The 72089-nt window shown below is 37.2% G+C and overlaps 1 protein-coding gene across 1 annotated transcript; it reads right to left on the reverse strand.

Moving 5' to 3' along the window:
- Positions 1 to 26955: 26955 nt before the first annotated feature.
- Positions 26956 to 35970, reverse strand: LOC127987532 (CD276 antigen homolog). Its single transcript, XM_052589900.1, has 4 exons — positions 35740 to 35970; positions 28627 to 28667; positions 28008 to 28334; positions 26956 to 27928 (listed from the first exon to the last, which is right to left on the reverse strand). Exons 1-4 carry the CDS (start codon positions 35748 to 35750, stop codon positions 27702 to 27704), a joined length of 606 nt encoding a protein of 201 aa, XP_052445860.1. The 5' UTR covers positions 35751 to 35970; the 3' UTR covers positions 26956 to 27701.
- Positions 35971 to 72089: the final 36119 nt, after the last annotated feature.

Raw genomic sequence — 72089 nt, forward strand, 5'->3', positions numbered from 1 at the left:
ATGAGGCGAGTTTATATCACAACAGAAAGTAGAAAATGTTTCCATCCTCTCTGCAGAACTCTTGCACGCCCCCATACTGAATGTGACCATGATTTTTCCTCCACCGAACTTGACTGTTTTCTGTGTGAATCTTGGGTCATGGAGAGTTCCAGTAGTTCTTCTGCAGTATTTGTGGAGACTGGGATGCAGTTCAATAGATGATTCACTTTTCCACAGTCTGTCCTTCCTGCAAGCTGTGGGACTTGGCAAATGCAGCAAATGTTTTTAGTTGTCTTCTGTTTCATGCTGGTTTCTGAGCACTAATTCGGCGATTGAGACCACTGTGTGAGAGAATTTGACAAACTGTTCTTGTAGATAGAGAGGTTTCTGGTGTCCAGTTCTTCTGTAGCTCTGCTGCAGTTGAAACAGGGCTGGACCTTGACTGTCCTCTCACACAAACAGCTGTCTTACAGGGTCTGCTTGACCTGGGATTTTTGTCAGGGAGTGTATTATTATTTCAATATGTATTATTATGATTATTTACAGAGTCACACTTTATTACACAGTTCACTATAACAGTGCTGTAAATCTCTCTGCATCTCAGCAGTTCCTCTACTGCCCTCTGTATTTCAATAATGAAAGTTCATTGTAGAGAAAAAATAGAAATATTATATCATAACATAAATTGTATATAACAGTTAATATATAACTGTGCAAATGGTTTTTAAAAAGTAGCCTGAGCTGTTTAAAATGTTTTACATGTGTTGTGGTATTTTTTAATGAAGGATTGTGGACGTGTATTGTTTTTGTGCTATTTGCTATTATTGTTTTTGTTATTTATTTGGATTGATGGCATGGAAAGCTAACAAATTCAGTTTATTAGATTTATGGTCATAAATAGTCATAACCTCCTGGGGTCACTGCTTTTTACAGATGAATAAAAAGGAGGTATTTATACAACCACAACACTCAATAAGCATCACTCGAGAATCAACAGGACACAACTGCAACAGAAATGATGTCCTGCAAAATTTGTCGTATTGACCATAATCAATCACAGCAATTAATTATTTGTTATTTATTTGATAGGGACAAAGCATGTTGATGAACACTTGTACAGAATACAAATGTAAACAAGCCGGATTATAGCAGTAATGCTAATTTACGTAATTTAAAGCTATTTATCAAGGTTTGGCATTTGTTGCACTTGGTAGTACCCTTACCGAAAAGAAGTAGCCTTTACTTTAAATTTTATTTTTATTTTTATTAATTACAAGTAAAGTTCAAGTATATTTGAAGTATACATCACATAGTAAGTATACAAATATCAGTTTGCTAGTGTACTATTATACTCCTTTCTAGAGTATTATAGGCCAACTTTCTAGAATACACAATTATATTTTTAAGTACTATACTTAGTAGTAAACTTTGAGTACACAACTAGTTTATCTCTTTTTTTGCAGTTTGTACTGCAATTATACTAAAATTTAACTTATAGGTAGTTTACGAATGAAATAGCTGTAGCATTTTAGTAAACTTTGAAGTAAAGTCTCAGTAAACTTCTTGTTTAGTAGTTTTATACTGCAAGTATACTCATACATTTTCTTTAAATGAACTTTAAATCATACTTTGAGTATACTACTATGTCCCTATTTAGGTTTTAATTTGTATTTTGTTGTATGAATATCTGAGCATCCAAAAAACATCCAAAGAAAGAACAGGGTATCTGCTTGTAAACAAACACATTTTATTCTAACTTCATGCATTTTTTAAATTTTTTAATAACACTTGAATGTTGGTAAGTTTCATAAATAATAACAATAATAATAATAATAATAATAATAATAATAATAATAATAAACAAAGAAATAAACAACATTTAAAAAACTATGAATTTAATTCAGAATGATAGTCAAAATGTAGATGGTAGTCGATCAAAACCCCCAGAGCTGGAATTATTACCTCTCCATGGGTCGACATTTCATTCCACAACTTTACACAGTTTTGATGCTGTTTATGTCTGATGATGTTCGTGGTGTGGAAGCATCTGTTGTTTCACTTTCTTCTTCGCTAGCGTTTTGGAAATTCTGTACAAGATGATGTGTAACACTGGAAACATGGATCCCGGAGCACAAGCATGGCTCAAATTAGGATTTTTCTAAGTATGAGTCAAGTATACTTAAAATCCATTTTAGGTATATTTCTGAGAAGTGCTAAAAAAGTAGACAAACAGACTTATTTTTTCAGGCTGCACTGTTTCTTTTTGAGGTTTAGTCAACTGTGAGAAATGAGATACATCAATGTATAAAGGTATTGGAAAAACACTGTACTCAGTTTAAGGTGAAACCTCCACTCTAAGTGAGTGACCCTTTTTATCATTGGCTGTGCCAAGGCCAGTGGAACATATTTAGTGTCTTGGTTGATCACTTCAGTTTAACCACATCATTGTGCTGTGTGTGTGTGTGTGTTACATGACCTGGCTGGTGTCTTCCAAAGAACCACCTTAGACTTCTTTTCTTTTTTATTAGTTTAATTATTATGCATTTCAAAATAATCTGACAAAAAACTGTCATAAGCATTGAAAGCATTAAAAAATAATTTCACAAAAATAACAATTAATTAGTAAATAATAGCTTTTATTGTTTCTCTTTTTTACTTTACTAGGATTTTTAAGCACTAGAAGCATATCTTCTAGTTAAAATGTCTTCAGTCAAAACCTATACGAATGATCCTAGATGCATGTTAATTTGACAGTTGTAGTTATTGGACAATCACAGCAATATAAACCATTTTTTTTTTTTTTTACAGCATATTTGTTGAATGATCTGATATTGAATGTATGGATCTAGATCTACAAACAAGGAGCATCATCCCACAAAGTGCTTAAACCACAGCAGACATTGACATATAACTAAAAACATGTATATAAAATAGATTATGTGACATAATAATTATTTAGTAATAATAATATACATTAATAATAATAATTTATAATGAACTTTCACCATAGAACAACAGATTTAAGACAGAGAGTACATTTATTGCTAGATAGAAGTATATTTTAAATGAAGCAGGTTTTCACACCATATTAATAACTGAATGACTATTTACCAATACATGTGATAATGACATTTAATATGTGTCTGATTACACAGTCATAAACTCTATCTTTTTCCTGGTCTATACACAAATCCACTTTCTAAATTAGTCTAAACAACAAAAACAACAACAACAACAATGCATACAGGACTGTAAAGGACGACAAAAAGCCTCAGTCTATAATACTCCTAGATGCTACAATGCATAATATTTAAGAGCATTATATTCGCAGAATGCCTGGTTTCTGAGGGTTTCACATAAATGTACCTTATTTTGATGTTAATCAGTTTAAGTCTTGGAATTTATATACAACTCGTGTCCACTGAACATCAGCATTATACAAGTGTTTTTCCAACTGCTGGGTTTTTCCAATGGCACAAACTATAATGAGACAAAGAATTCAACAGTTATTAAATGTTACATGATCAATTGCAGAAATGCCAACTAATAGGCAAAATACTAAATTATGGAAACTACACAACTACAATGTCACCTGTCTATCAGCAAGAGCACTGATGCTTTTTAATTATTTAAATTCTATTTTTCTTTAAGAAGAATAACTCACTGATTAGCAGAATAAGCAGAATTCCGTTCATCAGAGCAGATATGATGATAATAATCTGATATTGTGTTTGATTCTGATCAATAAACTCCAGCACTGTATGATTGTGACACTCAGTTAGTTAAGCTGATTCTGTAAAGAAAGAGTTCACAATTAATATAAGACTACTCCATTATAGCACTATGACTGCAATATCTGTTGAGTGGAGCAATATAGTGTCTTTATTTTCTAAAAAAATAAAAGTAGTCAATAGCAAATAGTCAGAATAAATGAACTCACCGTTGAAGTATATTCTGGTGATGTTGCTGAGTTTTGGAGGTGTTTCTGTGTTCATACAGAAATAAACTCCTAATTCATCTGCAGTCACATTATTAATAACCAGACCATGTTTAAACTGCACTGAATATTTACTTATGAATGTATCATTTAAATAAAAAGGTGATGTTGGGACTGATGTTGTTCGTAGAATGACTGTTGGAGGATCTGCTGCTTTCAGTAAAATCCAATAAACCTCAGTTTCATCAAGATCACAGTTTATGATCACATTTGATCCCAGATCAGTTAATAGATCTGACACTGCATACTGACAACAGATTAATACATCTATAAAAAATAAAATAAATAAAAGATAAAAAATGGATTAGTCTACCTGAGTTAAACACTTTGAAACCTTAGCATAAACAATTTATGAATAAGTGCATGTAAATACATTTTGTTACATGTATAAACTCACAGAGCTGAAGCCGAATTACATTCATGCTGTTGTGAATAAAAGACTTCAGAATTAAATATTTTCTCCCCACAATAGATAAGAAGAAGTCACTGCAGCTCTGAACCAAATACAGGAAGAAAATAACTTCCCACATCAAGTCGGTGGTCGGATCTGGGTGACTCGGGTGGAAAAACTACAATTCACAGCCTCTCGAGGGCAGCACAGAACAACACTGCAGTATATCATCTGTGCTTCCAACACAGTGTATTTTGCATGTCTTTAACAACTTATTCAGCTCTGCAGCTCATACTCCAATGTTGTGTTCGAAATCACCCCCTATACACTCATTCACGATTCCCTACATTATTCCACTAATGGTGTAGTGTAGTGTAGTTGAAGGAGTACAGTAAATGAAAATGAGTGAGTGAACTCAGTCATGGAAACTGGTATGTATAAACATCCATTAAACTATTAATCAATTTAAACTAAATGCATACATGTATACTATTATACAGTACCAAGAATCGACCAGTAGTTTGAAAAATGGATGAATTCTCTAGCTGCTGGATCGGTTGTATACTCATTATTTCGGTGCATTGTGAGATTGAATGAATTTGCCCAATAATGCCAGTATGGTTGCAGATGTGAGAGACATTCATGAACATGATTGGGAACCAACGAACTACAGACATGGTGTTTTACTTGACCTTTTACCAAATATATTGGGAGCATTTTTTATATTGATACATTTCAAACAAGATTGCTTCAACAGTGTAAAAACAAAAGGCAAAAAATTTTTATTTCTTTTTTTGTATAATAACTTTTTCATATATTATAATTTAGTACATTTTGTAAAGATCTTAAAGTGTTTTATTTTCTTGATTAAATGATATTGTGAATAGCAGATTTTCAGAGTGACCCTGCTTAAGTCCTGTCAGTCATTTTTCTGAGCCGTTCAGTTGAATATAGCACTATTTATAAACAATATTTTCATTGACTAATTTAATGAAACAGGGTTGTACTCTATTTTACAGTACGTGTACTTACATAGACTTATAGTGTACTTGGAGTGTATTTATCTAAGATAGTTCTGGTAAAACAAGGTAACTACGTGGGGTAGGGTTAGGTTCAGGGTTAGTACCCCTTTATTACTTAGTTGTTGTAATTACAATAATAAGTACATAGTATGTAACAAGGGACAGGACTGTAAAATAAAGTGCTACCAACAGTGAAACAGTCTGTGAAACTTTGGTTACTTACCACAAACAGTCCACAGGTACAAGGTACTACAGCTCTTTTTCTTTCTTTTTTTTTGCTGCTGGTTCTGCATGCTCTCTCTCGTGCCAATACCTTCCCACACACCAAATTGCCGCCCCCTGCCCTAGATTCAAATGAAGCTGCTTTGACAGTTATAAGACAATTGTGAGATGCTTTTGTATTAAATGTGTGTCTACAGTATTTACAGAAACAAAGAGCATCATCTGGTGCATACTGTTAATATAATGTCTCCATATATTGTATTATTCAGTGTTGCAATATTTTATTAGCTTTATACACGTGTTTACATCAGAAAGTTTTAACCTGGTGTCACATGCCATCATATTAACTTCATGCTCTTCTCTGGAAGGTGAAGTTGTTCATCCTGAGAAAGCTTTAATGGGTGAATTCACACAAAAATGAAAATTAGAGTGTGGTTTACTCACCTCCGAGGCATCCTAGATTTATATGACTTTCTTCTTTCAGATTAATCCAGTTGCAGTTTTTTATCTTTCAAGAAGTGAACACCAACAGTTGTACACAGAAGCAGGTCTGGGAGCATGACGCATGAAATCTTGTGAAAACCAACATTTGTTTAAAGAACAAAAAAAGCAATGTTTCCTTACTTTAGCAAATAAGGTAAGGAATAAATGTCTTCTGTAGTGAATGCATGTGTTTTAGTAAGAAAAATATCCATATTTCAACCGTTATAAACCCTTTTCTCTCACTCTCGCAGCACAAAAGTGCAGTGCACGCGCCTCTGAAACATGTTGCTCTCGCAAGTTTGTTAATAGGAGCAAATAAAGCAAAGTTTCATTACTTTAACAAAGGAAAACATTTCGGTTACGTGTGGTAACCCTCGCTCCCTGAAGGAGTTAATGTATACATCGCGTCGATGACTGACTAATTGGGATATCGCTTTGATAGACCAATCTACTTCGATTGTAAACTAAACGAGCCAATGCACATTGGCATGCAATTATTGCAACCAGCAACCGCTGATCACAGCGTGAGTATAATAAGGCAGCAGGTGCAATGCATACCAGATTTTCGCTAAGGAGCCAAGCCGGTGACCGGCGGCTCAGCGGTGGTACAGCAACCGTGGCGACGGGACGTGGCGTCTGCATTCCCTTCTTCAGGGAACAAGGGTTACCAAACCGTTACCATTTCTCTCTCAACGTCACGTCAGTGACCGACTAATTGGGATCCCTACGAAAGCACCATGGGTGCTGCCCCTTCCAGTGCCCTGTGCGAGCCGCCTGTGCCCCTATTAGGTGTAGGCTGGGGTTCGTGACAAGTAGTTCCACTCACCACTGTCAAAGCACTATCTCACTGGGTGAGATTGGATAAAACTGGGAAAACTTACCCATTCCACTTGGAACAGGGACACTGCGGAAGCCCCAAGCTTCCCAAAGGACTTTTCAGAAGGAGATATACATATAGCATCCGTTTAGGTGTATATGGAGAAATTTGAGGTGACTAAAACCCTCTTGAGAAGGCAGAATTCTGCTGGGGAAACAAGGGCTATGCCATGGACTATACACATATGAGTACTGCTTAGGTCTCAGTATGGAACCCAGCCTTCCATGGTTCTCACGGATTCATCATGAAGGCCTTGCACCAGACATTCCAACGCATCCAGCTGCCTAGGGGGATGGAGGATCTCAGTAGGATCTACAGTATGGACATTCTGGAGCAATTTTAGCAAGCCGGCACTAACTGCGGCCTCTCTATGCCACTACCCATTAGAGGTGAGAACACAGGAGGATACCGGCTCTACATGAAGGCTATAGAACCTAGCAAAAGTGTTAGGAGTGACCCAGCCCACAAATCTACAGATATCTGTCAGCGAGGCACCACGAACCAGCGCACAGGAGGATGCAACACTTCTAGTTGAGTAAGCTCACAACCTGAACGGGCAGGGCATACCCTGTGCCTGATAAGCCATGGTTATGGCATCCACAATTAGGATTGGGTAAAGAATGACCATACAGCTTTTCACAGAACTGATTAAAGACAGTGACAGACAGCACAACATTTTTACTAAATATCAGAGTGATTGACAGAGATACAGTAGAAACATTACGTGTGGTTTTGTATTAAACAATGACCCAGATCATGAAATACATTTATTAGCCTTAGAGTAAAAGAAGCTTGGGAAATTAAAGTGTGGCAGAGCGGGAATTATAGGGTGAGGCGGAGCACTCAGCATAGCACTGGGAATTTCACCCAAGGATTTTAAAGCGCCCTCTAAAGGCACACACAGGTTCTGTTCGCCAGTTGAGTCAGGGACAAGTGTAATCATCCAAAAATATTTTAACGACAGTAAAAAAAAAAAAAGGCATAGATAATTTACAAAAATAACATTAACAGACAGCCACACTCATCTCATTTAAGAAGTTCAATTATTACTGGCAAGGGAACGGGGCAGTTGCTTACCAACAGGGGCAGTCACAGATAGAAGATCACTGTAATGATAGTTTGAGAATCTGTTAGGCTATATACGGTAATATATAGAGCAATGTATACCTGTTTGTGGCATGCGTAGCTAATGAGAGATATACGGTATTGAGTCTACAGTGTGTTCGTTCATGCCGCTTGATGTGACACAGTTGTGAATATACGAATATACGGAGCAACACTTCTATTTGCCTCATTGTACATGACATCCTAACATTACATGGTGTCAGAAGTCAAAGTGACAACATGGCAAAGTTTTCTCCACCCGAAAGTTTTACTTCAGTCATCCCGAGCTCTGGCCTGAACGGAAGCAGCGTTTCCACACATTCCGAATAGCCACGAAGCTGGACAAAGAGTCGGGAGAAGTTCAAGTTTGTACGCTTTTATATTCTCTCGGGAAGGAGGCAGAACACATCGTCAGTACATTTGTGTATATAGCTGATGGGTATGAGAATAGGTACGACATAGTTTTAGAAAAGTTGAACAATTACTTTGTGACTAAAGTCAACGTGATACATGAACGGGTGAGATTTTATCAGCATGGTCAAAAGCAAGGTGAAAGTGTGGAAGAATTCATTCGTAGCTTACATGAACTGGCTGAAACATGCGCATTTGGAGAAGCTAAAAGTGAAAATATAAGAAACAGACTGGTGATCTGACTTGTCGCTTGAGAGAGCATGTAGGCACGCACGGCAATCGGAACAGATAAAAAGTCATGTTTTCCGAACAGACTGGCTCTTCAGCATTGAATGAAGTTGTACGGAGTAAGCACAATGCATCATTTCAACCAAAAGGAGCGTTCAAGCCAGAAAGCAGAGAGAGAAAATGGACACAGAAAACAAATAGCCAGAAAAACACAAGATTAAATGACTCAACTGAGGGGAAATGCATGCGTTGTTGCTAACAACATCCACAGAGCGTCAACTTCCCAGTGAGAAGAGCAGAGTGTCGAAAGTGCAGTAAGAGAGGCCATTATGCTATTGTGTGTTGTACCCTACATGTAAGTGATGTAAATGTAGTGCAGGACAAGCACGAAGATTAGTTTTTCCTTGGAGCAATCACAGTAAAGGACTCTGTGACGCATGGTCCATAACCTTGAGGATTCAAGATATGGACGTGGAGTTTAAGATAGACACTGGTGCAGACATTAGTGTTATATAGGAACAAACCTATAAAGCTCTCAACACAAGGCCTAACTTAATGTTCGTGAATGCAGCACTGGATTGTACAGGAGGGAAATTAAGAAGTTCAGGAAGATTTGAGAGAAGCACGTACCACAAGGGAAACAAGTACTGTTTTACTGTTTTTGTCATAACAGGTCAGTCTGTTAATAATTTGTTGAGTCGAGAAGTTTCTGCTGCCCTGGGGTTAGTTCAATGGATTGACGACGTGAGTTCACCCGGTGAGTCGGTTGGACTTTTGAGAACCGCTCCTGTGAAAATCAAGCTGAAAGCAGACGCAGTCCCATATGCCTTTACGACAGCCAGGAGAGGTTCGGTTCCCTTACTTTCTAAGGTGAAAGCTGAACTAGACAGAATGGTGAAATGTTGCGTGATTGAAGAAATTAAAGAGCCTACTGAATGTTGTGCACCGATGGTGCCTGTGCCTAGGAAGAATGGCCAGGTGAGAATATGTGTAGGCCTAAATCGTGAAGGTACAGCAGCATACATGGATGACATAATAATCTACGGAGAAACGCCAGAGATTCATGATTGTCGTTTAAAGAGGGTCTTGAAGACACTTTCTGATGCGGGATTGAAACTCAATGATGACAAATGTCTGTTGAGGCAAAAGCAGATACAATTTCGGGGTCATATCATTAATGCTTGTGGAGTCAGACCAGATGAGAAAAAGGTTGAGGCCATACTGAATATTCAACCTCCACAGAATGTGACAGAATTAAAGAGGTTTTTGGGAATGGTTCATTATCTAGGTCGATACATACCTGGCTTGGCTGAAACAACCCGCCCACTTAATGATCTCCTTAAAGCCGATACAGTTTGGACTTGGAGTCATGCACAGGGACAAGCACTCACAAGAGTCAAAGAGCTCATGACTGAAGCACCAGTTCTTTCTTTCTTTGACGTAACCAAACCAACCATTGTAAGTGCAGACACTAGCAGTTATGGACTAGGAGGAGTCCTCTTCCAGCAGCATGATGGATGTTTGAGACCTGTAGCTTACTGTTCGTGTACCTTAACCAACACCGAAACAAAATACGCACAGATTGAAAAAGAATGTCTCAGCGTGGTGTGGGCTTGTGAGTGATTTTCCAAGTACTTGTACAGTCTGGACAGTTTTGTAATTCACACGGATCGTAAACCATTGATTCCACTCATCAACTGCAAGGAAATTGAAATTGAGTTGCCAGCGACTCTTGATTCGATTGATAATGCTAAAACTGAATATGTGCCAGGGAAATCACTGGTTGTAGCTGATGCTCTTTCTAGACATCCATCATCAACACCACATCTGGATTCAGTGGAGCTTATGAATGACATTACGGCCTTGGAGGAGTCCACTACAGCTGCCAAAGACTGATCCTGAGTTGCAAGTGGTGATAAAGTACGTTAGACAGGGATAGCCAAAGTATCCTTCACAAGTTCCAGAGCACGTCAAGCCTTACTTCGCTGTGAATGATATGTTGTCTGTGTGTGATGATCTTCTGATTTACAGTGACAGGATCATTGTTCCAAGTGTTATGAGAGTTGAGGTCAAGAGGAAACTTCATGATGGTCACATGGGGATCGACAAGTGTAGAGAGCATGCAAAACAAAGTGTTTGGTGGCCCGGGATTAGCAAGGAAATCCAGGTATCTATAGAGAACTGTGCTTTCTGTCAAATAAATAAACCAGCACAACACAGAGAACCTCTGATGAATACCCCATTACCAAATGCACCGTGGGTGAGAATTGCAACTGACATTTGCGTAGTCAACAAAACAATCTACCTTGTAGTGGTTGACTATTTTTCTAGATTCATCGACATTGCCTATCTTCCACATATGACAGGGAAGACGGTAGTATTACGATTGAGCAACATGTTTGCCAGATGGGGTTGTCCTGATACCCTTGTTACTGACAACGGTCCACAATTCGTTGGTCAACAGTTTCAGGATTTTGCAACAGCTTACAAGTTTCACCACATCACCACGAGCCCGTATTTTCCACAGTCAAATGGTGAGGCTGAAAAAGCAGTGAGAACCGCAAAGCACATTCTCAGGCAAGAAGATCCTTTTCTAGCTCTTCTAGCTTACAGAGTTACTACCATCCAAGACACAGGATACAGCCCTGCGCAGTTAATGCTTGGACGTCAGTTGAGAACACCGAAGGTGAGAGAAACCGACAATATGGCGAAAGCTAATAACAAGCTTTATTATGACAGACGTCATGGTTGTCGACTGTTGCCTGAACTCAAACCTGAAGATCATGTTACAGTCAAAACAGACAATGAGAAAGGATGGAACAAGACTGCTACGGTTATATGCAAATACACAACATCAAGATCTTACATAATCCGCACAGAGAAATAGAAAGTATCTACGCTTCCTCAATCCATCTTCATGCCAACGTGATTCCGATGAAGAGAAAAGTGTGGATGAGGAACTGGCACAAGCTGAACAATATCCAAGTAATCAGGATCAAAACGTAGAACAATAAGTTCCAGAACAACCTAAAAGGGTTGTTACCTGTAAAGGAAGAGTTGTTAAACAGCTGGGATACATGAAAGATTTCATAGTTGGTACATAGATTGCATAGATAGACGTGAGGCAGAATAATCCTCGGCTTCTATGTGGGTGACCGGTAGTCTACCCAGAATCCCTAGATAGTCATTCATGATTCTAAAGAAGATTTAAGTTCTGAACAATTGTTAAATAAGATGTTAAAAGACAAGAAAAGAAGACACTGAAAGATGTTTGTTTATTATCTTTGTTGGTGTTGTGTGCTGTTATTGTGACATTCTCATGTGTTACAGAATATTATTTGAAAAAAGGGGAAGATGTATTGATAGTTTGAGAATCTGTTAGGCTATATATGGTAATATATAGAGTAATGTATACCTGTTTGTGGCATGCGTAGCTAATGAGAGATATACGGTATTGAGTCTACAGTGTGTTCGTTCATGCCCCTTGATGTGATGCAGTTGTGAATAAACGACCGAAACGGAGCAACACTTCTATTTGCCTCATTGTACATGACATCCTAACATTACAATCACCATTAAATAATGAAAATCACTCAAATCACTGTGCAAACACACACACACACACCGACTAATGCCAGCACAACACATAGTGAAGGATGCCACCACTCAAAGAAGGTCACTCGTCTGCCCCGGGTACCCAGATCCTGCCAACAACAAGAGAGCAATGGACATTTAGAGGTAGAGATATGCAAAAGTAAAACAATAAATTGGCAATACAAAATCTAAATTATCTGTAGTTCCAGGCAGGAACAAACTATTTGGTCCCGCCCGAGTCTACATGAATCAAAACCCTATTTGACAAGAAACACAAAGCATGAACAAACTTCATCTTCATAAACCACTATAATCAAATAGTTACATTTTGGCAGTATAGCTCAACCATAATAATGGTTAAATGAAGTCAATATATTAAAATCACAATAATGTCAGAAATACCAAACCATTTGAAACAAATTAAAGAAAAAAAAAGGACTTAAAACATATCAGTAACACACATTTTCACACAGAGCTTGGTAAGCACAAAAAGTTCACTTAAAAACATGAAGCTTATTGGAAGCATATCAGTCCTTTGCTAAACATGAAATAACCCAATGGAAACAGAACAGCAACATTGAGAAGGCACAGAGCATCGCACTTGATCAGAATACCACCATTGCCTTTATCATGCGCCTAAAAACAAACAGAAAATGGCACACTGCCATTTATTCTCTACTTACTTCCGGCTCGATAAAGTATACTCACTATAGAACGTTGCACTGGGATTAATATCCTGAATTCTCGCAACACATGCGGCCAGATATCCCAGATAAACTCGCCAGCGGAAAGTGCAAATAGACTTTAAACTATTGTAAAGCATACAAATTAGGACCCGCTCAGTTAAAACAACCTTATTACACAAACATTGTATACATACATGCTTTCCTTACTGGCTCAACCATCCACATTCAATTCTCCAACCCGCAACACACCAGTAAATGGCACAGTCAGTTGTTAAGCTTCAGCGGTCTTAATGACTAACAATAGCCATCAACTCTACACTCCAACACAAGCAGCAAGGCGCATCAATGACATCACGGCCCTGGAAAATGACACACACTTGCGACTTGCACCCAGTGCTCTTATGCACCCATGATCCCAGTCCATTGGCTAAACCTCAAATCATGAAATTAGGAATGGGAAGTAGCCCATCCTGCCACAATCTTCCCCTCCCTTTTGCATCGGTGCCCCAACGTTGGACCAAATACTGAGCCACCAATACCCTCATGACCAAGGCCCAAACAAGACTGACATACCAGCAGATGGTGCAAGTTCCCATGCTGACCAGCTCCAATTCGGCCTGTCCGCTGAGGGGCGACCACTCAATCACCCTGGGAGCTATAAGACACTTTGGGTTCCATCACCACCGGTCCCCTGCCCTGTTCGGGTTCTCCGTCCCCAGCACAACCAAGTCCACATCATCTCCCTCATCTACCTGGGGTTCTTCCCGATCTTCTACCCCAACACTAGGCAGACCATTTGGCAGGATCTCTTTCCGGCCACAAGCCTTCAACAACGAGCGGTGGAAACATCAGACTTTGCTCAGATCTTGGACAGATGCAATAGTGTACACCACACCTCCCGCCGTAGGAGGACGAATCACTTGGGCTCCACAAGTCTTTAATCTTATGACGCCCCCTAAACAAATGATCTTGTAAATAAACAAACAGACCTTCTGACAAAGGTCATTGAATCGGGCAGTACTAACTGATAACAATCCTCTTTCCGATCAAGACGAAAAATTAGCCGATACAGAACTCCATCCTTCTCTACCAATCTGTCCCACTGTTGCTGAGGAGTAAGAACTGGCATAGCCAGCTGGCACTGCTCTTCAGGCATCAGGCGCTTACCTCTTCTGTCATCAGGCCACCTCTTCCTCAAAACTGCAACACCTGACCAATGATGGAATCACCCTCCTGCATAGCATGCAAGTCAGAGGCAGAGTAACTAGGTAAAACACTTATCTCATTTGCCATGGCCTGCACAACACCATGTGCCTTTACGGTTTGCTGTAGTAACTCAGGCACCGTGATACCCACGGCCAAACCAGTAATATCATCCAGATGGACGGGCTCTGTCGGGGCAGAGCATCTGCATTGCCATTACTCCTCCCAGGCCTATACCTCACCTCGAAATCAAAGGGAGCAAGCTCAGCAGCCCAGTGCTGTTCAGTGGCCCCAAGCTTTGCCGTGGTCAAGTGACCAGTAAACTTTATCTGTAAACTTTATCTGGGTTATTATCAGTAAACACCAGGCACTTATGTCCCAACAGATACCCCCTGAATTTCTCCACCATGGCCCACTTGAGTGCCAGAAACTTCAATTACATGGAACTATAATTATTTATGATACACTCTGTGGGCCTCAAGCTTCGGCTGGCATAAGCTATTGGTTGCACTTTCTCATCACGTTCATGGGAAAGTACAGCACCCAAGTCACCATGACTAGCATTGACCTCCAAAATGAAGGTTCTGGAAAAATGCAGAGATGGATTTACTCTTCAATGCTTCAAATGAATCTTGACACTGTTGCGTCCACTCATGAGCTAAACTCTGTCCCTTCCTTTTTGCTGACCTACCTCCAGCAACTTCAGCTACCAGTCTACGTAGAGGAGCTGCCAATTTAGCAAAACCCTTGACAAAGTGCCTGTAATAGCTCGCAAACCCCAAAAATGTCCTCAATTCAGAGACTGATGTTGGACTACGCCACTATTACATGGCCTCAATTTTGCCCCGAATCGGTTGCCACCCCCTGTGTCGATATGACATGCCCCAAGTATCTTACCTCCCATTTGAAATTTTACCCTTTTGCCCTTCCCTCTCCGAATGGCCGAAGACCAATTCCAGCCTCTATAAATGCTGGGCTACCGAAACGGAAAACACAACAATGTCGTTGAGATATAACAGCAATGACTGACACTGCTGGTCACTGAATGAATGCTCCATCAGCCTCTGGAACGTGCTTAGCAGAGGCTGAACGGCATACAATTTAATTCAAATAGTCCGAAGGGTGTACAGAATACAGACTTTGGTCTATCATGCTCTGACACCAGGGCCTGCAGGTACCCGCTGGCTAAAACCAACTTGGAAAACCAGTGGGCTCCAGACAACGAATCTAATGATTCCTCAATTATGACGGTAGTCGACGCACATACGCAGACTAACGTCCTTCTTCTTAACCAAAACAATGGGCGATGCATATGGGCTACTGCTCTCACGGATTATGTCAGCCTCCACTAATTGGTTAATATGGGTTTTTACTACCTAATATTCAGAAGGGGGATTACTAAATCGCTGCGGCACAGGGACGTCATCCAGCACTGATATATCATGGGAAATTAAATGAGTAAACCTAGATCTCCCTCATGACACGACAACACTGCTTGATACTTCCGTAAGAAAACCCTAACATGACAGACAGACAGAACAGATAAATCAAGAGACATGATTTGTTTAAGCAAAGAAGACTCCCCCCTGCACTATGGGATTGCCGGCAGCCATATTACCCGGGAGCCCAAGACCGGTTGCCTACGGAAGCTAAGCAGGGCTGAGCCTGGTCAGTACCTGGATGGGAGACCTCCTGAGAAAACTAGGTTGCTGCTGGAAGAGGTGCTAGTGAGGCCAGCAGGGGGTGCTCACCCTGTGGTCTGTGTGGGTCCTAGCGCCCCAGTGTAGTGATGGGGACACTATACTGTCAACAAGCACCGTCCTTCGGATGAGACGTTAAAATCGAGGTCCTGACTCTCTGTGGTCATTAAAAAAAAACTCTAATCTTTCGAAAAGAGTAGAGGTGTGACCTCGGCATCCTGGCTCAAATTCGCCCATTGGCCTCTGACCATCATGGCCTCCTAACAATCCCCATATCTACTGATTGGCTTCATCATTCTGTCTCCTCTCGACCATTAAGCTGGTGTGTGGTGGGCGTTCTGGTGAACTATGGCTGTCGTCGCATCATCCAGGTGGATGCTGCACACTGGTGTTGGATGAGGAGATACCCCCTGACTATGTAAGCGCTTTGAGTGTCTAGAAAAGTGCTATATAAATGTAAGGAATTATTATTATTATTGTACTGTGGCCACTGTTGCCTTAAAGGTTCAGCAGGGAACTTTTGTAAAAAAATATTTTTTACATATTTATTAAACCTGTCATTATGTCCTGACAGTAGAATATGAGACGGATAATATGTGAAAAAAATCAAGCTCCTCTGGCTCCTCCCAATGGTCCTATTGCCATTTGCAGAAACTCCATCGCTCCCGGTAAAAAACAACCAATAAGAGCTGCGGTCCGTAACTTTGTGTTCAAAATGTAGAAAATTTTATATAATAAGTGAGTACACCATGAATCCATTTTCCAAACCGTGTTTTTGGCTTGTCCTGAATCACTAGGGTGCACCTATAATAAGTGTTTATATTCGGACTATTTTAGATTGCTTCGGGGGTACCGCGGCGGAGTAACCCAGTACCTTTGTGATTCTTCATAGACATAAACAGAGAGAAGTAGTTCCGGCTACAATGTTCTTCCGCAAGACGCAAGCAGTTCTGTTTATTAACCGCTACAGCGTCAAAAGTTCCCTACCGCAGCTTTAACTTCAACAACCCCTCGTGGCAGGCTAAATAGAGAGACTTTTTTCAAACTTCCCACCACAAAGGTAGGGCGGAGCACAACATCAGCTGTGCCAACGTTTACCATGGGCACATATATGGTACCTCGATCGACCTGTACCAAGGCCGGTGAGGCCAAGAGCCCAGTGGGAAGGCCAGAGTCAGGGGGCTACAACAACACAGTTCTGCCCTCAAATTGGGGTGAACAGGTTGCAGCAACCCACTTAATTGTGCCTCCGGGGATGCGTTGCACTCTACGCCAATGCATCCGTACTCGCACCGAAGGGGATGTAGCCCATCCTTTCACAAGAGCATCCAAGGAGCGCGTGAAACCCATGGATTTATTTTAAATATTTTTAATGTTCTTTATTGTTATCCATAGTTTTTTGCTGCTCTTTTTTTTTTAGGCACTGGCACCATTCACCAATGATGAACCGCCTTTAACTGTGATTTTTCATTATTGACACACTGTTTTCCTAATTAATGTTGTTCAGTTGCTTTGATGTAATTTTTTTAAAGCGTTATATAAATAAAGGTGACTTGACTTAAAAGTATCGATATGGCACGATATCGTAAAAAGAACAAAAAAATCAATACCCAACCCTATCCACAATCTAGTGGACCATCCTCTGCTTAGAGATGGCATTCCTCTTCTGCCTGCCTCCATAACAGTCAAAGAGCTGGTCTGAGGTCCTGAAGCTTTGTGTCTTGTCTACATAACATCTCAATGCCCGGACTGGTAAGAGCCAAGCCAGGGCTGGGTCTGCCTCCTCCAGGAGCAGCACTTGCAGTTTCACCACTTGGTTTTTGGAGGGTGAAGTGGGAACCTTGGGCACGTAGCTGGGCCAGGGCCTCAGGATTACCTGGGAGTAAGCCGGCCCAAACTCTTGGAACGAATCGTAGACTGAAAATGAATGCAGGTCCCTTACCCTCTTGATGGAGTTTTCAATGAAAGTTTTGTTTTGTTCTCTGTAATAATATAAAACTTCCTAATCATCGGGAAGAAGGAGGCGGGAACCGACGAACAATCAGAATGAAACTTTAATTATTCAAAATAAACACAAAACAAATAAAAACCAAAACATAAACTAAAGCCCAGGCCTGGTCCTCTCTCGTCCTTCACTGTCGTCGCTTCAGTTTTATATCCTTCCATCTCCTCTGTGGGACTCAAGACCGGTGGGGGGTTGAAGGTGTCGCTCATTTCCCAATAACTCCACCGGCCTCGCTCGTTCTCACATCCCTCTGCCCCGCCCCACTCGTCATAAACCCCCATCGCCCCTCGCAGGCTGGGGGGTACTCCCGAGACTGCGTTCTACTCCCCCTCCACCTCCGTGGGAGGACCACTCACGGGGACCTGCGGGAACCTGGGGGTAGGACAGACAAGGTGATAGAAAAGGAGATGGAAGGAGGAGCGACAGAGAAGAGAGAGGGGAGTGAGAAAAAAAAATTCCAGTTCCTATTGCTGCTCGGCCCTCCACCAGCTGGGCGATCTCCTCCGTGGTGCCTGGTGATGACACTGGATGGCCCTCAACGGTCGGCACGACACCCCTCTGCCGCCCAGTGGACGGCGACGGCTCCTCCGGTTTTGGGCAGGTGGCAGGAGTCCCCCGTTCCCTGCTCCTCCGGATACCTTCACGGAGGCAGCAGGCTCCGGCCCCCTTGCGAACTGCGCCGACTACTCCGCTCCCTCACAGACGGCAGCCGCCCCTCTACATGTGGGCGGCCGGCAGTGAGCTCACCCGTATCCGGCAACTCACTCCAGCCCACCGCCTAGAGCGTCCATGGCGGCACACTCCTCGCCAGCTCGATGGCACCGCGGATTCACCACAGCGGTGAGGGATCTTCAGCAGCGCGTCCCTCCTTCTCCCGGGCTTCGGCACCACTGTAATAATAAAAACTTCCTTATCATCGGGAAGAAGGAGGCGGGAACCGATGGACAATCAGAATGAAACTTTAATTATTCAAAATAAACACAAAATAGCGCATCAGTCCCTCACAGACGACTGATATTTACAAATAAAAACCAAAACATAAACTAAAGCCCAGGACTGGTCCTCTCTCATCCTTCACTGTTGTCGCTCCAGTTTTATATCCTTCCATCTCCTCTGTGGGACTCGAGACCGGTGGTGGGTCGCAGGTGTCGCTCATTTCCCAATCACTCCACCGTTTCTCGTTCCCACATCCCTCGGCCCCGCCCCACTCGTCACATTCTCCCTCCACTTTCGTCACTAATCACGCAACGCTGTCATATCAAGACATCGTATGATATTTCTAAAATCAACCCTGTTCCCAATTCGTATGAATTTGTACAAATGACCTACTCCTAATCCTACCTGTCACTGGGGTCAAGACAAATCATACAAAATCATGAGTGAGGTCATACGAATTTGTAAAAATTAGCCACCTTATAAAACGCATACGCATTAGTTGTGAGATAGCGTTGGCAGTTCCTCTGGCGTCTTCTGTAGGTCACTGATAATAGCTCACCACAGAGAAAACGTGCACCAGCATATCTAGTTTAAAAGTAACCTAATGTATTTAGATTTGTACATTTGCTAATGTATTACTTTAAAGTAAAGATTTTTGGATGTGCATTATACTGACAGGCTTCTGGTTTTGTTATTGAAACTATCCTGATTTTAATCATTTGGATTGATGGCAACAGTTTTTTGAAGAAGCATAGAAGACAAAGAAACACTCAAAGAAGTGAAAAGGAAATTTATGAAATCTGTCCGCAATCCCAGGATCAACTGGGCACAGACCTGGCGAGTGATAAATCTCTACTTGACAGTCAGTATTGAGTCACTTACTTTTATGGCACTGGAGTTAAGAGACACTCCAAACTCAAGAGAGAATTCCACAGGAGCTGAGTATTTAGAACACTTCAGTGTGTCAGTGTGACGTTACTGAGATTTGCTATAAACACGGTACATCTCTACACAAGGTTACACGTGGCTACCTGGTTTCACACTTTGGTCTTGTAGGGGGGCCTAATACTTTAAACAGTACTGTGGAGGTTTAGCTCATGGGCCCTTGTGAAACTGGAAGTAGGCTGCTTCAGGGGCCGCCCAGATCACAACCACAAGTTCTGTGTCTGCATTTTGTATGATTTTCTAAACACGTACCTTGATGTTCTATGGAAATGCAATGCATATGAATCATATGAACACTTCCATCTAATGCATCAATGAGTGAAACTTGACTTTTATAAACAATAATAACCAAATTATATGGAACACATTTTCTATATTATTTAAAATCCTTATATTCCACAAATCCTTCTTCAAACTGCAATAAGTATAATACTTAATTTTATGTTCTTTTTCATTTTTTTCTTTTTCTTTTCCCCATGAGCCCTAGATCTTCACCACTTACAGTTTCACTATGAATTTTATTATTTTATTTATTATAAACTTTATTATTATTTTTATTATTTTTAATTTTTACTTTTTTAGTCTCTGAGAAAGACACTATAGATCTATGTGAATCGGCTTTGACATTTGGCATCTATTGAAAGCAATAAAACAGTATGAAGAGTGAATGTGTAATAGCACTTAATATCAAATGATTTGACAGTAAATATGTAGACCTAGTACACAAACAGCTAGCAAGCTGCAAGGCTGCTCGCTTTCCACTTGAGGTTTAGACAACTGTGAGAACTGAGATACATAAACGCATAAAGATATCAGAAAAAAACTGCTCCGAGTCTAAGGTTAAACCTCTACTCTAGACAAAGTTGACAGACCCTGTTTGTCATTGGCTGTCAGCTGACCAAATAAGGGGAACATATTTATGATTTTGGTTTAGCACTTCAGTTTAGTTTAACCACACTGTGTAGCATGTATTTTATATGCAGTGTTTATCATAAAGGGCCTATGCACACACAAAATAGGCCATACAACCTCATAAGACTTTTATTAGGTTTATTATTAATTTGTTATTTATTTACCACTGTATCTGACAAGGATGTGTCTCATACAGTCAGCCTTTCATACTAAATCTATAAAAGTCAGAAATATATTAATACAGATTGTGACTTTATTTAATATGATGCTTACATTGCATTTACTACTTTAGTTTTTATTTAAATAAAATTCTGTTTACATTGTATATTTACACGACATTTTTATATTAAAATCTATAGTAAATCTAATTGTAAATTGAATATAGATCAAAGAATTAAAGGCATTAAATGGAGTCATATTTATTTTGTTTAATAATAAAACAATGTTTTCCATCAGAAAATATTTACAAAGGCACGAATAAAAAACTAATAAATTAAGTAATTTATCCACAAAACCTTTAACTAAGCAAAGATTACTTACTTTTTTATACAGATTAACTCATACAGTTATAAATAAAGCATCTTAGCAATAAAATTGTTTGTCTAAAAGCATGTAAAACTCAACCAAACAGGATCCACAAAAATGATAAATAATGTTTACCTTCTCTATTTAAGATCCTATAGGATACAGACCAAAGTATGATTACTTAAAATAGTTTCAACCAGTTTTTCTAAAGATACTGTTATTGTAAAACAAAGGTCTTCCAACTGAAAGCTGACAGTAGATCAACTAGTAAACTAAAACACTCTTAAACACACATATGTGACCCTGGAGCACAAAACCAGTCATTGAGTTAAAATTTTTGAAACTGAGAATTATATATGATCTGAAAGCTGAATAATTGAGCTTTCCATTGATGTATGGTTTGTTATGATAGGGCAATCTGCAAGCTGAGGGTGCAAAAAAAATCCAAATATTGCAAAAATTGGCTTTAAAGTTGCCTAAATGAAGTTCTTAGCATAATACTAATCAAAAAATAAGTTTGATATATTTACAGTATAAAATTCACAAAATATCTTAACGGAACATGATCTTTACTTAATATCCTAATGATTTTTGGCATGAAAGAAAAATTGGTCATTTTGACCCATACAATGTACAGTATTGTTGGCTATAAATCTACCCGTGCCGCTTATGGTTTTATAGTCCTGGGGGCACATATTTAATCTGACGCAGGTTTTTCATATATTGGATGCCATGACTCCCAAATATGATGATTCCCTATAATATAAAGACAGCTTTATATTTTTATGTATAGCTTAACATTTTGACATTTATACAACTTATACAATTTATACAACATTTAAACTGTGAAGATATAAGAATATTTTAAATAAAAACAAACCATGAATTGAAAATTGGATATTTATTTTCTATCAAGAAGCAATTTGTTTTCCTGCACATTATTAGAATTATTTTAGACGTACTACGTAAACCTAAAGAAAAACATAAAACCATACTTTCAATACATTAATTGATTTTGATCTTTAGAAAGCAAAATGAAGCAGTAATATTATAAAAATCAATTTTTTTCAAATAAAAAAAATTTAATTAATTTTTTTTTACACTTTTTTACACTATGTTTAAATATTTCTATAGACCGATGTTAGACTGTTAGGTTGACTGTTATCTTGGAGGTTAATTTTATCTTACAGCCTGTGGTTAGACCTTTACATGAACATCAAGAAAGTAGCATCAGAGAGTCATGCACGTCTTTATGATTTCGGCAGGTTTAGAGCAGCATAGGTGCTGTTGATTTGGCTTGATCGAATGTTTCTACGCATCTTGGAAAAGTCCACCTCAGCGTACTGAAAGAGCAATGAAAAAACACATTTAGCATTTCAGAAGTTAATTGTCCCTGTAGCTAAATGAACTCTATACAATACTATAGTTGTAACAATAGACCATCCTCACTTCCAGAAATAGAGTTTCTAAACGTAAAAGTTATGATTGTGGTTCACATAATTTACCTGTAATTGGTTTGGGTCTTGATGCTGTTCTATAACTTGCACCTGCTTCTTCAGACCTTGCTCTGTAGACCTTCTTTTTCCAACAACAAAAACTTTTACTACTCCTAAAAATGTACAGTGATTTAGTCAGATTCATTGTTTACTAGAGGTTTTATTTTTGTTATTATTTTAAATGTGAATATATATAAGTCCCATAAATGGAAAAATAGTAGTGAAAAAGTTAAAATTAAGAACTTTTAGAACAACATTATATCATTGTTTTTACAGATGACAGAAATTAACTCACCGATCAGCACAATGATCAGTAGTCCATTCATCAGAGCAGATATGATGATGATAATCATTTGCCATTGTGTTTGATTCTGATCAGTGAACTCCACTCGTGTCTGATTGAGACTCAGTTGAGCTGATTCTGTAAAGAAAGTGTTCAAAGTCTGTGAAAGTAACATCTGTTATAATTGGTACAATTGCTGAGATTTTATGTAACTGAAAATATTGATAGTATATGGGAGATAAAACATGTATGTAATTATGTTATTCATAAGTATTTAAAAAATTGAGACAAAAAATTAAGAGGTTATCATAAACATGTCTTGATCACTGAACAGTAAATGAACTCACCGTTGAAGTATATTCTGGTGATGTTGCTGAGTTTTGGAGGTTTGTGTGTGTTCATACAGTAATAAACTCCTAATTCATCTGCAGTCACATTATTAATAACCAGACCATGTTTAAACTGCACTGAATATTTCTTTCTGAATGTATCATTTAAATAAAAAGGTGATGTTGGGACTGATGTTGTTCGTAGAATGACTGTTGGAGGATCTGCTGCTTTCAGTAAAATCCAGTAAACCTCAGTTTCATCAAGATCACAGTTTATGATCACATTTGATCCCAGATCAGTTAATAGATCTGACACTGCATACTGACAACAGATTAATACATCTATAAGATAAAACAGCAATAAAAACAAGCATCATAATTGTGACAACACTTTAAAACCTCATTCAATCATAACAGTTTGTATTTTTTTTTAAGTTTACAAAGTATGTGTAACTGTGTAAATATAAACATAATGTAATAAACTCACAGAGCTGAAGCTGAATGATCTTCATGTTGTTGCTGTGAATAAACGTAGTTTCCTCCACACAACACTGAAGCTGAAGTCTGCTGCAACTCTGAAGAAAAAACAGAAAAAGCTTCTGCCACATCAGTCAGAGGAAGTCAAGTTTGCTGACCACACTTTACAAACTGTTTTCAACAGCTAATGCCCAACACCAACTCTAGTCCTAAAACACCTCCATCATCACTTTATTTAACAAGTTGAGCATGTTTATTTTGTGTGTATGTGTGTACCTGGTACACTTTTACTCTCTTGCTTTTAATTCTCTTTAAAAATTATTATTATTATTATTTTTTTGTTATATTCTATAGCCTTATAATTTATGTTTTATCCAATTATTTAAGTGTATTCAAGGAGTCTTGTACTCATTTTTTATTGTCAAGGCATATTGTTTCTGCCTTCCCTGTTTTAACTTGTAAAGCACTTTGGGTCAACTGTTGTTCGGTTAAATGTGCTATACAAATAAAATGACTTGACTTGACTTGGTATTCCCTATGTGACGGGGTCCAAATATAGTAATACTTCTGTATAGTAATACTTTAAAAAAATTAATAAATTTAAAATATTTCATGCATTTATTTTACAAATGTTCTTTGAGATATATATTGCTACAGAGTTTAGGTTGATTGTCACCTGTCAAACATAAATGTATGGGATTATTCATTGGCTCTTGTCTGTAATTCAGATCTGGGCCATCACAGGAACATCATTCCCTACAGCAGAGGGAAAACTGCTCGTGCAGACTACAGTTGGGACAGAAAAAAATGCTACATAGACAGGATTTACTGGGTTGAAATGAACTGATCTTTCACGTAATGAACTAACTGAACCCATTAGGACCGTCTCTGAGGTGAATTAGATTCACCATTGTGTCTGTACTTAAGGAAGGTACAGTGTGCGTGATTAGATATCTAACCTCCTGCAATGAGGAAATAAGTAAACATTTTATCTTCACAGCCTCTGGAGGGCAGCAGACAATAACAATATAAAGAACAGGATACATTGCTTTGAGTTCTGTATAAAAGGTGACATGGTGTAATAATAATAATAGTTGTAAATAACAACAACAATAATAATATAATACATTTCTTTATTGTATTTTATATTTTCTGCATAGATCTGCAAATAAATGCTGTTTAGAGAACTGTGATTTTTTTACTAACACATGGAAAACATGACCAGCAATTGGATTTCATCTAGATGTAAGAAAAGTAGAAAAGGCCTTAAAACTATTTTGCTCAGATAAGACAAAATCTAATGAAATAGAAAATAATAAAACAAAAGATGAATATTAGCATTACAACAATAACAAAGAATTGGTGTGTGAACATGCTGTATAACAAACACCAGCAATTCATCAATCTAGCAAACTTTGAAAACAATGCTTTTTTTTTTGTTGTTGTTGTTGTTCAAACTGTTTGTTTCAAAGTCTCTTTCAGGTTCTCTGAACGTCACACATGTGGGTGTAAGAGGAAGATCTGCATTCATGTCATTCTCTCACAGTGACAAACTGAAGTCACGACATGAAAGTGTAGATTATTAAAGACAGAAAGACAGCAGAAATGGGAGAACATTCAGAATAAACAGCTTTTGAACAGTTTCAATGATACTTTATTATTACATCTTCACTGTTTGATTAATTTCAGTTAACAGTGTTCAATTATTGATAAAGCACTTAAAAATGTTTATATTATTATTAAAGAACATTGATACTGTGGCCTTCTCATCTGGTTTTTGTGAACTGAAGTCTTAAAATCCTTAAAGGTAAAGTCTGTACACTCATTAGACTATCAGAGAATATATCTAGTATTTGTCTGTCAGGATAAAAATAGATAGAGAAGAACTATGAAGCAGATCTTTCTGGGGAAAAAAAAACACAATACTGGCAATTTATTTTTATGGTAGAATTGTTTTTTAAAACTATTTATTATTTTGAGAAGAGAGTCAGTGCTGTAATTCTGTGCTATCAGCTGCATCTGTTGGTGATGTTAATAACATTAGAATGGCAAATTCATGGAAAAGGCAGAAAGTATTTCCCTGTAGTTTTAACTAACTTGTTTCTCTCGCTCTCTCCCTCCCTCTCCCTCTCTCTCTCTCTCTCCCTCCCTCCTCCCTCTCTCTCTCTGGATGGGACTGGAATCTCTGCATTCTTGCTCTGCTCTTACAGTGACGATAAACTCGTGCTATCATTTTAAAGATTCACTGACAGCAGAACTATGAGAGGTCGTTCAGAGAAAGGATCAGAATCCAGAACAGAGTTTTTCCAGTGCAGCGGATGAAAGGAAGCTTCACTCTCGTACTTATGTAAGTTACTGATTCAATTTGCAAGTTACTATATTTGCTGCCATTTTCATTTTACAATCTTTGATGCCATTTCAATAAAATAAGATATCGTTCAAAATAAGTAACATTCAACTCATTTTTTAAGTAATTTTATATTACTTTAATTTTATTCCTAAATTACATCAGGAACAAGACGCTACCACATTTTTTTTTTCCCAGAGGTTCTTAAAATCTTTTCTCAAGACCAACTAAACAAAACCAATCACATTTACAGTATAAACACTGCCTCTGTTGTGCCAAATGATATAACTATTGTTTGATTTAATTTATTTTAAATTTATATTGTATTAAGCTTCATGTTTTGTATTGTAATGTTTCTGTTTTTTTTTCAATGAAATAAGCACCAGTCAATAGCTTCATTAGTTGATGATTGATTCTCAACATGACACAAAGCAGCCAAACAAGGCTGACAAGAGTCAATGGTGCCATGGTGTGAGTGAGAGATTTAAAAACGGATCCAGGTTTATGGAAAATAAAAACATCTTCAGAGCAGGAAACAAAGTTTTTGAACATACCTGGAGCCTGTTTCTTAAAACAAGTTTACCAATAAAGCCAGGCTTATTTCAGTCTGACTTATTTTGAACCATATCAACTCACAATACGTCAGACTAACTTAAATAAACCTAGCTTATTTGGTAAACTTGTTTTATGAAACAGGCCATTAACTAGCTAAAAATCCTAAAACCAATAATTGAACCAACTCCTTTAGATCTAAAATTGAAAGAGCATCCAAAAAATTAAATTTCAAACAACACATGAAGAGCTGGAATAGGACAGACACTTTATTAATCATATAAAAATGATCCCAGTTCATACAAAGCTCAAGTCCAGCAATGCAAGAAGCAGAACATGCACTTTAGTGTTTACTGGAAAGAGGCCAATAAATCTCTATTCACAAGATAGTACAACAATTTTGGATTATTTTGTGAGAAAACTCTGGCAAGGAGCATAATAAATATCAGCCTGCTATAAACAGAGAGTCAAGACAGTGGAAACTACAATTTGAAACATACATGCATGCATGTAAGATATTCTTAAACAACCTTAATGTCTTATTTCTTCATAAAAAGAGACATTTTTATTTGATGTATTACATAATGTTGTTCATTGTGTGTCCCTGTAATGGCTGACGCATTGCCAATACTAGTCATGCTAAAAAGCTTTATTTGAAATTTCTTGAGAGAGAGATAAAACTACAGGTAAATACAATTTGTATAATACAATAATCCTGTAATTAATCAGATTGTTAATTAAATAATTATAAATAAAGAATACAAAATAGATTTAATATTTGAAAACACAACAAAGAAAAGCAGATTTGTGGAACAGAAACAAAATTATTAAGGCACTAACACATTATCAGAATCAGTCATCCATCCATTTTAAAGGAGATCCCTGTTTCATTCTGTTATAAGAGCAACACGGTGCAAACAGCAAGAAAATAAGAGCACAAAACAGTTCCTGACACCAGAATGAAACACTGAAAGCTGTAACAATTACTTTTGAAACTTTAAACATTTATTTCTGTCTGTCCTTTATATTCAGTCGTGACAGGAGAGAATAAAACAGCTTTAATTTTTTTTCTATAGAGGAAACAGGCTATGATCAATATTACTATTACTACAGGTGCTATGATGTAACAGAGCAAAGACGATGATGTCACCACATCTGTTCCTGGTTTTTGGGTTTCTTGATCAGCTGATTTAGTCACTATAGTTGCACTTTCTGTTGTTGGCTCTGCGAAGAAAGAAAGAAAGAACAATAGCAAACTTTATAAATTTTTAAATTAATATATCAGTCAATCATTACTACACACCTTTGATGATCAGCACCGCAGTCTTCTGTTCAGATGAGTGTGTGATGAGACAGCTGTATTCTCCTGCATCAGCGTAATTGAGATCAGTGAGTCTGATGTTGAAGTTTCCTCTCACATACTCTTCAGAAAAAGGTCTAACTCTGTTCTTGTATCGTGGATCCTGTTGCTCTACTGAATCTAAACCATTGATTATATCAAACACATTCTTGGTGTCATTCTGTCTCCAAAACACATTCATGTCTTGAAGTTTATGATCATGTTTAGATGAAGAACACGGCAGGAGAACAGAACCACCAATAAAACCATCTACTGTGACCTGCAGAGAGACTGAAATCACACAAACTGTAACTGTTAATACACAATATAACATTCATACACATTTTTATTTGTTTGTTTTAGTGCCATGTGAGATTATTTGGCAATTCATGACAAAAAATATACTTTAGTTAAATTTTAGATACAAAATATATTTGACACTTTTTCCTAAAATTCTAAATCAGGTATTAAATTGTTTAAAAAAAAAAGGGGTATAACCAAAATAAAGCTAGAAGAAATCTAGAAATATTTTAATCCAGCAAATGTTTAACATGAATATGAAATATGTCATTCAGATGCTCACCTTTGTGTATCAGCACTGCAGACACACAGATGAAGTAGAATCTGTAGAAACAGAAATAATTTCCATTAATTTCCTGTTGCTAAATCAGTAGATCACTACACTAGCAATAAACTCATCTGAGATGATCACATGATCACCACGAGGTGCATGCTGGTTAGAAATACTCAATACTGTAATCAAACACTCTTGTGAGTTGTATAGTTTTTAGAGGAAGCTTCAGTTTACCAGCTGCACAAACTAAACTTGTCCAACTTGAATTAAATTTAAATTAAATTTACTATTGACCTGTATATCCAAGACAAGGTGTTTGGCGTCTTAATGGCACCCTTAACCAAAGTTCTTTAACTCTCATACAACACTCATTATTTTTAATCACTGATACTGATTATTTAGAATGACATCTATGATCCCAGTAGTTTGGTGGTTCTGCTTTTTAATATCTTGTTTCAAATTAACGATACTTACACAATTATTAAATATCCAAATAGTTTTTATTCATGCTCCCACATTTCTATGTCATGATGTAGGAAGATTTGCATATAAAACCACCCAAATGTTCACGCTAGGGATGTAACGAATGAGAACCGCTGACCTAAAGGAAGTGTTCTTAATTGCAATGCTGTTTTGTGTATGGAGGTTATGGGAAACAGCTGTAATTCATCTTTTCCATAAGCACCACCTGCTGTCAGAGACAGCATTTACATTCATATTTACACTCGCGCATGTTCTTTCTGGCCAAAAACGGACCAAATTTGCATGCCCTACTATAAATTTTGAAAGGTTGATGAATAACAAGCTTATGTGTATTTTACACATTTAAACAATTCACATAAGTTATCTAGAATTATTTATAGAGCCGATAAAATACACATAATCATTTATTAAGCAATTATCATTTTAAAATATATCTTTATTGAGGTTTAATTTTTTTATGCTTTATTTGAACATTTATATTTGATCTCTCAACATGCTATTTAGAGATCAACCGATATATCAATTTACCAATATTTCCCTGATATTTAAACATTTTACCATAATCGGGATATCAGTTTTGTAATATCGGATTCACAGATAAACGCAGTCATCTTGTGGGTGTTTTGAGAATTTTGGGGCAGGATAGCCATTGCAGCATGTCTGAGGGAACAACAACAATGGCGTGCAGGTTCTTGATTTGCTGTAGTTAGTCAACTTAATTGAACATAACAGACAGTTATGCACAAATTAGATGCATTACATAAATGCCTGATATGTAGTTTATGCAGCTTGGATCTAAGAAAAAGAGACCAACTCATGGAATCATGTTAAATAATCCATCAAGTCCTATCCCAAAAAATTCGTAACTTTGCCTGAATTAAAATGCATCCATGAATGAGCGCATGTTGGGAATAAAGGGTTGATGTGGTTGATGCTCAGGAAATGCTCCTGCACGGTCACCACATGTAACTTTTAACAAGATTCACTTCTTTAAAACACCCTAAATTGTATCAACATTTACTAAATAACCATCATTTTACAAATAAACATCTAAATAAATACAACTCTATGGAAATTAATTATTTATTATTGCCGCGAGTAATTAGTTTTAGTGTAGTTCTGTGTAACTGCGTAGATAAACCGCGCTGTCAGCAGGCATTTAATAATCTAAAGGACAAAAACATTCAGAATTTTGATAAAACATTCCAGATGAAAAGTTTTGATTGTTATATTCTAATATTCCAGAGAATATTATTCAGTGAATTAACTAGGGGTGTCCCCGACTAAGGATTTTCATAGTCGAATCGGAATTTTTTGAATCTCGCCGATATTCGACAGATAGTTGAATATGTTTGGGGGCGGGGCAAAATACATTGAGCTCAAGTCAGACATGTTAAAACAGAGGGAAAATGTGTAACAGATGCCTCGCAGATACAAACAGGGTATATAATGTTTTTATCAAAAGATAGTTAACACTAAACGTCAGCGAAACCCAAACAATTCACAATTTTTACAATAGTGCTTTCATTATAAATAGGGCTGGGACAACGTGCCTAGATCATCGATGACGTTGACGCAAAAAATACGTCGACGTAAAATATGCGCATCGATTCGTCGACCTGTTTTTATTTCTCTAAAAAACGTTTACCTTATGTGTGCTGAATATACGTGATGGCCGGATCAACATTCTGTCCAACGTTATATAACCAATCCAGGGGTTTTTCTGCATTTATCTTTTTTTTGGCGGCTGTCAAAACATTATTTGATCGGTGAGTGATGTAGAATAGAATGAGCCCCGGCTGAGCGCGTGCACTCACAGTCTTCAAACAACACGAGCACTTCTTGCACTCTCTCTCCCTTGTGCATATTAATCAAAATCATTAAACACGATAGACAAAGGGCCAAACAACAAAGTTTCACACGCGCTCGCACACTCACAGTCTTCAAACTTCACGACCGCTGTCTTGCTCTCTCTCTCTCTCTCCCTCGTGCATATTAACCAAAATCATTAGACACGATAGAAAAAGGGCAGAATGCCAAAGTTTCACGTGGAGCATTCAGAGATTTTTTTTCTGCAAAGTAATGCATTCTTAGTCAGTCTTTTATTTTGTAATTTTAAAAGCAATAAACATATATTGCAATGTTAAGGAATTCATGTTTTTTTTCATTCAGATATGTAAATCAACATGTATAAATTGTTAGTAGTCAATTAATGAGGAGATAATCGAAATCGAATCGCTCTGAAAAATTAATCGTTAGATTAATCGTTTAAAAAATAATCGTTTATCCCAGCCTTAATTATAAAGTTATCCTATATGACAGAAGTTATTAATGTTCTGCATTTCTGTTTTGAGCTGTGCGCGCTGAATATGACCAGTAGAGTGACGTATATGATAGCAGGTTTTTAATCAGTGGGATTAAACTCATAATGTCATGTAGTATTCACTTCATTATTTATACAACATAACGTACATAATTGTATTTTATACAATATAACCGACTGACTGAGGCCAGCCTAAAAAGATGCTCAGGATAGTTGACGGGCCACTGCTGCGCATCGTCACGAAAGCTGATCTTTTTCACATGTTTTTAAGCCTTACCGCATGTGGATTTAAACATTAAAGCATCCAAACACAAGTCACGGAAAATCTGAACGGAGTAGCTGGTTGCTCGCGCGCTGTGAGAGAGAGAGAGAGAGAGAGAGAGAGAGCCGCATATCATGGACAGCGACACTGAACCGAGCTCTCTTCTGCCAAGAGAAAGACGTCTCAAAACACTTGAACATTGAATTTGCTTATTTTTGCTCTTGTGCCGACAAATAGATACAAAATATGTCAAAATATCCACCTTGGAAATTATGCTTGAAAAAACTGTCAGTTATTTCTTAAAGGGGGGGTGAAATGCTCATTTTCACTCAATATCCTGTTAATCTTGAGTACCTATAGAGTAGTTCTGCATCCTTCATAACTCCAAAAAGTCTTTAGTTTAGTTTAGTCTGTACCGATTTTTCCCGGAAAAACACGACCGGCTGGAGGCGTGACATGTGGGCGGAGCTAAAGAATCACGAGCGCCAGTTGCGTTGAGAGCGTTTGGAAGCTGTGACAGCTGTGAAGGCTGAAACTGAACGAGAGCAGCAGCAGCAATGACTCGCTCCGAGCGGGGCTCGAACCCGAGTCTCCGGGAGGGGAGGGGGACGCACTAACAAGGAGGCAGAGATATTTTAAGCAGTTTTACTCACCGCATGCGGTTCCAACACACGATCGTGACCCTTTTTCGTTGGGACTGCATTATCCTTAAGAAATAAACGATGTGCAAATCCGGCGTCAAACTGGGCCTTGTTTGTAAAACAAGCATCTTTGAAATGCAGGGAACAAACAAATACACTTGTAAAAATAAACTCCGTCCACTGGTCCCTTAATGCTGTTTTTTTTTTGGTAATCTGTGCAGGGTTGTCTTGCCCTCGCAACCAAAAACACACTTCTTTTGTGACATTTCGCGACGCTCTCGCTCTGATCAGTGAATGCCTATGCTCTCTCATTGCTCTGCTATATGGGAGCGCGCGCTCTTCCGGCAGAAGTGCCCTTATAAGGAAATTCCGCTCCATCTAACGTCACACAGAGCCATACTCGAAAAAAACTTTCCGAAACTTGTGACAAACCGGAAGGAGTATTTTTGGAACAAAAATACTCCTTCAAACGTACAACTTAATTTTTTAAACTTTGTCCATGTTTAGCATAGGAATCCAACTCATTAACAGTGTAATAAACTCAGTATGCATGAAATAGCATTTCACCCCCCCTTTAAGTGAAAGTAAACAGTTCAAGAAAAAAAAAATGGGATGTGTATTATATTGGATGCGTTCATGGTCTCTTAAAGTGACCGCGCCTAATTTAGCTACTGGCTGCTGTAATGTTAATCCAAGAAAATGAAAGAAAATCACTCACTGTTCTTGACTGAATTACTTTGTAGTTTTAACAGTCAAACCAAAAATTATTCAGACACCAGATATAATTTTTGATATATATATGTAGCAAAACTAATAATGTGAGAGATGTTGAAGGTGTCTGAATAAATGTAGGTTTTATTGTATATTTCATTTTTACATTGAAGACTATCCAGTGCTATTTTACATTAAATTATTTGGTTTCTGTACCTTGACACCTACAAACTTGAAAAAAACTTAAACATTTGTGTAAAACAGGCGTAAGGTTGTTTGCACCTTGTGCAATGTGGAATTAGTTTACATCTTTTTCACTTTGTGATACATTTTGGAAACAGGAGATGAGCCCCTTTTCTAATGCACCACCTAGCTTGATAAACCCCTTCTCAAAGACTTACTGTTTGTCAATTTTATTTGGGTAACACACATATTCTGAATGCCTTCGGCAGAAATTCGAATGAGCCATTTTAATCTAGATTAATCTAGATTAATTTCAAGATCACACTGAGCATAATCTAGATTGAAAAAATGTATCTATGCCCACCACTAATATATATATTTATATACTGTATGAGAAATAGCTATGTTCTTCAGCAACCAGCTCCCCATCTAAGAGGATTTTTAGTGTCAGTAGGAACATAGTTTCATGCCACAGAGCTTCTCTTAAAACCACAGACAGTTGACAGACCTGTTCTTAGCTAAAAAACTTGTAAAAAAATAAGATAAAATACTTATCCCAGTTTTATAGTTTGAAATGGGAATTGCATGCACTAAAGTTGACAGAATGCACTTCCTGTTCTTGTTTTGCACTGCTTCAGTTACATATAGGCCTACATGTGGTCTTGGTCTAGATTTTTTTTTTAAACTGCTTAAATTAGCTGTTAAATCTAAATAGTTTTTGTTGTTGTTGTTTTTAATGGGCAAAAGAAAATTATGTTTTTTATGATTTAAATGCAAATGCAAACATATATATATATATATATATATATATATATATATATATATATATATATATATATATATATATATATATATATATGGAATATCATAAACATTTTGACAATAACCAGATATAGTTTTTTTTGTTTAGATATCGCCCAGCCCTAATATTTACATATTAATAAAAGATCTAAAAAAATTCCATATTAATAAAAAATAATTCAAGAGATAGTTCCCAAAAAACTGAAAAAGGGGAAAAATAACACAATATTGGCTTTAAAATATCTTTTGTGGGTAATTTTAGAGTCAAATTTGATGTGTAATTAATAAGTGATTAAAGGGATCACGTGATCATGCTGCTAAAAAGAACGTTATTTTGTGTATTTGGTGTACTGCAATGTGTTTGTGGTTTAAGGTTCAAAAAACGCATTATTTTCTACATAATGTACATTATTGTTTCTCCTCTAAGCACCACTTTTAATGACTTTTTTTTATACGTCTTGCATTTCGTATTGTGCTACGTAAACATAAAACCATGTCTGTATTTGTGATCAGAGAAATTACAAACAACAAGTGCTACTCTACCCTGCTCAAAACTCACATTTGAATCATCAGTGCTAAATCCTTGACATATGTAAATGTACTTACAGACTGTGAGTCAAAAGTGCCAGTCTTTGTAAAGTTGGAACTGCATCACTTTATAGATACAGCCTTTGTGCACAGACACATTATAGGCTACTCTCACAGGAAACAGTCCTTGTTCTCTGTAAAATGCGCTGCACATATCTGAATATTTGGGTTGAACTGTTCTGGAACAGTGTTGAAGTACAACTTAACCACTGATTTAAAGTAGTTTTGCTTTCACAACTAAATAATGCGTACAGGGAAAATTTAAGTTATGTCTTCTTTCTTTGTTTGACAATTTAATTGGCGTTATGCAAATCTTCCCACACAGTGACGTGGACATGTGAGGGTGTGTTAGATTGAGGTATGTATATATATAATATCCATAGTTAAAAGACTCATTAAAAAACATGTAGCATGCCAGAAACATATTAATTACTGCAATAATTATTAAATCCTAGGCTTTCAGTAATTGCTTATTTAAAATCCAAATGGTGGCAGTGTATATTTCTTATAATAGGACTATTATTAAAATAAATTGTCAATACGCTTCAAACAAATTAGCAAATATTTCACTTAATACTATATTAGATCTCGAATCATTCTTACGCACCTGTTAAACTCATCCCTAAATATATTATGATTTAGTAGTAAATGTTATTAAGCGGGGATCTGAACCACTGATCTCTCTCTCTCTCTCTCTCTCTCTCTATATATATATCTATTATAGATCAGTGATAATTACCAATCTTATCCTACAGGTAAAACTTTGAGACCTTCGAATGCACTGGAAGATTGAATTAATAACAAACAAACACAAAATACACTAATAAAAAAGTATAATGCTAAATTGCTAATAACTACATTTAATCAAAATTATAATGAGCAATTTTCCCCCAGATACACATGCAAATAGTGAGTTAATTAAATGGTGTGTAATGTAGGCCTTTAATGACTTCCAAAATCTTTGTTTGTTCATTTTAATTTCAATAAATCATTTACGGGGGAAAAACATGAACGAAACAAGGCCAGACGCAAATACGAGCACGCAAACTCTCTTTACACGGATCGCGGTAGGTTCAAATATGTGGGAGTGTTTGGAGTAAACAGAATGTGGTTAAAAGTCATAAACATACCTGGTGATCATCGTTAATCAATAACATTTATTGTACGCAACCGAAAGTAGGCTTTTGTCTCCTTTTCCGGGTTTCAATGCCGCGGAAGTTGTCATCGATGGATAAACAATACTGACGGCAAAGTTCTGATGAACAAGCTTTCATTTTGTATAATTTATTTATTTATTGCTATATAAATGTTATTATTATTTTTATTATTATTTTGATCATGATAGCATTTCCACGACTTCCCAAAACAAGTAAAAATATTGAAAAATGGATTAAAGCGATCAGGAGAACGATGATGTCAAATGTACGTCACTTCCTCGAGCTCTGTACCTAGAAGTCAGATTCCTGTTAGATGTTTTTTGTTTAAGGTTCCTCTGAACCCCTGCTGGCAGATGATGGAACTACATTAAAATATGGCAACTTGTGTTCTCTTAACGAATTAAAAAAAAGTATTTTAGAGCGCCTTGTTAGAAAGTTAACTTGTTAGAAGTGTTAACTATTTAAAGAAAGAAAAAAGAAGAAAAACAAGAAAAAATGTTGCTACAGTGTTAAAAACTGTGAAAACGTCATAAAAATAAAATAAATAAGATTATAACTGTGTCCTAAATCACACAACATATGCACTTACACACTATGTACTCAACTCTGTAGTGTTTTAATTTATAAGGCTATTTTGTCATTCATAATTGGATTCTGATAGCTCCGCCCCCTTCGCTTTACTTTTAAAGCTGTTAAAGTTGAGTGTATAAAGTGTCCAACACTTCCCACACTTCTTTCTTTCTTTCTTTTTTTTTTTTTTTTTTTTGGTTAAGTGCATCATCAGGGTGTTTAAAAATTGTTCTTTTTGGTATTTTCAGTGAACGCACTACTCGCATTATTTCTACTACAAAACATCACAGAATAGTCCATAAAGGACACAATTGGCACCTTATGACATTATCCAGGTCATTTAAGTAGGATTACACAGAGGTGCTAATTCTCCATCCTTTTCTAATGCCGATATAACGATTATGTCAAACATTTACAAGTTTTTCAGTTTCTATTAGCGTGGCCTAATGAATATCTTACAGTGTGATCATGTCACATTTGAGTTACTGTAATTACCAGATTCCAACATAAAAATCGTCTTTTCTCTGGAGAACTTGTAATAACAACTTAACCCACAACTTGGGCTGTTTTTCCTCAATTCCTTTATACACATTGCATCTTTCTGTGAAAGTGTTCAGTGGAGAATCATACTGATCTTCATCCCAGCAAACATTTCATGATGAGGCCAATATGGACACGATAAGGACTTGAGATATGGGCCCAACATGGTTTTGTCCTTGGTTTTCATGTCGGCCCTGTCTGAATTAACTTCGGTCTTGACCCCAATGTCTTTCTACATTTTCTTCTTTTGCCCTCTTGTTTTCCATTTAGAGTTAGAGATGTAGTCAATGAAAATGGTTTCATCCCTCATTCTTGCTCTTTTTCATCTAAATAATTTCATGTCGGACAATGAATTACAGCCAAATATCAGTTACGCCAATCCCAACCCTTTTGGGTTCTAGATCTTTCCAGACCTTAAATGTCTGGTTCACTGATCTCTAGTCTGTGGAAAGTGTCCAGGCTCTACTGTTTCTTCCTGCCATCCTTTCACATTTCAGACAAACATCTCCAAGCTTAAATCTGAAACAAGGTTGCTTCCTCCTTTTCCCAGCAAACTTGATAGAGTCATCGGTTATTTTAGTAATCAACTATTCTACTGATTATTCCATCAATTAATCGAGTAATTGGATAAGAAGTCATTTTTCTTTATTAAAGAGCAATACTACATATACAAGAGAAAATAAGATAGGTTTCTTAAAATAAACAACTTATTTGTTTTCTTTTTAGAAAAACAAATATTTTTACTGCTGAAATGGAATCCACCATTACTGTTAAATCTAAAACCATTTAATGCATTTAATTGCCAAATTACATTGAAAATGCAAAAACAAATATATCAAATAATAATAAATAATGAAACATATAAAAAAATACAAAGATCAATTTCGCATTACTTTAAGAAAAGATAAACAATACAATGTAAAAATTAAGAATAACTAGGAATAAATTAAATAATAGTAATACAAATTATAATACCTAAACATCGCATTTATGTCATGCAACTTAACATTCAAGTTTCAGCCTAACTAAAGCTTAATTGATTTTTTTTTATGGACATTTTTACCTTCATAAAGCCCTTTATTTCTAAAATTGTGCTTAATCTTTTGAGTCAAATTCTTACATTCAATCAGTCAGTTATAATAATAAGACATTTGGGCTGTTAGCATACATATAAATTATATCAATATCAAAAAAAAAAAAAAATCATCTTTGCAATGCAAAGAAAACAGAAGCTGAATCTGAAGAGGCATTTAGATATAGGCCTATTTAAATTTTCTTTAATTCAGCTCAGAGCAACGTGAATGCATTTAACCTGCAGTTACAAATGCATTTATAATATTTTGTTATTTAAAACATGAAATATTGAATACTGATACAATTATTAAAAATAAAATAAAATAAACTTTAGAATCATAATCAGAATTAGTTTTATTCACCAGGTGTGCACAAACACACTAGGAATCTGTTGTTTTTTTAAAGGTGAGAACAATGAGAAAAAAATAAACTACATCACTATGCGCATGAAATCAAAGGAATAATAATAATAATAATAATACTAATAATAATAATAAATATACATATAAATTGCCTATTTTTATTTAAATTTTAATATACAGATAAATTGAATACAAGACCAAGGATTACTTAGATTTACCCAAAATTAATTATATTTTATGTTATACCACTAAAGAGATATTAGAGCCAGCAGCAAATGTCAGAAGAACTAGCCGAGGTGAGGCTGCTCTCGACGGTAATATGAGCACTGAGTTCCCGCCGAACGCGTGGAGCTGACCGTCTCTGAAATCAGCGAAAAAATTTTTTAAATAGGCACTGTCTTTATAAATAAACCGCAGATTTGAGTTTTAAACAACTACATTTTCACCTAAAATACTTACATTTCAAATACTTACATTTCAGAAAATTACATTTCATGACACAGTAACAGGAATATTTTTAAATTATCAGAATAAATGGTGGTTGAAATCACAATGCTGCGTGAATTCAACCAATCAGCATATTTAGTGCCCAAGTCCCGCCCCCAAAAGTTCCGGAACTTTGAAAAAGTACTAAATCGCCAGCAATGACTTTTAGAGGGGCATTTTTTAACCCAGAACTTTATTTATCATAGTTCCTGGTTCCTGCAGTGAAAACACACTGAGTACCAGCCCAAAGTCCCTAATTCCTGGGTAAAGTTCCAGCAGTGGAAACACGGCTATGGATTGTTTCTCAGTTCCAAAAATGTAATGAACAGCCCTGTGTTCTCATCATGACCGATGTACAAGGAACCAGGAATTTTTTTTTTCAATAAACACAAATCTTCACCACCATTCACTATTGAATTAACATACGTAGTAAAACTACAGGAACCAGAAGCGCTGGACTCGGGGTAAAACCAGTACTGATTACCAGGGCCCCAAAGGAAGAGAAGGCCCTTGAAAAGTCTGGAATACATATTTTCAAGGGGAGGGGGGCCCATTAGGGCTGCCTATGCATAGGGCCCGGGATCTTGTGAATGGCCCCTTACAGGAACTACTTGTGGCAGAAACGGTCTAATATTTTTGATTGTTTTTAAATGCTTCGACCAACTTTTTCTAGCACTTCAAATCTGGTAGGATAGTATTAGTATATAGTATATAGTATAGTAGTAAATTTTTACTGGATTTGAAAATTATTTTTAATGTGACGATATTTATTCATCCTTCATAGGTTTCCCCCATGTACATGTTTCATAATGTAGGAAAGCAAACAATTACTTAAGAATAAAAATATATATTAAATTACCACAAGTAGATGGCTGCAGAGAAGTACTTATAGGCCATTTCTACTCCTTAATATATATGTTTTTGTATTCATTAAATTATATTTAGACATTAGGAATGACAGTAATAAACGTACATTTTATCTTATGTAATATATTTATTACATCTGTAAGACGTCTGCTAAAGATCTGGGAATAAGCTGCTGTGTACTCTGATAAAAGTCTCAGAAGCAGTTTTACATGGATTCTAATAAATTTCTATTTGACATCTGAGAGGAAACATCTAATGGGGCTTTTACACTGGGCTCGTATGCTGCGGTCCGAGCCCAAGCGCCATTGTTCCCGGTGCCGCCCGCAGCATTGGTTTGCTTTCATACTTAATAGTTGTATTGAACCCAGGTACAGTTGCAGTTACCTTATGTCACCGCAAATGCACACGGAAAACACATTTTCTTTGTTATTTTGGTGCTATTATGCACAGCATAGTGAACGACAACTGCGTTTATGTTCATTGAATGGTGCTCTTCAGTGTCCCACCACGTTCCCCTGCCACTCATGGTTCTTGTGTGTTGAGTACACAATGATATTGACAGTGTTAAGAATGCGTGATGGATACTTATCTTCCTGAACAAGTGCGCACCCGAGTCCGTGTTGCTTGCACATTCACGCAAACCGCGCCACAGTTCTGGAGCAACCGAACTCAGACCACCTTCTCCAGGAGCATTATGGCATAGTAGTAATAATGTACATAGGTTTAGTAGTCTAACATAGTCTTAGAGGTTATCATTTACGAATTTGGACAAGAATCAGAAAACTCTTAATTGTTAAAAGCCTGAGAACTGAATGCCAATAAAATAAATTCCACACCAAAATTACAGTTTGCATAACCTGTATTAAATACACAGGGCTGGTGCATACATATAACAACACATTTATGAAAAATAACAAACTACAACAAAGTGTGCCCATAAACAAAACCCTTATTTCATTTTCTTTAAGCTCAGTTCATCCTTGGTTCCACTTGCCTTTGTTGACTTGAGTTCAGTTTTCACCATTTTCAAAAACTGCATCCTAAATCCAAAAATCTAATTCAAGTTTTATGAAACCTTGGTAACATTAACATGTAATTCTGTAATTCTGCTAGCCCAATTTTGGCTAATTACCCTATTAACACATGAACACAACAGGTTCTCTACCTTTGCTTAACACAATCAGCACCTTTGCATTGATTTACCCATTAGCGCCGATTAACATAAATGCTAGCGAACTCATAGTAAACTCAGCAGACTAAGTTAAATACAAATGGGCATCAAAAGCCTGACCGTTAACATGAATGCTGGCGAAGTCAGAGGCCTAGTGCCAGAAAAACAACTCACCATTTTAGTGGAATTCCCTGCCTTTAGCTCTCTGACAAACAGTGAATTCAGGCACAGCTCCCTTTTACATTCTTTATTATTACACAATATAGTCAGTATAAGCAATAATGATTACAGAACTGGTTTAATTCACTCCATGTCATGCACAGGTTGCTGGTCTGCATCTTATGGGCTGCTGGTCAGGTACCTTGTTGACCTCTGTAGGCAAGTAACCACATGGAAGTAGTAAGTCCCTGTGCAGTCTGCTTAAAGGACCATCCTTTCAGGTTTGACTGTGTAGAAGGGCAGAGTACCTGCTCTCCTCAACACCACATGGACAATTGACTCCCACTTGTCTGGAATCTTATGTTTTCCTCGAATACAAACATTTCTGACCAATATACGGTCTCCAACTTCCAAGTCCGAAGCAGTCACACGCCTGTCATACCTCATTTTGTTCTTGCATGCTATCTTTGCAGCATTTTCAATTGCAATCTTGTAGCTGTCTTCAAGTCATGATTCAAGTTTTTGGACGTACTCTGCGAGTGATGTATGCTGACCCCCTTGCACTGGCAATCCAAATGCCAAATCAACCAGCAGACAGGCTGAACTCTGAACATCAGTTGATATGATGTGAGTCCTGTCACCTCATTCCTTGTGCAATTATAGGCATGGACCAGGGGTTTTACAAAATCATGCCATTGAGATTTCTCTGGGCTTTGAAGAGTACCTAGCATGTCTAGTAGGGTGTGATTAAATCACTCAACAGGGTTGCCCATAGGGTGGTATGGGGTTTTTCTCACTTTATGTATGCCGGCCACTCATCAAAGCTCTTTTATCGTGTAGGACTCGAAATCAGGTCCCTGATCACTGTGTAACTTTTCTGGGAATCCATAGAGCACCATAAAGTCCTCCCACAGACACTTTGCCACTTGTGCTGGCCTTTTGGTTAGGTGTTGGCATGGCAACTGCAAACTTTGTAAAGTGATCTGTAATCACAAGTATGTCTTTGGTCCCACTTCTGTCAGGTTTAAGAGAGAGGAAGTCCATACAGAGGAGCTCAAGGGGTCTGGTGGTGTTAATGTCTACCAAAGGTGCAGCTCTCTCAGGCAGCGCCTACCTCCATACACACCTGCCGTATGCATGGTTTGACTTTTCGCTCAACATCCAAAGTATATCTGGTGATGATTTGTTATGTAATATGGATGTAACTAGCCTGTATACTGATAATCACACAATATAGGTTTATGTGCTCTGGAACATTATCTTAAATCTAGAGATGTTGATAAGCCTCCAACAAAGTTTTTGTGGGATTTGGTACATACAGTGCTGACTATGAATTATTTCAAATTTGAAAATAGTTTTTATCATCAGGTGAAGGGTACGGTGATGGGATCTCCATTTGCCCCTAATTATGAAACTTGTTCATAGGTAAATTTGAAGAAGATTTTGTGTATTCCCCAAATAACATTTTCCTTAACTGTTTGAAATGTTGGTTTCTTTATATTGATGATGCATTTTCATTATTAGGGGAACAGTTGAAGAACTCAATCAATTTCATGATTTTTTTTATTCCAGACTTGATTCTATACGATTTTCCTTGGAATATAATATATCTTCTATATCCTTTCTTGACGTTAAGGTTTTTAGATCTATTGGACAGACTCTAAAGACGACAGTATTACATAAATCCACAGATAATAATATTTTTTTACATTCTAAAAGTTACCATCCTCCATCTATAAAACCCTCCCGTATAGTCAGTTTTTGAGTATAAGGAGTACTTGTAGTACCGATGAAGAATTTGAAAACCAGGTCAGAATAGTATATGACCATTTCCTTTCTAAAGGTTATGACCACATAAAACTTGACTCAAGTTTAGATAGGGTACGTGACATTGAACGAGAATCACTTTTTAAGAAAAAACAGCCACTTCAGACAATCGAGTTGTCTTATCTATGACATTCTCTCCCCTTTCGGGTATGATTAAATAAATAGTAAATAAACATTTGCATGTTTTATCTAGTGACACACTGATTTGCCAGTCGTTTCAGAACCCTCCAGTTTTTGCTTATAAGAGGTTGCATAATTTGAGGGATTTATTGGTTAGAGCTGATTCTTACACTCCTCCTACCAATTGGCTCACAACTTTTGATCCGGGCAATTTCCCTTATAGGTGTTGTGTGAATTGTAATGCGATGATTGTGGGTAATTCTTTTTCACATCCACGGACTTGAAAGATATTGTGACGATCGGAGACCAGTGAAACGCAGGAGATTATAGATCCAATCTTAGTATGGGTTTATTGGATAATCCAAAGAGAAATTAACAAGCAGGGGTCAAAACCAAAAATCCGTCCAAACAAACCAACAAATATACAGGAATGGAACGGGAACAGGAACTCTGAATACGAGGAACTCGGAAGACGAGGAAACTGGGTAACGGAAGGAAAGGATGCCATGAAGACAGACAGAAAAGACAGGTTAATATAGGCAGAATAATGACTATCAAGAGAAGACACCTGAGTGCAATTAACAGGAGTGCAATTACTGTGATGAAGGGACAAGGCTTTGTGGGAATTGTAGTGCCTATGGTGGGGTTTCTATGGGGAAGCAGTGTTCGAACTATACCGTGTCCTCTGGGGGAGCCCACTTTTCTTTTTTTTTCTTTTTTTTTTTGGGGGGGGGGGGGATGCACTTGCGTGTGCCTCAAATAAGGACAGCTACAAGTGTATGCACTATTATTAGATTTTATCGACACGAGTGCCTCAAAAAAGGACTTACAATGACTTACAAAGATACATAACAGCTACAACTGTATATGCATTACTGTATATGTATACTTTATCAACACAAGTTGATAGGTCAAACAGCAAACAAACAGCCACCCACAAAAAGCCTGTGTTTATGTATATTTTTTCGCAACTTGCTTTGAGCAGCGCTGCTTATTTCCCCATTAATCCACTCCTCAAACAAGTGCGTGCCAGGTAACTTTTCAGACAGAAGAAGGTTTTTTGCATCCCTACAAGAGATGCTCCTCAAGCTTCCATCCTTAAAAAACAGCCATGTGTATCGGTTCTTACAGTCTCTCCACTACTGGCTGTTCCAGTTTAACGGGAGAGAGGACTCGGAGCAAGAGGGGTTAGGATAGTGACCGGTGTAGCAGTCGATTCTGTTCCCCTTTAGGCAAACATACTACAATTCTTGCGTAGTTGCCGAGTTACTATACGTACGATCAGAACTAGCGTGCACAAGAAGCATGACTGGATTTAGCCAAATAGCTAAAAAATACCGTCCTAAATCCTAAACTTGAAAATACATTTAAGACGAGAGGTTTTTCAACTTGAAATGTAAAAACATAAGACAAAAATAACGGAACAACTGCAAGATGAATAAGAAAATAGAGTGTGAGAATCATTTTACTATGTTGCAGTGTAGCAAGAAATGATTCGCTTTTTGCTTTCCTTACATCCAGGTGTGTTCGGTGTGTTTGCATGCAGGAGTGTTGCCAAATCCGCGGAATTTAGGCTACTTTGGGAAAATGTTTGATTAACTATATGGTTGGGTTTATTACACAGACCTGGCAACCCGAGGGGAAACAGACATTTAGAGGGGAACAGAATCGACTGCTACACCGGCATCTGACAAGCTATTACGACTACAGCCAGAGATAACTTTTCTTCAGCTTCTTGGTTGTAACAGTGGGCGTGCGGCGGGAGGTCTAATAAGTGTTTGCAGCAAATGAATCAGTCGTGCTATAAATGTCATCACTACACAATTTCTACACAAATTAATTAAACTGCCTTGTTTTCTTTTTACCATTGCTATCATTGCTATAACTGCAGAATGAATTAAGGACTTTGCGTGTGATAAATGGCCTCCAACGTTTATTTTTTTCTACGAATATATGATGTACTAACGGGGAATTTGCAGCGCAGAGCCCCCACACTTTGATGCTCATTACAAGAATAGCATGTATAGTAATCTTTATTGAAGTAAATTAGGTTTTAATCGCCGTCATGCATGAATGAATAATATTTTTGCTATTTTACACTTAATAATCCATCATGATCACATTGGTCAATTGAAATTTTACTTCAAAATATTCATATTGTCAATATTTTTTGAGACCCCCCAAAATTTCACATTTCTCGTTTTCAGGGGAGCCCATGTCTTATTAAGGGGAGCCGAGCTCCCCCTAGCTCCCCCGTAGTTCGCACTATGTGGGGAAGTGAGACCACTAGTGGACACCCAGGGAAACAGAGACCAGACAGCATGACATTACCCCCTCCTCTACGGAGCAGCAACCAGATGCTCCACCCGAACCCAAGAAGGGACCAAGGAACACAGAGACCACGAGGGAGGTGGAGCGGCGGAGGACCAGGGGGACGTTCAGTCCCCAGGGCCGATCCGACAGGGCAGGAATCCAGAGAGGAGCAAGGTGAAATTGGAGCCCTGCGGTCGAGACAGAAGCCCACCAGGGCAGCGCAGAAGACCACCACATCACATGGGAAGTCGTGGCCTAATGGTTAGAGGGTTGGACTCCCAATCGAATCGAAATTTGAAGAAGATTTTGTGTATTCCCCAAATAACATTTTCCTTAACTGTTTGAAATGTTGGTTTCTTTATATTGATGATGCATTTTCATTATTAGGGGAACAGTTGAAGAACTCAATCAATTTCATGATTTTTTTTAATTCCAGACTTGATTCTATACGATTTTCCTTGGAATATAATATATCTTCTATATCCTTTCTTGACGTTAAGGTTTTTAGATCTATTGGACAGACTCTAAAGACGACAGTATTACATAAATCCACAGATAATAATATTTTTTTACATTCTAAAAGTTACCATCCTCCATCTATAAAACCCTCCCGTATAGTCAGTTTTTGAGTATAAGGAGTACTTGTAGTACCGATGAAGAATTTGAAAACCAGGTCAGAATAGTATATGACCATTTCCTTTCTAAAGGTTATGACCACATAAAACTTGACTCAAGTTTGGATAGGGTACGTGACATTGAACGAGAATCACTTTTTAAGAAAAAACAGCCACTTCAGACAATCGAGTTGTCTTATCTATGACATTCTCTCCCCTTTCGGGTATGATTAAATAAATAGTAAATAAACATTTGCATGTTTTATCTAGTGACACACTGATTTGCCAGTCGTTTCAGAACCCTCCAGTTTTTGCTTATAAGAGGTTGCATAATTTGAGGGATTTATTGGTTAGAGCTGATTCTTACACTCCGCCTACCAATTGGCTCACAACTTTTGATCCGGGCAATTTCCCTTATAGGTGTTGTGTGAATTGTAATGCGATGATTGTGGGTAATTCTTTTTCACATCCACGGACTTGAAAGATATTGTGACGATCGGAGACCAGTGAAACGCAGGAGATTATAGATCCAATCTTAGTATGGGTTTATTGGATAATCCAAAGAGAAATTAACAAGCAGGGGTCAAAACCAAAAATCCGTCCAAACAAACCAACAAATATACAGGAATGGAACAGGAACAGGAACTCTGAATACGAGGAACTCGGAAGACGAGGAAACTGGGTAACGGAAGGAAAGGATGCCATGAAGACAGACAGAAAAGACAGGTTAATATAGGCAGAATAATGACTATCAAGAGAAGACACCTGAGTGCAATTAACAGGAGTGCAATTACTGTGATGAAGGGACAAGGCTTTGTGGGAATTGTAGTGCCTATGGTGGGGTTTCTATGGGGAAGTGAGACCACTAGTGGACACCCAGGGAAACAGAGACCAGACAGCATGACATTACCCCCTCCTCTACGGAGCAGCAACCAGATGCTCCACGCGAACCCAAGAAGGGACCAAGGAACACAGAGACCACGAGGGAGGTGGAGCTGCGGAGGACCAGGGGGACGTTCAGTCCCCAGGGCCGATCCGACAGGGCAGGAATCCAGAGAGGAGCAAGGTGAAATTGGAGCCCTGCGGTCGAGACAGAAGCCCACCAGGGCAGCGCAGAAGACCACCACATCACATGGGAAGTCATGGCCTAATGGTTAGAGGGTTGGACTCCCAATCGAAGGTTTGTGGGTTCTAGTCTCGGGCCGGATGGAATTGTGGGTGGGGGAGTGCATGTACAGTTCTCCCTCCACCTTCAATACCATGACTTAGTTGTCCTTGAGCAAGGCATCGAACCCCCAACTGCTCCCCGGGCGCCGTAGCATAAATGGCTGCCCACTGCTCCGGGTGTGTGCTCACAGTGTGTGTGTGTGTGTGTGTTCACTGCTCTGTGTGTGTGCATTTCGGATGGGTTAAATGCAGAGCACAAATTCTGAGTATGGGTCACCATACTTGGCTGAATGTCACTTCACTCACTCACTCACTCACTCACTCACACTTCACATCCGTGCGGTCGAGACAGAAGATCACCAGGGTGGCGCAGAAGACCACCACAGTGGGATCGATGACACAGGAGAGCAAGTCTGGTTAGGCAAGTCTGAAACAGAGAACATGAACAAGGTAAGGGTGGCCTCCGTGGCCACGACAGGTTCAGTCAAGCGCTCAGAGAATTCGGCTGAGACGTGACGAGGACCTGGAAGTTCCGCAGAGGTGAGGAGAGACTCCGGTAGTTCAGTCAAAACGTGGAGAGGCTCTGGTAGTTCAGCCGAGACGTGGAGAGGCTCTGGTAGTTCAGCTGAGACGTGGAGAGGCTCTGGTAGTTCAGCCGAGACGTGGAGAGGCTCTGGTAGTTCAACAGAGACGTGAAGAGGCTCTGGTAGTTCAGCAGAGACGTGGAGAGGCTCTGGTAGTTCAGCCGAGACATGGAGAGCCTCTGGAAGTTACGCAGAGACTCTGGTAATTCCATGGTGTTTAGACTGGATTCAAGAAGATCAATGCTGACTTGACTCTGCTCATGAAGATCAATGGTGACTTTCCTTTGCCCATGAAGAACACTGGTGACTGGACTTTGCCCATGAAGATCATTGGTGACTTGCCTTTGTCCATGAATATCACCGGTGACTTGACTTGACTCTGGAGTGTCAACGGTGACTTGACTTGACTCTGCAGTGTCAACGGTGACTATCCCTGACTCTGGAAGGTCAACGGTGACTAGCCCTGACTCTGGAAGGTCAAAGGTGACTAGCCCTGATTCAGGAAAGTCAACGCTGACTAACCCTGACTCTGGAGGGTCACTGAGCACCTGACTCGACTCTGGAGGGTCACCGAGCACCTGACTCGACTCTGGAGGGTCCACGGGAACCTGACTCGACTCTGGAGGGTCACCGAGCACCTGACTCGACTCTGGAGGGTCCACGGGAACCTGACTAGACACTTGAGGGTCAACGGGAACCTGACTCGACTCTGGAGGGTCAACGGGAACCTGACTTGACTCTGGAGGGTCAACTGTGGCTGTCATCCTGTGCAGAGGCGCTGGACAAGCAGCCATCTTGTGCCATGACTCTGGACCGACGGCCATCTTGGGCCGTGGCGCTGGGCTGGTGAGCATTTTGGGCAATGTTGCTGGGCCGGCGGTCATCTTGGGCAGTGGCGCTGGGCTTGCGGACATCTTGTGCTGTTGTGCTGGGCTGGCGGCCATCTTGCGTCCTGGCGCTGGGCTGGCGACCACCTTGTGCTGTGGTGCTGGGCTGGCGGCCACCACTGGGCTCAGACTTATTTTCTTGTATCTCAATCAGATCATCACACAATTAATTGGCTCGTTTGAGATGATCACATGATCAGGTGTATGCTGGTTAGAAAATGACTTTGTTCTGCTCAAATAGTCTTCTGAAAGACTTTTTAGTGTAGTTTTTAGAGGAAGCTTCAATTTGGCAGCTGCACAAATAAGAAGCATTATTGGAAACACTGATGATACTTAACACACTTCGGCTTAAAACAAGAACAAGGTTTGGTTTCTTAAATCTTTCAACTCTAAATTTCTTGCTGTTGTTTGCAGATCACAGCAGTCTCAAAGTGAAATGTGTGGATATACGTGCAATATATGAATAACAATTTATTTATTTGAGATATTTCATGTTTAGACATGAAGGCTTTATTCAGTCTGGGTCAGTCACTGCATAGGGTTCTTTGTAATAAGACTCTTAGCGGCTCTTGTGGGCCTCAGCTGTATCCAAGCAGCAGAGTTTGGTAGAGAAGTGTGTGTGGACTCTTTTGACTTCTGACAGTGTTTATATCTCCATCATCCTGATGCAGAGTGTCGCCATAGTAACACCACACCTTAGTGACTGTAACACATCATGTGACGCCTTTGGAAACTAGATAAGACACAACTATGAATTAAACAACCAGACAGAGCATTAAATACACATATTATATTGCATTGTTTCTATATAATATAAGTCACAATAGAACAGAGATATAATACAGGGCAGGGAAGCTTCGTTGTCCTGAAGAATTCAGCTCCAAACCGAATCAAACACACCTAAACCAGCTCATCAAGGTCTTCAGGATCTTCAAGATCAGTAGAAAGCGACAGGCAGGTGTGTTTGAGCAGGGTTGGAGATAAACTCTGCAGGATCAAAGAGGCCCAGCCCTGCTGTATTACATTCAACACTAAATGCATGCCGGGTATTTGTTGGATAAATAATTAAAACAAAGACTAAGATTAACATGGCAAAAACAAACTATTTGACTGTTGTGTTACCAGGATTTAATTAATCAGATCAAGCAGTAATGTTCTTGCTAAAATAGACTGTAGTTGCTAAACTATTTTACTAATAAAATCACCAAATCCGCACTGACATCATGTTTGTTGCGCGTGTGTGTGTGTGTTTGTAAGGGAGAGAGAGTGTGAGAAAGAGTATGTGCACTCCATACACAATAAAACCTTATTTTGTGGCAAAAACATGAAAATAATTTGTCCTATTTAATTTATCCTGTTGTTTACAATATTCATTTGCTTGTCCAGTGTTGTTGTGTATTTTAGTTCTTTTGCTGTTTTAGGCTGTAAGTTCGAGGTGAGTTTCCCTGGAAACAATTGCCCTCCTTAGCACATTTGTCAGCCAGTCATTCAGTCATTCAACAGCCCCGTGTGATATAATCCATGTTCAATCAGGACCACTTCCTTCAAGTATATTTATGACAATTATAATTGCATACAGTTAGTGTTGGCGGTATGGTTATGTTCTGGGCAACACTCCACACACCTGTCCATGTAGCCATGCTTGGACAGAGCGGGGAGAGCAGCAAGACAAACCCCCCTGGGGTACAGAACAGAACCATTAGAAGCATATATAATTACAATTCACAATTACATGAGTTGTAAACAAAATGTCATAGAGACTGCTTCGAATGAAGACACTGTAAAGAAAGAACAAGTTGGATCAGATTACAGGTTCAGTTGGTGGAGTTGGGGTTGGACGAGGGAGTTAATTGCAAGCAGCAATGCAATGGAAGAGACACTGAAGATTGGGAATTTAAATAGACAGCAGGTGATAGGTGTCAAAACTCGATTGGTACACGTCAGGAACAGCTGACTGTCAGCTGATGCAAGTGTGACTAACGTGGCCTGACTGAACTAACGCAATGCTCGATTTTCATGTATTAACAATGTCCAGAAGTTTGTTTGTTAAGGCTAGTTTAAATGAAGCAGGTGAGGACCAAAATAAACCAGACCAAATGCAAATACGTGCATGAAACTGTGTGAGGTGTTTTTGCACGGATCATAGCAGTCTCAGTGTGACTTATTGTGGGAATTATGCCATGTTTTGTGTAAACTGAAAAAATCATAAAAAATACCTAATGATAATGGTGCCCTGATGTCATTAATATAAATTGAACACATTTGAAAGTATTGTTAAATGTCACCTTTTTCACATTTCCCGGTTTCTAACGGAAGTCATTATAGATGATAAATGACATGTTCAACTTCTGGTGAATAACAAACAACAGCAAATTCTTCTTCTATTTTGTTCACTTTTGCATCTCCACACCTTTTCTTTCATGTCCTCAGCCGTTGATACACCAGAAGTTCAGGAATTGGCTGTTCAGCAGGTTCCTGAAGATGTTTCTGGTTATAGTTTCTGTTCACTGGAACTACAGCAACTTTACACACAGATTCTACTAGTTTAAATAAAGCAGATTTGGCTCAAAACAACACAGGCTGAATGCAAATGAGAGAACACAAATTTTATCAGGTCTTTTTTTCATGGATCAAGGAAGTTTCAAAGTGAAATCTGCAGGAAGTGTGATGTGTTTTGTATAAATATCATTTTATTTTAAAAACAAACTCTATGAACATGGTTGACTGATGTTATTAATATGTAAATGCATATCATGACTTACATGCCTCACTTCTCACATTTCTCAGTAGTGGAAGTCATAATAAATGAGTACAGTTAATATTTGGTTTCATGAGGTATTTAAAGAAGGCGTTTGTTCATATCTCATTTGGTGAAATTTTTGTTTATTATTTTTCTGTCTGTCATCAGAATCAGTAGAGAGATAGTACGGATATCTTTAAAATAGTCCATGTGACATCAGTGCTTCAACAGTAATGTTATTGAAAGAAAACAAAGAAAACTAAAATAATTAATTTATTCAACAGTTTATTCTCTTCCGTGACTATCTTTGACACTTGTTCTTGATAGTACAATGATGCATGTGTGTGATTTATTGGTATATCATTTTTTGCTTCTTAATATTAAAACTGCACAGCATTTATCAAATCTGATTTATTTCTTGCAACACATCATTCATATTAATTGTGTTGATGTACACTAGGCTCTTTTGATTTGAGTCGGTCTCCGGGGCTCTTTGTAATAATTTAATAATGAAACTAAATCGACAACAAAATGTGCCAAAGAGTTCAGTCTGATTTCAGCAAAGTAAAAGGAAACACAAAATCAAACCTATATCCCTATGAACAAAGATGAATGAAATTTGAATAGCAAATTCATGATCAGGTTGTATGTTTGACCCTTTTGTTTCTCTCTTTCAGTTTCTTTGCAAGTCAAACTGAGGACGTCACTGAAGATCTGAATTCTCCTCGTGGTCAGCTGATGATAAGACTAACACTTGAAAAATGCTGTAAAGTGAGAATGTGTTTCTTAGTTTGTGAGACATGCACTAACAAGCACAGCACTGTGTTTACATGAAGTATGACAGAAGCCAATAATATTACTGAGTAAATATGACAGGATCTGTTACATTTGTCTTCATTGTGCGGTGGTATAACTGAAGTGTTAAATGTGATGATAAAGTGTTTATAGTCTTAAATGTCTCTTGAGTTTGGTGTTTGTTCTGTGTTGTAGGTTTAGGGAGTGACAGTGATTGAACGAGGGTGGATTGTCTTTTCTTTCTTAACAAATTAAGCTGTGTGTGTGTGTGTGTGTGTGTTTGAGAGAGAGAGATCTTGATTTGTAGACAGCTTTCTGTGAACACTGAACTAAAAAGGAAATTCTGTTGGGATTGGGAATCAAATTAATTTTTTTAATTCATTATTCATATCAGAACCATTTCTCAGAAATCATTATGATTCTCTGCCTTGATTCTCTTGACTGTAGAAGAGAGAAGATTCACACGGTCTGTCAAGAGAGGCTTCAACAAAACTGTTTTAGCAAACTAAAATAGAAATGATAAGAGATTAAAATTAATAAACTATAATTGCCCTGTACTGAATGTTAATATTATTGAAATTTCAAATAAAGGAACAGCTGAAACTAAATCCTCTGCTGCCCTCTGCAGGTCATTATGTTCATAATTAGTTCAGAAATAAGTTACAAACCATCTCACATGTTCTCATGATGACACGTTGCACATTGTTCAGTTAGAGAAAAGCTGTTTGAGACTTAAACATCCTTTCAATGTTATTAATGTCATTTCATTTGTCCTTTTAATACATTTTTAAATAAACTAGAACCGTGAGCCACACACAGTGTCATTGTTTTCTTTCCCCACTCACCAAGAACAAGTTCAGAAAAGTCAAGCCAGAGTGATAAACACTTCATACACAGATCAGGTGTGAATATTTAACAACAGTTTTGACAGCTGCAGTTTATTAATTGTTGGACATTCAAAGCATTACAAACTTGTGTGAATGGGCTTTACAGTTATTGAAACGCTAAGTGTGTAGATATACAGTAGACAAAACAGACAAACTGCTGTTTCTATTTGAGTTTCTAACTTTGAGAACCGAGATACTCAAAGGTAGTGGAGAAACACTGCACTCGGTTCAAGGTTAAACCTCCAGTCTAGACAAAGGTGACAGAAACTGTTTATCATTGGCTGTTAAATGCCCAAGTGACCAACCAGTGAAAAAAAAATGGTTTTGGCTTGAGCTTCAGTTAAACCACAGTCTGTGTAGTTACACTGTGTAGATTTCTGCTAAATACAAAAACTATATAACAAATACATATTGATATATAAGAATATCCTGAAATTCAGGGACAAAATACAAGTCCCAAATAAACAAAAAAAAAAAAAAAATGTGTTTGCCACACCAGCATCAGGCTCCGTTCATGTGTTCATTAAGGGTTTTAGGATGCGGGGTTGAGGATGTGACCAACTTAAAATCTGTTCATATATATTTACTTAAACTCTGTAAATTTATATTTACTTTAACTCTGTTAATATATATTTACTTAAACTGTTCATATATATTAACTTAAACACTGTTCATATATATATTTACTTAAACTATTTTCATATATATTAACTTCAATGCAAAATTAAATAGATAAATAGTCATGAATGTGTAATTTTATATCTCTGATTACTGAAATAAAATATTTTTAAAAAGTTTTTGGCATTTCACATGAAATCTTTTTTATTTTATTTTATTAAAAAAATATATATATATTTCAGGTCTAATAATTTTCCTTCTAGCAAGTTTTTACAGAAACCCAACCCCTAGAACATGAAAGAGTCAATAACATTATAACAGAAACTCATGCCAGGACAAATTCTGACTGAAACAAATCAAGAAATACACATCAACACGGCAAGATTAACTGAGGTTTAGTAATGTAAGGACCATTTACCAAAAAACATAATTAAACATACAATTATTTAGCCAAGACTTTAAAATGTGCCCATATAGAAACTGACAATTGGTACAGTTGTTTTTGTTCTTATGATTCATATATAACTTTTGTTTGCAGATCAGCATCATGAATGTTTTTTTCCAACCATCCTGTCTTTCCAACAGCAGAAACTAAGAAAGAAACAGAGAACTTAGATTAGAAATTTACTAACAGGTATTATACATAATTTTTTGCCTCCAATGGTAAAAAAAAAAAAAAAAAAACATGTAGTTTAGGTCAAAAGTTCATTGCCCTTTATGGGCAATATATATGAAGAGTTCAGATGCAAAAGCCCCTAAGTGACATCTGAAATTTTCATCTAAAATTAGGATTTTTGTCAAGCTCCTATGCTTAGGTTGAGTCATTTTACTTTAATGGCAATGTGCAGGTCCTTTTCCAGGCTATTAAAGTGAAATAACTGAACATGAATATAGGAGCCTGATAAAAATTCTAATTGTAGAAATGTTCACAATAAGAGAAATGTACCTTCTGTAATAATTACATATGAGTCCCTCAGCTGTCCTCAGTGTAAAAAGATTGATCTCAGATTGTTCAGTCATTATTGGAAAGGGTTCAAATACACAAAAATGCTGGAAAATCAAATAATTTGTGGTACCTTAAATATTTTTTTCTGAAGAAAAGCGGTCTTACTCATTAACAATTATCCAAAAATAAAAAAAACAATACTTTTTAAAACGGCTCAGGTAACAACACAGTACTAAGAATCAAGCGTACCGTATATAAACTTCTGAACAGTGTCAATTTTACTATTAAACTATTTAACTATTATTTTCTCTTGTGGACTATATGTAAACATCTTTTATGTGAAATATTTTATTCAGGTCACTACAAAAGAAATGATAAGATCCATTTTGTATGATCCCTCTTATTTTTGTAAAATAATCAACATTTTGCAGATTCTGAAAGGGGGATGTAAACTTTTAACCTCAACTGTTTTAAGTATGGAGAAAAAATGTTTAAAATAATTAAATAAATAAACAACTAAATAAAAGCTTCACCTTAAGAGAATTATAGCATTATATTTTTATTTTTATTTTTTATTTTAAATTTGATACTATTGAGAACAATAAGAATAATTACTCACCAATCAGCAGAATGAGCAGGAGTCCGATCATCAGAGCAGATATGATGATGATAATCTGATATTGTGTTTGATTCTGATTAATAAACTCATAAACTGTCTGATTGTGACACTCAGTTAGTTGAGCTGATTCTGTAAAGAAAGAGTTCAGTCTGTTACTGTCAGTCTTTTACTGGAGAACATTCATCTCCGGAACGAGAGAGAACTATGATAATGTGTATAAAAAAATTATAAATAACAAATAATGAAAATCAAAAATAATCATAATAATTAAGGAGTAAATGAACTCACCGTTGAAGTATATTCTGGTGCTGTTGCTGAGTTTTGGAGGTGTTTCTGTGTTCATACAGTAATAAACTCCTAATTCATCAGCAGTCACATTATTAATAACCAGACCATGTTTAAACTGCACTGAATATTTCTTTCTGAATGTTTTATTAAAGTAATAAGGTGGTGTTGGTGTTGAGAAAGATTGTAGAATGACTGCTGGAGGATCTGCTGCTTTCAGTAAAATCCAGTAAACATCTTTTCCATCAAGATCACAGTTTATGATCACATTTGATCCCAGATCAGTTATTAGATCTGACACTGCACACTGACAACAGATTAATACAACTGTAAAAAAAAAAAAAAAAAAAAAAAACATAAAGATCATTATTAAGCCTCCCTGCTTTAAAACTGTCAACCTATAAAACAAAACAATTCATGACAGAGCACAAGTAAATTCACATATCATAAACTCACAGAGATGAAACTGAGGGATCTTCATGTTTGTTGCAGTGAATAAAACAGATAAAAATAATGAAGTCTTTTGTTCCTCCACACAACACTGAAAATGAAATATGCTGCAGCTCTGAAGCAAAGACAAGAAGAGGAAGAAGAAGAAGAAGAAGAAGAAGAAGAAGAAGAAAAAAAAAAAAAACGTATCCCACATCAAAGTCAAGTTTGCTCTGACCACGATGTACACACTTTTCTTCAACACCTAATGGCCAACACCAACTTGGTAAATCAGTCAAATTTAATTGGTTAAACTTAACAACCAAAACTAGCAAATCATTCCCATTTTATCCTCCACCCTTTCTGAAAATGACTTTAATCAATCAATTTTGTCTATTTGAACATGGAGAATTCAGAAAGCCTTTAGTGAGACCACTGGCTGTTAACTGTTAACTGTAGCTCTTGTTCACACTGGTACACATGTAAATAATGAATCATTATAAAACACCTTGCTATGATCTTGTCCTGATGTAGCCTCAGGCTGCCATTGATGACTAAAGCTTGGTCTTGTGTAGCAATGAAAGCACAGCTGGCAGAAAGCTTGAAGACTGATTGTTGAGAAGTGTGTGGCTCAGATCAGTCCTGTGATCATGTGACCCACATCAGGCTTGTGGCCCTGAATTTAAAAACTGCACAGGAAAGGAATCCTAATTTCTTGTTAAAAATATGTTTTATCAAATGTACTGGGGATAATTGAGAATCAAGTCTGAGACATTTCTAAATTATTATTATTATTATTATTATTATTATTATTATTATTATTATTATTATTATTATTATTATTATTAATAATATAATAATAATAATTATTATTATTAATAATACTAATAATAATTATTATTATTATTATTATTAAGTCTTTTCCTAAAGAACATATAAAAAAGTGATGTATTTTCCCATCATAATCCATTCATTTTTGAATGGTCAGTACTGCTTTAGATTTTGTATTTTTAAAAGATAAACATATTGTATAAAGCACCACACATTTGAAGTTTAATACAAAATATTAAAGTTTAAACAAATATATGTCATTTTAAAGTGTAGAGAGACTTTCATTTCTGCAAAGTTCAGAATAAACCTTCAAACACTATAACTTTTCTTTGATTTATGGCTATCAGTTTATGACTGAGATTAGGAGTGTCATGGTGCATGAGTGGGTAGCTCTGATAGACAGTCCCTGGTTCGAGTCCCGGGCCAGATTTCTTCCATGGACCAAAGAATTGGAGACACTAAATGGACTGACTCTTTGGACTGGATTTGGGCCAGAAAAAAAATGGGAGTTAAAGGTTTGAATAACATAAATCCTTCACATAATCTCAGAGCGTTTACTATGGCAATGTATGTGACAATGTTAATGTGTTTGGTGAATAGTTCTGCGGCAGAACAAGTACCAGTCCCTCCAGAAAAACACGGATTATTTTTGTGATTGTTGCGGGCAAAAATCCTTGATTTTGCGGCAGGTTGTCTTAAAAAATGCGATGGAATATGCAGGATATTTTTGCAATCTTATGCAATGAAATTGCGGGAACTTGCAAAAACTGCGGTTTGATGAAAAAGAGAAAAAAAGGTTACCCCCCCAACACCCTGTTCACACTAGGCTACTACCTTAGTGTAAAAAATCATTTCTTATGACTTCATATGATAAGCAAGCATACTAAATCACATAATATTTAAGTTCTCATTCTGTTTTATTTCAGACCTTAATTAACACATGGCTCAAACTTACGAAACATTGAGTCAAACAAGTTCTCTAGCTTTACAAAAGGAATATTCAACTACTTCTGTAAAAATGAATACAAATAAAATATACACACAAACAAATGCTGTTTTACAAGAATTTCAAAATGCAATCTCTTACGGCAACGTAAATAATTTTACATACTAGCTACTAATATACTTACAACTTAAGGTTTTGGTACTATTCTGTAACAAAAAAGTACAATCTTACAACTGTAGAGGTGCATCAACTTCTGAATGAAACTACAACAGTCCACTGTGAAAATGAAAGCTAACTGCGTAGCCTTCAACACTGGCCTATCATTCGCCATCCTCAAAAATAATTTGCCCCCACGGTCATGTAACACACCGGGTAACTGCTTCGCGCGGTCTTTTGCGCTTATTTTTGTTGGCAGATGAGAATGATTTGCGTCCTTCACCCTGGTTTCACCGCGGGCTTCACAGATGATGTTCACGTCGCACAATTACGTCACTTCATAAGGTTCCCATTGGAAAATAATGGCGATTTACTTGTGTGAAATAAACTCAAATTTTTTCATCTTTCTGCTAAGATATATGATTTTTTTGCAACGAAAATTATTATTATTATGAAATCATGCTACGTCCGCATATTTTGCTTCCTGAAATCGGCAATTTATGCGGCGAAAGTGCGGCGTATTTGAAAAAATGCGACCCCCGCATAAATATGCGGCCCTTGGCTGATTATGCATGAAATCACGCGATCGCATAATCACGTTTTTCTGGAGGGACTGAAGTACAGAGACTAGCCATTGTAAGTACATCACAACAATTCAGAAATACTGCTGCTGCAAATATAACATATGAATAACTCCCATAGCATACATTAATCACCCCACAGCACATCTATACAGGTGGAGCTGGGGAGGTGGAGGGTGACACAACTGCTACAGCAAGCTCTAGCCAAGAATTTGAATGTTGAGCAGCAACCTCATTGGCTGCTGATGTGAAAAGAAACCAATCAGCTGTGCAATGTGAATATTCATGAATTTATATCAGACTGAGTTTGAACCGATCGGTCTGCACCATAATACTGAATCAAACTGAAGAGTGATGATGGAAGCAGTTAATGTCTGAAGCAAGTGTTGTGTTCATAGATGAGACATGATACTGGACTAGCCTATACATGTTAACGATTCAGTTATTTCTTTCTCATATAACACATTACATTTTCCCAGTGTTTAGGGAACAGTTATTATTGTTATAGATTACAGATAGACCTTTAACCTTTACAGCTTCTTACAGAGACATTTTGGTTTTGGTTCATCATGAAAACATGACATGCTGGATATGTGCTTATTGTAATATACAATAATAAATACAATATTTTTGATATGCCATTTTTTTTATATACATACATACATAAAGGTAGCATACTGGCACACAGTTCAAGGTTTAACCTCGTTCTAGACAAATGTGAAGTGATTGGCTGTCAGATGACCAACCAATGGAACAAATGTTTGGTTTTGGTGAAGCACTTCAGTTGAGTTTAACCGCACTGTGTCGTCTGTAGTTACACCATGCAGAGTTTTGTAAAAATGTTATGTCTGTGTGATACAGACTCAGAAACATTAGAGCGAAGATCCATTTGCAGCTTTATTTACACAGACAGACAGCGAGCAATCTTTAAACAGGGAAAACATTTCAAACAGAAACCAGAAACCAATCAGCATCGCCAGCCAAGGCAAGAACAAAACTAGACTCCAGATGCTGTGTAATCATGCAAGGACTTTTTTTTACAGACTTCACTGAAGTAAGAATTAACAAGTGTCCCAAATACTCATATTATTACTCTGTAAAAGAATATAGCACATGATAAGCACATGTTAAAGAGTCACAAAGGTGCTGTTTACTTGCTGAATATTTTCCACCTCAGTGAACTGAAAGAGTGAGAAGGAAACAATATTAACATCCAGCTGCACGTGAGTTAAATAAATCAAACTAAAAGCTACTTTATTTTGTTGTGATAACATGAGAATCCTTAATAATTCAAACTTACAGTAATGATATTTAGCAATAAATAAAGACTTTCACTTACTTTACAATTGAAGAAATTGGTTTGGTTCTTGAGGTTGATATATAACTCGTGTTTGCAGATCAGTATTATGATTATGTTTTTCCAACTGTTCTGCTTTTCCAACAGCAAAAACTACGAATGAAACAGAGAATCCAGATTTAATATTTGCTTACGGTTAAAGTATATTATTTTTTTCTTAAATGGTATAAATATACCAAGTAATAAAAAAATCACTTATGAAGAACAGCATTATGATATTTATTAAACTATGTATTAAAATGTAATCATATTTTTGAGAACAATAAGAAAATTAAATCACCGATCACCACAATGATCAGAAACCCATTCATCAGAGCAGATATGATAATAATAATCATCTGGCATTGTGTTTGATTCTGATCAGTGAACTCGACTCGTGTCTGATTGTGACTCAGTTGAGCTGATTCTGTAAAGAAAATATCCAGAGTTACAGTAAGATCTGTTAGTCTTTACTGGAGGACAGTGACAGCCGTTTAATATCTACAATACAGACCTATTCCCCTCTGTCTGGAACAACCACAAATAATGATAACAAATAATAAAAATGTAAATAAACGCATTGATCATAAATGTCTTAAGCGCTGAAGAGTAAATGAACTCACCGTTGAAGTATATTCTGGTGATGTTGCTGAGTTTTGGAGGTGTTTCTGTGTTCATACAGTAATAAACTCCTAATTCATCTGCAGTCACATTATTAATAACCAGACCATGTTTAAACTGCACTGAATATTTCTTTCTGAATGTATCATTTAAATAAAAAGGTGATGTTGTAGCTGACATTGATCGTAGAATGACTGTTGGAGGATCTGCTGCTTTCAGTAAAATCCAATAAACCTCAGTTTCATTAAGATCACAGTTTATGATCACATTTGATCCCAGATCAGTTATTAGATCTGACACTCCATACTGACAACAGATTAATACATCTATAAATAAATAAATAAATAAATAAATAAATAAAAAGATAAGCATTATAAAAAAAAATAAACAATAAAAAGATAAGCATTATAGATACAGATGAACCATTAAAGCAATAAACATTATAGCTGTGAAACATAATTATTGTTCCAGGTTTATAAAGCATGTCAATATATTAATATCATGTAATAAACTCACAAAACTGAAGATGAATGATCTTCATGTTGTTGCAGTGAATAAAACACACTTTCTGATCCACACAGCGGTTAAAATGACATCAGTTCAGCTCTGAAGCAAAGTAGGAAGAAAAAAAAAATCAGAGGATGTCAAGGTTGTTCGCACCACACACTTTTTGTGACGGATGTGAACACAAAGCTTTAGGCTTGACGCTCAAGGAGCATGACTGGACACCCCTCCTGTGTGTGTGTGTGTGTGTGTGTGCTCTTGTGTTTGTGACATATCAGGACACAACTCTGTATAATGACATGGGTATGACACAGGTATTACTTATGACTTATGAGGACATAACCCATTTCCCCATTTTTCAAAACGCTTCTAAATCATACAGAATGAGTTTTATTTTTTATTTTTTTCAGAAAGTAAAAATGCACAAAGTTTCCTGTGAGGATTAAGGGTAGGATTAGTGAAGGGCAATAGAATATACAGTTTGTACAGTATAAAAACCATTACAACTATGGGATGTCCCCACTTTTCACAAAAAAACAAACGTGTGTGTGTGTGTGTGTGTGCGAAAACATGCTACTGTATATTAACAAAGTATGACAGAAGTCAATAATCTTATTAAATAAATAGACTCATTTTCAGTGTTCAGTAGTGTAACTGTTAAATGTGAAGTGGTATAAACATGTTAAATGTGTTGATGAAGTGTTTATAGTCTTAAATGTCTCTTCAGTTTGTTGACTGATCTGTGAACAGTGAGGAGGTGTTGTGGGTCTAGAGATCCTCTAGTGGAGTAGTTTGGTGTAGGTTTAGGTCGGGACAGTGATTAAAGGAGGATGAGTTAGTTGTGCTCTCTAAAAAATTACTTCTATTTAATTTGATATTCCTTGTTAACATCGCCTATAACCCTCACTGTATGAGTATATAAAAAAAGTATATAAAAAATCAAACACAAAGTAATGAAGAGCAAATCTTCTTTAAATTATTTGATAATACTGTTTTTAAAAAGTGCCTTAACTACAGAGTAAATGAAATCATATTAGATATCATGTTATAAACAGACAGAACTGGAGCTGTGAGAGCCTTGTGTTGTTGTTGTGGTTTAAATACTTCAGAATTGATTGATCTGATTTCTGTGTTACAAAGCCTTGCAAGATCAAAACATACAGATCTCCACTTTACTTCACTTTAACAACACAAAGCTTTATTTGTCAGTGCAATAAAACAAACAGTAATTCTGAACTATCATGAGTGACCTGCAGAGGAGTTATTTCTGTTATTTTTATTTATTTATTTTAAATGCAGCATGCAGAAATGTTATTTTAAAAATACAATTAAATAATATATTAGTCATAGTCTGTCTTTTATTGTAAATGTAAATTAACAATATTATTAAATGTGTTTATTTTTTTTTATTATTATTTTTATAAAGCAGAGCTTATTTCCGGTGTTAGACACTCGGGGTCGCTGTTTTTTCCACTACACTCCACCACACACCTTTCAAATGAAGGTAAATATTTAACAATAGCTTTAAAAGCTTATTAACTATATTAAAAGCAATATAAAACATGCACGAATGAAATGTTTAGATATAGCCTACTGCAGGCTTCAGAAAGTAAAGCAGACATACAGCAATGCTGCTTCATCTGTTTGAGTTTCAGATAAGTGTGAGAGCTGCTAGACACTGGTCCTCAGTTAAACCTCCACTCTAGACAAAGGTGACAGACCCTGTTTGTCGTTGACCAAACAAACATATTTATGGTTTTGGTTAGAGCTTCAGTTGAGTTTAACCACACTGTGTAGCCTAGTTACACTGTGTAGATATTTGCTGACTACAAAACTAACAAATATACATTTACCCAAAAACAACTATTAATGAGTGCAACAGCAGCATAAGAGAGGACCAGACCTCACTCTTTTCTTCACACTGATGAAAATACAAGGACACAACCTAAAGAAATTACAACAGTGATATAACAAAAATAATTTGAAATAATTTGTGTATGCATAACTTAAAAATATGTGCCCATCTGGAGTAAGAATTGTGATAACTATTATACCAAATACTCAATAATGTACACCATATAAAAATATGTTCTTGAGTTAAACACAACACTTTAATAACATGTTATGTAATCACACAGCTGTTGTTTGCTTGCAGATTATGTTCCACATTAATGAACTGAAAGAGAAACAATGGAAACAATATTAACATTCAGCTGCTTTTGATTTAAATTAATCCAGACAATAAAGCTACAATATTTTGTTTGGATGACAGTTTGTATACTCAATAATTAAAACTTACAGTTATGACATTCAGCTATAAATACATGAATATATTTCTTTACATTTACCTCATTGTGCCTACAATTGGTTTGGATCTTGAAGCCGATATGTAACTTTTGTCTGCAGATCATCATTATGAATGTGTTTTTCCAACCACTCTGTTTTTCCAGCAACAGAAACTATTGAAACAGAAATTTATTTAATAACGGTTACCTTATTTGTAAAATGGTGTGTATATATATATATATATGAAGACCACATTAAAAACTTCACCTACAGAAAACTGCATTATATTGATGTTTTTACACTAATGCGTATATCATTTGATAATTTTAGAACAATAGAACTCACAATAACTCACCAATCAGAACAATGATCAGAAGTCCATTCATCAGAGCAGATATGATTATGATAATCTGATATTGCATTTGATTCTGATAAGTGCAATCGACCGCTGTATGATTGTGACACTCAGTTAGTTGAGTTGACTCTGTAAAGAAAATGTGATATGAAATTAATATATATATAACATCTCTGTGTGGAGAGGATAATTATCATTCAAATCACAATTATCATCCTAGGTGTTTAATAGTCTGAAGTAGTAAATAACACATAACGAACAAATAATCAATATGTATTGAGTATTTAATGAGTAAATGAACTCACCGTTGAAGTATATTCTGGTGCTGTTGCTGAGTTTTAAAGGTTTTTCTGTGTTCATACAGTAATAAACTCCTAATTCATCAGCAGTCACATTATTAATAACCAGACGATGTTTGAACTGCACTGAATATTTCTTTCTGAATGATTTATTGAAGTAAAAAGGTGATGTTGTGGTTGACAAAGACTGTAGAATGACTGTTGGAGTATCTGCTGCTTTCAGTAAAATCCAGTAAACCTCTTTTTCATCAAGATCACAGTTTATGATCACATTTGATCCCAGATCAGTAAATAGATCTGACACTGCATACTGACAACAGATTAATACATCTATAAATAAAAAAAAATAAAGAAAAAAGATAAGCATTATAAAAAATAAAAAAAAAGTAAATTTTTTTTTTCAAAATTATGATAGTTGCTCAAAATCACTGTGAAACATGAAACAATTGATGACTGTTTCTGAAATGCATGTAAATGTATTAATATAATGTAATGAACTCACAGAACTGAAGCAGAATGATCTTCATGTTGTTCTCATCATTAAAACACTCCATGATGAAATATTCCTTCTACACAGCAGTTATTGAATTACTGCAGCAAGATGGAGGAAGAAAAGAAAAAAACCCTCCAACATCAAACAGAGGAAGTCAAAGACAAACTCACTCTGACCACATTCTTTTTTCAACATCTAATGCCCATCACCAACATCACCCATTCAAAACAAACAGCATTCTGCAACACATATACAAATTATATATATATATATTTTTTTTTTTTTGGGGGGGGGGGGGGGGAATTCTAGTTTACCTGATGTCGTAAAGTAGACAGGATACATTAAAATTGAACACACGGCTTTAACAAATGACGATCCTGAAGTGGTTCAGATGGTGTCTGAGTCCTCTCCTGCTCTACAGCGCCCCCCAATTCTCCTACTCTTAAATCTGTGGTGAAAAACGGTACTGCAGTGCACTCTAGTGAGAGCCACTGGGATAGATTCGAGACTGGTCTGCTTATTATCACATCTCACTTCAGTTCAGTCCGCTTCAGCTATGTGTATAAGTCTGCTTCGGGTCAGGAACTACCAAATTTGCCTATCTGTTCTTCCTATATGGAGTATTGTAATTAAAGAAAATATTAAATATTTAGCCTTTAAAATATTTAGTGTTTGAGAATATACATGACTTCTTTTCCTCACTAGAATTCATCAGCAACTTTAAGTGTTCCAAAATAGCATTTGGGGGGCAATAAATACATGCGCACACGTGTGTCGTGTGTGCATCAACATTAGAGTGCCACCTTCAGACTGAATCATGTAAGGACACTATCTTCTCCCTAAAGTCTTCTGCGTGTGTTCTGTTCAGTGATAGATATTGTTTGAAAATCTACATCAACACAGTTCCAATATATTCAATTAAAGGCGAAATAGCAGTTTTCCTGGGTAACACCTACCTCCCTTGTTAAATGGTCTGGCTCTATATACACTAGAGCTGTAATCGGGCCTTAAAAGTTAGGCCCGACAGGTTTCGGCCCGAGCCCGACAAGTACATTTTGATTGACAGCTTTTTTAAAGCCCGAACCCGTTTACAGCCCGACATTATTCAAATGTGTGCACGCACACAGCTCTTTTGCCTTTGGTCAACAATGAGTAATTTATTCATGTTTTAACATAATTTACTCATAACTAACGTAGACTAGACCACTTGGAAGTTGGAATAAAGAAATAAAATAAGTCCTCTGTGACATCGTAACATCTCAGCATTCTAGACATAGGCTCATTTAACCTATAAATAGACCAACGCACCAATAAAAACGAGTCATTTAAAAAAAAATTAAATTAAGATAAATTTTAATTAAGATGGGTATTTGGCAATAACGAAATTAAGATAAAGGCTCCGCCGGATTTGCTTTATTTAATAAAAGAATAATGCCAACATTAGCGTAAATACTCTGTCAACATTATGCATTTAAGACTCAATGAATATTTAGTTATTTGAAAAACCTTTACTCACAGAGATTAGGCTAGGTCTACATGTTTTTGTGGAGGAAAATGATTGAATCCACTGTAGATGTCTTCAGCGCGTTCCTGCGCTCACTGATGGTGTGTCATTATTCACTCATTATTCTCATTATAAGCATGGTCAAACTTTTCCACACCTCAGAGTTTGCTTTAGTTGCTGGTGCAACCAAAACGTAATCACCAGAGGCAAGCCTCCGTTACACCTGCTCAGCATTCATTTTCGCATCTTTCTCGCGCTAATCGAAACACATCACATGACTGCTCGTTTACCTCGCAAACCAGAGCGCAAGCCCGAGCCCGGCCCGAGCCCACGTAAGATGATAGAAATTAAGCCCGAAGCCGACCGAACCCGTCAGGTCCCGACGGGTCCCATCGGGTTCGGGCAAAGATCTTCAGCTCTAATATACACCTCCGGCTGCCCAGAGTCCCAGATGCATAGTACCATTCACTATTATAAGGCAGATCAATCCTGTCACTTATCGTCTGAAACTAACCTCAAATTTTAGATTTGCTACTACCTTCCATGTACCTCTGCTAAAACCTCACCAACCTTCTCTTCTCCCTGCTCCCACAGGGTCTGACGTGGCAGAGGTTCCTCCTTGTCCAGTCGAGGCTGATAGAGACCCTATCTACCCTGTATGCTCCATCCTGGCGACGACAAGGCAGACTGCAATATCTTATTGACTGGGAGGGTTTCGGCCATAAAGAGAGGTCATGGATACTGCCTAAAGATGTTCTAGACCCTACCCTACTCCAGGAATTCCATGCCAAGCACCTCGATCGTCCTGCACCCAGAGAGAGAGGCCCTCCTCGTCTCCTGGTTTCCTGTTATCAGATCATCTTCTTCAGACGCTGGTCATTTGCCATTGATTCCTCTCCTCCCTGAAGTACACAAGGACTGGTGATTTTGATATAAGTCTCTCTGATACTGGGCATTCACATCATAACAACTTACCAGTGTTTTCCCTGTGTGTTTCCCTTAAATACATTTCTGTCAACATTCATCTTGTTTCCTATGATTCAATGGTTTTTGACACTCACATTCAAGGCATTATGTTGGTTAAGTATTTGTGATTATCAAATCCATTAACTTTCATGTACTTAGCACAATATTCTACTGTATAACAGAATGAGATTTTGTAACACTGGAAAAAATAAACTTTTTCTCTGCTTACGGACAAATGAGTTTGTTAGTATGATGCTGTGTGGACTTTTTTTTTATACCACAAGTGTTTGTTTTTTATTTTGTTTGTTTGTGTTAAGACAATTTGCATGTTTTGCCATAAAAGACTAAAATACCATTAGCACTACTTTTTTTTATATGTCTCCCACAAAACTATTATTTTTGCTTACAACAGCTCCTCACCTACTTCTTCCTTGGGTGCTGAACACTGTACCATTGGCACACAGTTTAATGTCTGCTTAAGAAGGGGACTGATATAGCTTTTGTCAGCAATCAAATTAACAGAACTCAGCTTGTGAGCGAAAAATGATCATGGTGTTCTTAGATCTTAACACCCACTGGGGCTCTTGATCACTCAAGAGGGTCCACGTAATTCTGTAGAGAAATGGAGATGGACAGATTCCTCGAGCTACAGCAACACCACACTGCTAATAAATAAAACAATGACATCAAGTGATACACCTTTGCAGACTAAAAGAGATAAACTGAACGTCTGAACATCACTGTATTTAAGAACCAGTCTGATCACTATGAGAACAGGCTTCAGTCTCATTATGTCCATTCAATACAACGACACAAAAATACAACAATTCTACATATGCAATGCATACATTTTGAATTTGCACAAAAGGTAAATCTTGAAAAGTAGTAAATCTGTCGAAGCTGTTTGCCGCCTTTCTAATGTTATAAATGTTTCTAAAACCATATGATTTCTCATATAACTCCTTTATTGTTTTTGGCAAGCACACAATATTGCACAATTGATCCCCAAATATGTGTCCCCTCATCCTACCCAACTTCTCCCTTGTGGAAACTGAATATAGAGTTTATTTCAAAGTTAGTTTGAACAGTATCTGAGGTCTTCAGCCAGTTTAGATGAGGAGGAACTATCCTCTTGGAGGCAGCAGCACCTTGAGAGTTGCCAAGGCAAACACACACACACACACACACACACACACACCTCATGTAATGACATTAGGTCACACCTCTCATGATTACAAAAAGGTATCTGAACCATTTTGTCCATACACTATGAAAACACAATACAAAATGCTATAATAGAGACAATACAAAATAATATCTCAACAAAGAGAGATCAAATCATCATATTACCCTTGAGTCTTGAATAGAAAGCACTTGAATAAACTGTCAGGACCAAAACAAAAGAAAGGATCCAGGAGAAAGATGTTTATGGACTGGTGAAAAAAAAAAGAGTAATTTCTTCTTGTAGAAACGTAATCGAAAGGCAAATTCTTGACACAGCCAGATTGATTTTCCCTGTTGTTGTTAATTCTCTCTCTTTTATTTTCTTCTGTAGTTCTAAATGGTGTTGCTGGAAGCTGCTGCTCTTATAGACATTTAAAAAACAAAATAAAAATAGGAATTACAGGAATATAAACTAAGAAAATAACAACTTCATTCAGAGACATGTTCATCTGGAGATCAGGATCCAGAATACAATGTTTTCCTCGAGGACTTTACGAAAGCAAGCATCACTGTCTTACTGATGTAAGTCTTTCATTAACTTCTGTTCATTTTACATACAATATTTTACATCACATCATACATCTAGCCACCTGGAAACTACCAGTTTAATCTTATTAATACTTAACTTTAATTATAATAATAAAAGTTTTTTTCGAACAAAAAATGGCACAATATTTCATAATCTAACCAAGTTTTTTTTTTTTTTTTTTTTTTTTAATTTAATTTTTTTTTAATTGGAGTTAGTGGCGGTGATCAGAAACCTTTTCAATATTACTAATGGCAATATCAAATAGTGAAAGTCAACTTGTCTCTCAGGAGTCTTTAATATACTGAAGTAAATTTGAGAAATATTAAAAAAAATATCTGGTGTTGTCCAAGTTACTGTCAGTGTTGGGTAAGTTACTCAAAAAAGTAATCCACTACAAATTACTAATTACTGCTCTAAAATTGTAATTTGATTACATTACTGATTATTGCATGTAAAAAGTAATCAGATTACTAATTACTTTACTTTCAAGATACTTTGAAAACCTATTAAACCTACAAGGAAAAAAAAAACTACAAACAAAGTGAAACTCAGTTCTTTCCGTAATTTAATATTGACTGAAAAATATTACAGAAATATGAAAACAGCAACTTGAATTAAAGATCCAATGCATTTCTATAACTAAACATTCTTAACATAAACTTGCCTAACAATGAAAACTGTAGTCTTTTTAAATGTATCTACAGTATGTCTTAACTACATATGGGCTGTCATTCCAAGGAAGCTTCTATTATTACAAGTCCAGATGTCTGCGGTTGTGGAGACATATTCCAAACGCTCGAATGTGTTTTTAAGTTAATACTCCATATCCGCATAGGGCTGTCACTTTTCGTTTGAAAATCGATTGCACAATCGATCGGACCAACCAAAAAAAGTTTTGAAACTGAAAATAGGGAATCGATTTTGACCAAACTATTAATTTTAAAATAATTAAACAATTAAAAAAATATAGATGTAAAAAAACGTGTGTTTGGGCTTAATTTATATAATCTTACGCGAGCTCGGGCTTGCGCTCCGGTTTGTGAGGTAAATGAGCGGCCATGTGATGTGTTTCGATTAGTGCGAGAAAGATGTGAAATGGATGCTGAGTAGATGCAACGGAGGCTTGCCTCCAGCGAAAATACGTTTTGGTTGCACCAGCAACTAAAGCAAAGTTCTGACCATGTTTATAATGAGAATAATGAGTGAATAATCACCATCAGTGAGCGCAGGAACACATTGAAGACATCTACAGTGGATTCATTCATTTTCCTCCACAAAAAACATGTAGACCTAGCCTAATCTCTGTGAGTAAAGGTTTTTCAAATGATAACTATATATCCATTAAGGCTTAAATGCATAATGTGGACAGAGTATTTACGCTAATGTTGGCATTATTCTTTTATTAAACGTCAGCTGATATGTGGAGAAGCAAACCCGGCGGAGCCTTTATCTTAATTTCGTTATTGCCAAATACCCATCTTAATTTATTGGTGCGTTGGTTATAGGCTAAATGAGTCTATGTCTATTTAGAGAGCTGAGATGTTACGATGTTAGAGGACTTATTTTATTTATTTATTCCAACTTCCAAGTGGCCTAGTCTACGTTAGTTATTAATAAATTATGTTAAAACATGTATAAATGACACATTGTTGACAAAAGGCAAAAGAGCTGTGTGTGTATGCGCACATCTGAATGTCGGGCTGCGCTTCACACGGGTTCGGGCTTTTAAAAAGCTTGTCAATCAAAATGTACTTCTTGGGCTCGGGCCGAAACCTGTCGAGCTCGGGTCCTGTCAGGCCTAACTTTAAGGCACGATTACAGCTCTAATGCCAATAAATAATAAATATTGCTGACGTGTGCGTTTCCAAGCTTACATTCGTCCGATATGTGGCGTTGAAAAAGGAAACGTCTTTTTTTTAGACATGGAAAATCGATTTTACTATCGATTCAATGAACACTTATGTCTTAAAAATCGAAAATGCTTTTCACACAAAAGTGACAGCCCTATATCCGCATAGCATTTATCTAGATACCTTGCAAATGTCTTTCGGTCCTGCAAGGGTACAGAGCTGTCCGTCACGGGTATCATCGTAAGCAAGTCTCTAAATGACTGCGACTCCACAGTCGACAAGGGCAGCATTTCCTCCACCACTCACGCTGCTACAGCTCTTCACCTGTCCAGAAGTTACCTACCCTCCCGATCTTGAACAAAAATCTCCATCCACTTTAAGAGCACGAGTTCTCCAGTAATTCATTAAAGTGCATGCTCAATAACTGACGCAGCCGCCCCAAAACATGATTAGAAATGCATTTTAATTTATTTACTTTAATATTTTTTTTTACCAATACATTTGTAACGCAAGTAACTTAATTTTATTGACATCAGTAACTGTAATCAAATAACATTAATTTTAAATGTAATGAGTTACATTACTGCTTTGTCACGAAAAGTAATTAGAATACAGTAACGCGTTATACCCAACTCTGGTTACTGTTGATGTCACTTCCATCTGATGTTGTCCGTAAAGCACACAGAAGCAGAGCACAAATCAGTAGTTTGATTTGCCTAGAATTAAGGTGGATTTAAGATTTTAACAGTAGGGAAAATTGAGCAAAGACATTCCTCTTAATAACTGTAAGGGAAACAGGTCAATAATAATGTAAGGGAAACAGGTCAAGTTCAGTAGTCGCTGAAGTGACGTCTTGGGAAGCCCGTGGTTGTTGGGCGTTGGCTGAAGATGGAGGTGTGTGGCTGGTTGAAGTTGAAAGTTTCAGCTTTTAGCTTTGCTTCTTAGCATTAGCTTTTAGCCTTGCTGTTTGTCATCACTGTTCTTTGAGTGCGGTTGCAGTGTGCTTCAGCCTGCACGCCTGCGGCTACTTAGTCACGATGAGAAGAAACCCAACTTAGTCTCGTCAAACTTTATTTCTTTTCTTTTCCGTTTGAGAGTTTCGTGTTCTGAGTTAAGTTTGTAACGTCGAGTCTCAGACGCCTGACCTCTGGTGCCCGTTTCAACTGAGCTGAACCAGACACTTACTGAAGTGCAGAGGATGGATTCAATGATGGTGGAGTAGAACTGTTTCAGCATCTCCTGTGGCAGGTTAAACTTCCTCAGCTGGCGAAGGAAGTACAACCTCTACTGGGCCTTTTTCACAATGGAGTCAATGTGAATTTCCCACTTCAGGTCCTGAGAGATAGTGGGGCCCAGGAACCTGAATGACTCCACTGCAGTCACAGTGCTGTTCATGGTAGTGAGTGGGGGAAGTGCAGGGGGGTTTCTCCTGAAGTCCACAGTCATCTCCACCGTTTTGATGGTGTTAAGCTCCAGGTTGTTGAGAGTGCAGCACCAGACAGCCATCTTTTTATCCTCATGAGTACATGAGTGCTGTCCCACACCCTCTCGCTACTGCGAATCCAGTCGTCGACTGCAGGTACTAGTGATGGTTCACCTGACCACGGGAACATGGGGGTTGGTATCCTAGCTTGCATTGGAATGGTGTAAGACCAGCGGATGAATGCCTCAATGAGTTGTGTGTACTCTGCCCATGGAAGGAACTCTGAGCACCGATGCTGTTCACGTCCACAGTATGACCTGAGGTATCTGCCAATCTCCTGATTCAGCCTCTCCACTTGC

This window comes from Carassius gibelio, chromosome B22, assembly GCF_023724105.1.
Source record: "Carassius gibelio isolate Cgi1373 ecotype wild population from Czech Republic chromosome B22, carGib1.2-hapl.c, whole genome shotgun sequence".
NCBI lineage: Eukaryota > Metazoa > Chordata > Actinopteri > Cypriniformes > Cyprinidae > Carassius > Carassius gibelio.

Excerpts from the sequence above, each read along its gene's own strand:
- LOC127987532 (XM_052589900.1), bottom strand. Across the intron at positions 28,335-28,626 it reads TGCAGTGCTGATACACAAAG|TCTCTCTGCAGGTCACAGTA; the intron begins GTGAGCATCTGA and ends GTGTGATTTCAG. Across the intron at positions 27,929-28,007 it reads TGCGGTGCTGATCATCAAAG|AGCCAACAACAGAAAGTGCA; the intron begins GTGTGTAGTAAT and ends CTTTCTTCGCAG.